We start from the raw sequence: 72,089 nt of genomic DNA, 5'->3' as shown, positions 1-72,089 counted from the left end.
CTGGAATTGTGCTCCAATGATGTCACCTGCAATATGCCCTGAATCAAGTAGGTTACCCTCATTTTCCTTAGTAGGCCTACCTACATCACCTGGGAAAACCCTGTACCGTGAGCTAAGTCAACAAGGTCTGTTGCACCCTGCTTTTCTTGTTAAGGCAGATCTACACTGCCAGAGAAGCAGGATTCGGGTGCCTACCAAGGACTCATGCATCAGCTCCACTTACAGCAACCAGGAATTTTGCTCTAGTCTCTGGCAGCAGAGATAATACCCAGCTTTTCTTATTTAGTTTCCTTGTTTGCCTTTATGTTGAATCACAACTCCCTGCCAAAGTAAGCAGAAGAAAGTAGCATCTCACCTTTGCAATGTAGTCCTGTCCTTATATTTTGAAGCCTACACTGAAAGAAAGGCAACATAACAAAAATTATTAAAAAAAGAAAAATAAAGGGTGTTTAATCAACACACTTCTCCAGATTGTCAAGTCCCAGTATGCAAATAGAAACATCAAAAACCAAACCAACGTGTCTCCTACACAGTCTATAAATCCCATACTGTAGGTGATGAAAGGAAAAAAACTGGAAGACCTTCCAGGAGAATTCAGAAAAAAATGTTTGTATGCTTGAATAACTCAAGACATGTGATCCATGAGAGAAAACAGAGTAAGAAAGTCAAGTGAAGTTATGAAAATAAAATACCACAAAGAGATGTAACTAATGAAAACAAACAAACAAGAAACCAAAATGAAGTCATGCAGGAAAAGAAAGTTAATAAGCAAAATAAACAAACAAACCTTCAGTTGAGAGCCTCATCAACATAATTGATGATGTGACAACTGAATCTGCGCTAAAGGAAAGGATATAGGAGAGGAAAGCATGTGGGACTAGGAAGATTGAGTCATGGGAGGGATAGATGAGAGAAAGAGAGAGAGAGATACCATAAAAGAGGGAGCCATTATAAGTTTGAAGAGAAAACTGACTCTAGAAAATGTTCAGAGACCTCCAAGACTGAGCCCAACTAACAATTTGAGCAACAGTGGAAAAGCTACCATAAATACCCTTCCCTGATAATGAGATTAATTACTAACTTATCCACCATTATAGAGCCCTCATCTAGTATGTGATGAAACAGAAGCAGACATCCACTGCTAAACATTCAGCCGAACAGGAATCCAGATGCAGAGAGGCAGGACAAGATCAGGCTACAAAAACCCACAGAGACAGCTGACCTGAACAAGCAGGAGTAAATGGCTCCCAGACTGTAAGCTGGGAAGCGAGGATTGGACCGACTCAGACCCCCTGAACATGGGTCTTATTTAGAAGGCCTAGGCAGTCTAAGGGACTTCTGACAGTGGAACCAGGATGCATTCCTGGTGCACAAAAGGACTTTAGGAGCACATTCACCATGGAGGGATACTCCCTTAACCTAGAGGCAGAAGGGAGAGCTTAGTTCCTATTCCAAATGACTTGACAGATTTCGTTGATCCCTCCAGGAAGGCATTACCCTCCCCTGGGATGTGGGGGGGGGATGGGATATGGGGGTCAGAGGGCATGGGAAAGAGGGAGAGAGGAAGGGATAGGGAATTGGGATCAATATATAAAATAAGAAAAGTGAAAAGAGAAAAAAATAGGATATAAGGAAGTGTATCACTAAGTAAAGTCACATATATATATATATGTACATATATATGTACATGTATATGTGCATGTATGTGTGTATGTACCTTTGAATGTGTACATGCACTTATATATGCATACACACATACAAATATATATAGGGCATCTGATATAATTGAAGAACACGACCTTCATATTATGGAAGAAGTAGAATACCAATATGAAGGCAAAAACAATATTTTCACTAACATCACAGAAAAAAATTTCCCAAGTGTAGGGAAAAGAGAAGCTTATCCAGGTTTAAGAGACTTAAAAATATCAAATAAGAGGATTAGAAAAGATTCTCTTCATCACATGATGTAAGAACTGGGATTGATATGTAAAATAAAAAATATTAAATAAAAATTAAAGAATGCAAAATGGAATATTGAATGCAAAATCAAAAAGGAAAAAATTCAAGTCATATATAAAGTAAGCCCATAAAAATGACATCTATTTTTTCTGTAGGCATTTAAAGACAGAAAGGCCTGGAAAGATATATTCAGTTTTCTGAAAGATCAAAGTTCTTACCCAAGATATTATAACCAAGAACATTAGGTATCAAAATTAAATGTAGTGCAACTTCCCATGATAAAAACAGAATTTATGACCACTAAATCAGTCAAATGTGGGTACTTATAAGAATCTCTTTATCTCCAAAAAACGAAAAAAATCACACACCACATGATTGAATATATATATATACATATATATATTTGAATATATACATATATATTTGATTTTGAACATGCAATATATCAAACTGAATTGATACTATTGGCATGGATAGGTACTGGTTGAGCAGGTATAGGATCAGGAAGACTGGAGAGAGGAAACATAGGATAAACTTAACCAAATCCAGGTGTGTGTGAAAGTGCCATAAAGGAAACTGCTAATCAGCATGTTAAAGCGATATAAGTTTGCAAGTATTTGTTCTTTGAATTGCTTTCTCTTAGTGAGAGCAGATTATATACTTCAAAGTTGTTTTTCTCAAAACATTCTTCAATCCAAATTCAAATCATGCAAGATTTGGAAAAACACTTTCTAAATTCACTCTATATCATCCCACTGTGTGTGTGTGTGTGTGTGTGTGTGTGTGTGTAAAATTGTTATAAGGTTGATTACATGTCTCCTGAACTCTTTAGTATGATATGGACAAAGTTTAAAAAGTAGATTGCCAGCCAGCACAATCAGATGTGATTGACATGGAGAAAGTATGACAAAAAGTTCTGGAAAAGACAGTACAGGAAGGCAAAAGCAGCCAGTAAACAGTTGTCAAATTGATCTGCTCCTAGAATTTTATAGTTTCACTCCAAAGAGTATTGTAACTTATTGATTAAATTATCCAATTTTATAAAAGTATGGAGACTACCAGCACAAAAGCTGTCTTTGTATGCTCTGTTTAAATTATAATTTTTTTAAGTTTCCAGCTGGAAATCTCCAAAATATAGTAGAATTCTTACAGGGATGGCATTTGCCTGGTTCTATTTGAGAGATCTTTAGCAATATCACCTTAAAGCAACAGCTGTTCAGAACACTGAGATCGCTATATATTGTTCTCTTTTAGTGCTTGGCATGTTGAAGAACTGTAAAATGTATTCAGTTCATTTCAGGTTCAGGTGTGCCTAGGAGCAAATATCTTCATCTAGACATAAGAGAGGGTACTAAGACTGTAAAGCACAGACTCTAAAACTAAAATCAAATTGCTGTTGGTTGGAAACACCAACTGGAACTTTATTGCCAAACAGCAGACATTAGAAGATCAGTAGCAGAATAAGCCAGAGTAAACATCCCGGGGTACAAAACTAGTGCCAGCTCGCTGACCTAGTAACAACATAAGTGGGTTGGCCAAAGAGAGCCAAGGGAAATCTTAAGTACATTTGGAAGTCTAACCCTGTTAACAGGTGCATGGACACAATATGGAAAAAAAACTGTCAGAACAAAAAAATTAGCCACAAGTTTAAGATTTTTAGAGGGTTTATGCTTCCAATAAAAATATATAAGTCTATTAGGATTAAGTTGATCCAACTGTCTTGCCTGCTAATATTTGAACTTCACAAAGTTCTTTAAAATCATATGTTGTCATTAGACATCTTTTGCCACTAAGTGAATCTTCCAGTGTCAAGAATGGGCTACATCTAGTTGAGTAGTAGGCCAAAGGGGCATTATAAAAACCTTCAACTGTCTCAGGCTATTGCCACAGTTATTGGCTGGCGGCTCTTCAAAAACTAATGGTGAGGCTCTAATATTAACAACAACACTTATAATTCTAATTGAACATGAAGAAGTCTGTCTGGTGTCTAAATATAGTTTTCACCCCTACTGGCTAATGTTCCATACTCTGCATCCTACCAGAGAAGAAAGGTCTCCACCAATCCAGCTAGAAACTCTGCCATGTACAACAATGATAGTCATGAATTATGTAGTAGTAGAAGAGGGGCATGCACATGGTGGGGATATAACCAACCACTATCTGATCATATTCAAAGCCTTTTCCTCAAAATAGCCCATGACTAACACTTGGGTGACTAAAAATGGGCCACAGGTAGATCATGGGCCTAGATGATAACTCAATGCTATTGTTCTGCTAAAAAGTATATAACAATAACATGGCTACTAATGACCATCTGCTACAACCATAGATTAATATCTCACTCAGCCATCATTAGAGAAGATTCCTCCTGCATTGGATGGGAACAAATACAGAGACCAACAACTGGACAACAAACAAAATGATAAATTTTTGTAGCATTCAATCCTTAATGGGATATCTTCATTAGACCTAATGCTCAGGATTCTGGGAATTATGTTGAACAATCGGAGAAAAGATTGTAGACTAAAACAAAATTGATTAGCATATGAACTTGGAGAGAATGTGGCAACATGTTCAGGGCCTGCCTAGATCCATGCCAGATGGAGTCCTGGAGTTGAGAGGCAGAATTGGCTAAAACCTGCATTCCCTAACAAAGAAGCTATCTCCAAATGTCAACAGACTGCAAAGGAAAATTTAGTTTTCACCAGTGTAGTTTCACTGTGTAAATTAAATGCAATTAGGTATTGAGTTCAAACGCAGCAATAGATGACCATCACAAAAAGAACTCCATGGTATGTTTGTAGACTTTTTGCCTTATATTTCTTCATTTACACACCTTTCTGTTTTGCTTGTCTATCATGGTTTCCAATTGTGTGTTTTAATGGAATTTGTATATGTGTTTGTAAGTTTTTTATTTTTTAATAATTATTTAAATTTAGATTTAAAACAAGTTTGTTTTACATGTCAATCCGAATTCCCACACCATCCTGGTCTCCCCTTGTTCCCCTCATTAACCCCCATCCCATCCCTTGTCTGCTCCCCAGGGATTTATTTGTTCTTTTTTGTTACCTAGAGAGATAAAAGGGTCATGGGGCTGGGTGCATGGAGAGGATATAGGGATACTTTGAGAATGATAAAACATGATCAGAATAAATTCCTTGATTGTTTTAAATAAAAAGTTTTAAAAAATCATTCACTGGGTATTTAAATGTAAGAATTATTTACTAGCATGAGAACATTTAATACTTTTCATTCTCATTTCATTACTTTCCATGATTTCTTCTATTATTTGACATTGCATCTGCATAGGCAAAAAGAATATATATATATAAAACTTTGCATGCTCATGCCTCTGTGTCTTTGGCGGCATATTCTGCTTGGACATGGCAAATTCTCTCAGGTTTTATGCAGTCACATGCTTAGGGAAACTTATGCTTATTTGGTATCATATTGCAGTAATCTGACTACTTCATCACTTTAGTTTTCTTTCATAAGAATAAATAACAGAAACTAATTAATAATTTACATTTAATTTTATTCCTATATAGTTAGTACTTTTATAATCGTTGATCTAGTTTTGTCTCCTAATGATTCTATTTTTTGTAAGTCAATTTAATTAACAAAGTTAGTTTTAACTTTATAATTAAAATTGCCAATCCAATCCTAGACAATAAATATCTGAACTTGATTTAGCATTTCTTCCACTTAGTTTCATTTGTCCAGGCAAGATCTGGTACAAGATGGGAGAAGAAATAAGTGAAAATTAAGGAAATGCCACTATTCACTAGATGCAAAAGAAAAAGGGCAAAAAGTGGAACAGGGAACTCAGTGGGTTGGATCAGGCTTCACCTTGCTTTGTGCATAGAACTTTAAGCAGCAATTTTTCCTAAGGCTCACAAGAGCATTGCTAATATCTAAATATTGTGTGATATGTGCTTTCTTAATATATAATGAAATAAACAGTAAAAAAGTGCATTTTATTACTTATATTGACTATACATGGTAGTTTTTTATCATTAGCATAGTTCTTCTTTTACTAAATCTTAAGACTAGTGCTTCTACTACTAGAATCAATAGACAAAATTTTATAAAAGTTTTGTAAGAATGAAATATATATATATATATATATATATATATATATATATATATATATACATATAGTGTACCAATGTGAAATTTCTATTTTTGTTATTTTACTAAGATCAATTATTTAAATTGTGGATGTTTAAAATGAAACATTTAAGGAGGAATTAAGTTAGATCCAAATATGTTTTGATAAGTTATCTGTAATTAGTTCACATTTAATTGTAGAGACATACACTCTTACCTGGCCTGCTGAACTTCTAATCAATGCTACTTTTCAAAAATTTTCTTTGCGGCATAAAATTTCTTCTTCATTCCCTCATTCTCCCTGAAATTCTGCAATAACTAAAAGTATATTAAGCTATCGCTGACAACAGAAACCTCCCAAAACTTTTCTTCATTGAACTCTCAAATACCTGTTTCTCTTGAAACATATATTTTTATTTTAAATCCCCCTTTAAGTACATTCAACACTTATATCCATAATGAAATACTTAAATCCTTAAAATATAACTAAAAGGTATAATGTTATAAAAGGTAATAATATTTTATCCATGAATAAAATAATTAATTAATTATTTCCTAGGTAAGTCTAGATGATTTTAGTTGCTTTTACATAATTGCCTGTATTTATTTTTTATTGTCTTCACTTTTTTCCTATTATAGTAAAATTCTTACCTACCCCCTTTTTACAAGCATTTTGAGCATAGAACAAGCACACTTAAACTACTATTATTAGATAAGTTTTCTTATTTTCTCCCCAAAGACATAAATATTCAGCCAGACTATTTCAAATTATTACCACTTTCATGTCCTAAAAGTTATCCTATTTTATTTTTTACTATAGTAGATTTTACTGTGTACCGTAATTTATCAAAACCACATATTCTGGAATGAAATTTATTTGTGGTGTCACTTCAGTGGTTCCTCTTCCTCAATCTTTCTGTGACTCCCATGATCAGAATTTATTTAGAAGTTAAAGGTCAGTCATTTCCTACAATGCCCATCAATCTGTATTTTCCTGCTAGTTTTCATGTAAAATTCAATTTATACACTTGAAGCAGGATTCTGTGGAAATATTTTCAGTTCTTTTTCCTCAGTGAGTGAAAACAAAGAATGTAACTCTGCTTCATCTCAGTATCAGTGTTGTTGCATTAGATGTTTTGAAGATGTTTACTAAATGTTAGAACCATAAAATTACTACCTAGTACTTTGTGGTTTAGAAAAAAAAAGCAAAGCATTACCTTGAAATTATGCAAATGTTTTGTATTCATTAAGTATTCATTCACTAGTAATAACATATGTTGATTATTTTCTAATCACATTTATCCACTTATAATCTATCTATCTATCATCTATTAACCTATCATCTAGCTATCCTCTATCATATATCTTTCTATCTATCTATCATCTTTCTCTCTCTCTCTCTTTCTCTTTTTCTCTTTCATATATCTTGTCATAAGGAGTCTCAAGGACACCTGACAGTCATTTCCACTTAGAATCCCCTGAATTCAGTTTGGATTTGAACATCCAGGGAGGCACAACACTGTGCTGCAATGTCTTGGTTCCTGGCCCCAGATAACAATATGTTTGCCAAATTGAACTTACACAGTTCCTATGAGCTTCACTTCTGTACAGGGAAAGGAACGATCATAAATGCCTTGGTAGTTTTCCTTTCGTATTCACAAAATTGAGAACATCAGCCAATATGTGTAATGATCTCTTCTTCAAGGTATCTACAAGAGAAGTTCCTTCAGGTCTTTCCCAGAATCAGAAGTATGTCTCTTTTAAAGAACTGGCTCCATTTTCCACTCCCCCTCCAGAAGCTACAGACACCAGTTCTCATAATTTCATTCTGAAGACATGGAACACTAGGGAAATACAGATCTGGAAGTTTTCTGTGTCTGCATTCACTATGCACTGTGCATCAGACACTACTTATATTAACCTGTGGATTTATTTCCTATATTATTTATTATCAACCTTTTCTTAGCATTGTTTTTAGTTCTTCATTATGCATTCATTTTAAATAAAAAACACATAAAATAATATGTAATTAATGTCTAGAAATACACTGAAGGCTTTATTTAGTAACTGCAATTCAAATTGTTTCTCTACAATTGATAACTGAAAGGATGTCATGTGGATGAAGTGTGTCTCCTTTGAACATACAGGGTGTGTGTGGTAATGGATATGGATCCAATTTACTTTAGAACCTCATTTAGCTTTTCTCTTTAATCTCCTTATCCTGTAATTAGCATCTGTTTCTCAATGATCAACTTCTCTCCAATGTTTTCAGGTCTGTCTATCAGTATGTCTGTGGAGATTTGAAATTACAAAGTACCAGAAGTGAATTCCTACTTACAGACTCATTGGTGATAGTAAACACTCATTCTCGGGGCTTTTGGTCTTGGTGTGGAGGTCAGGCAGGTTTATTGCCTTTAACATTAACCGCTTCTAGAATATATTTTTATTAAATGCCTTTAACATATTTTATGTACAAAGATAGTACAAGGAACTCTCCAAGTAATATTTTATTAGTTGCAAAGAGGAAAAGGAAATAAATTATTGAAATTGAAGATTTAGTAAAAGTGCTTCTTACTGAATATTTAGTCCATTTTAGAAATATAACTTTCACATTTAGATTTTTTAAAGCTACAGCCTTTTCCCTTTTTTGCCTTTGAAGAATAACAGAGTATTTGTATGCAACTATAATGTGATTAATTTAAATGAACATATAAACTATGTACTTTAAATAGTAGAAACATAGGCAGAGAAGTGGAGGGATATCTCCAAAGGGAGTAGAAATTGAATAAAAAAAAAAAATGAAGTTTCTATTGTACCATGAAAACTTCCCTTCCTAGACCTCTTTGTCACAGAGCTTTGCTTTGTTTTCACACCTGTTCTTCACCTCTGATATATACATTTTCTGTTATTACTTTTAACTTCTCCCCCACACTAGTGTTTTGAGTCTTTTGTATTTTATACAATATTATTGTCTCTGAACCTTATTGTCTACACAATTGAATACTCAATGTCTCTTGCTGTAAGTCAATCCCAGAACTGTTACTAAATTATTAGAGGGAATTGAAGATATTACTCTTCAAAAAAAGAGGGGGGGGGGCTGTAATGCCTCCATAAGGCAGCCACCAAGGAGGGTCAAACAAAGCAAGCAACCAAACCTGAGGCAACCAAACCTGAGGCAGCTACAAAATGGGACAGTTTAAAACTGGAACACAAAACATTCTAACAGCTATACAAAATATAACAAAGAGACAAATATAAGCTCATAACTGACTATGAAAAATTCAAAAAAGTGCCTCTCACTGGTAATATAAACTAATAGAAAACTCATAGTTGCACTTACATGGCATAGAAGTACAATAAGTGAAACTCACATATAGGTGGGAACCAACAGCTGTTTAATTGGACTTAGAACAAACTCAACAAAGAGACAAATCATGATTACAGCTGGAAATCTTGTCAGCTTCTCTGTGCAAGTGAGGTCCTATCCTAGATCAGCATTGTTTTTACTATACTAATAATTTTACCTTATGCAAAGAGATAAATGTAACTACCACACCTAATCAAAAAGCCTCTCTTTATAGTAAGTGGAGGATATGACGAAAATCACAATTGGGCACCATATAGAAGTTATGAAGAGACCAGACCCAGTGGCTATATCTACATCCCAACTTCTGCATCTATGGCACAAAGATCGGCACAGAAAAAGGCTTATGAAGATTGTCAGAGCAAAAGAAAATTGCATGAAGAAAACCAAAACCAAAATAAACCATCGAAACCCAGGAAATCAGTTATGAAATGCTACATGAACAAGACTAGAACAATCCCAGTATTGACAGACATGCTAAAATGGAAGGGCAGAAATTCTATTGGTTGTACTACTAGTCAAAGGGCAAAAGACACTAATGACTGTAGGGAGAAGGGAAATTATCTTCCCCCTATTCCTCTAAGGGGGAGGAGACCCCTTATTTGCAGAATGGCCAACCTTAAAATCATATCCAAACAAAAAAAGTGAACTCAATGGGTTGTATTCACATATGTGTGTGAATATATATGTATGTGTGTATGTATGTATATTTGTGCATTCTCTCTATATAAACATGGATATATGTGTGAATTATAACAACAAAAATCTAATAAAAAGAGGTTATTAACTTTAGAGGAGCAGAATATGGGAGGTATTTGAGAGGGAGAAGGGGGAGTAATACAATTCTATTTCAATTCAAACCATATTAAAAATAGAATTGGTGACCATATGGAGTACTCAAATATTCGGATGACTTAAGTAAGGAAATTAATTGAGTATGTAATGTAGATATGAAAGTTTCCAAAGTAAACTAAAAGGTTAATAATGTAAAGGATAATTTAAAATGAAATGAATTAAAACTTTGGTAGTAACTGAATGCATTGAAAAAAAAACCAAAAAGGAATAAACAAACAACAATGAAAAGCCACCAACTTAACAAACCAATGAACAAATCAAAACATAGAAAAAGCAGCAACAAACATGAACAAGCAGAACGATTAATTTCAGTGATTAAGGATAAAGTTCAGGCAATAATAAATTCCCACTCCCCAAGGACAGAGAGGTCATCCAAGGGGGATCATCAAAGTCTGTTACATCTGGGCTGAAAGAGGATACCTCCATATGGAATGGGCTCCCAAGTTTCATTTGTGAACTAGGAATAAATACTGGATCTACTGTCAGAGGTCCCATAGCCTTCCAAATTCTCCTAATAGTCACACACATTTAGAGGGCTTGGAATGAATGGTCCAGTGCTGGTTCCCCAGATTTACAGTCGGGATCTCCATACTCTTACTTGTTTCAGTGGGTTTCTCCAACATGGTCTTGTCGCCTTTGCTCATCCCTGCTCCTTCTCTACTACTGTATTCCAGGAGTTTGTCTCAATGCTTAGGTGTGGGTGCCTGCTTCTGCTTTCACAGATGAAGGGTATCTAAAGCATCCTCTCTTCTACTGCCTAGATTCTTAGTTGGGGGTCTTTGTGGATATCTGAACATTTCCCTAGTGAAGGATTTTTCTTTAAACCTATAATGGCTATCTCTATTAAGGTATCTCTTCTTGTTCTCCTCTATTTCTCCCCTGACTCAATCTTCCTGAACTCTCATGTTCTCCTCCCCCTCCCCTTATCCCCTTTTATTTTTCCTACCTCCATCCCCTCTCCCCCACATGCTCTCAAATTGCTCAAGAGTTCTCGTCTCTTTCCCCTTCTCCTGGGAACCATGTATTTCTCTTTTAGGGTAGTCCTTGTTTCCTAGTTTCTCTGATATTGTGGATTGTAGGCTGGTATTCATTTGGTCTATGTCTAATATCCATATATGAGTGAGTAAATACTGTGCTTGTCTTTAATGACTGGTTACTTCCCTCAAGATGGACTCTTCTAGGTTTATCCATTTGCCTGACAATTTGATGATTCCTCCCTCTCTACAACTGGATTCCAGGATTTCTGCCCACTGTTTTACTATGGATTTTTGCCTCTGCTTCCATCAGCAACTGGATAAATAATATAAAATAGCACTTAGGATAGTTATCATTTTCATTATAGGAGGAAAAGGTATTTAAGGTAGTCTGTCAACTATTCCTTAGATTCCTAGTAGGGGTCATCCTTGTGGATCTCTGTACAATTTCCTAGTGACTCATGTCTCTAAACCTATAATGGCTACATCTATTGATGTGTCTCTTTTCTTGTTCTTCTCTATTCATCCCTTCACACAGTCTTTCTGATCCCTCATGTCTCCCCCAATATTCTTCTCAGCATCGTTTATCCTATCTCCCTCCTCCCAACACCATGCATTTGTACCTTTCCCCTTTACCAGGGGACCATGTAAGTCTCTCTCAGGGTCATGCTTATTCCCTAGCTTCTCTGGAGGTATGGATTATAGGCTGGTAATACTTTGCTGTATGTCTAATATATGAATGAGTACATTCCTGCCACACCAATCCAGTAGATTCTGTGTGACAAGTTCCACAGACTGAGGTGATAACGTCAAAAGAAGGGGGTCTCCTAGAAACAGTTGTGGAACTCTTGGCTGGAGGAAAATATTGAGCCATAGTTCTCTTGGCAATCTCTTGTTCCTCTATTCTTTTTCTCATATTATCAAAATGCCCCAGAAAGCCTATGCTGACATTTTAAACAAAAGATACAAATGAGAAATTGTCCCCTGAGACATGGTCACTGACCATGACCTCATCTCCAGGTAAACCAGCACTTTTTAAATCATTCACATCATTCACATAAGCACAAATAATATTGATGAAAACTTCATATGGCTGTACATGTATAATGAGAATAGGTTTAAACATTTGGTAAAGAAAGTCTGTTGATAAGAAAAAGTAAAAATAGCTCAAAATTTCAAAGATTCACAAGAGCTAGGCAACAAATGCTAAACAATAACTGACCATAAAAAACTATTAACCTGATCTTAGAAAATGGGCAGTTAGTTGTGATTAGCCTTGAATGATTTTCTGATTTATTGTAAGCTTTGAATAAGTTGTAGGTTACTGTACCTAACAACTATGATGTCATTTGTTCTTTCTGGGTTTGCTTCAATGAAAACAATTTCTGAGAAACTATTCTATATCCCGGATATAAAGCCTTGCTTGAAAGCAGCAAAATACACTCAGAATTAAATTGCCTCTGTGTTTGTTTCTGTTTGTCACCTCGAATCCTTACCCACCTAGTCTTCGAGAAACCTCTTCCCAGGGACCCACATACCCAGCTAGGGTGATCCGTGGATCATACCATGTTTGTCTTCTTGTCACTGGGTTACCTCACTCAGGATGGTTTCTTCTAGTAATATTCATTTACCTATGGAATTCAAGATTTCTTTTTTTTTTTGCTGCTAAGTAGGTAGTTCTCCATTGGGTAAATGTACCACATTTTTCCATGCATTCTAAGAGTGAAGTGCATCCAGGTTCTGGCTGTTACAAATAATGCTGCTATGAACATAGTTGAACACATGTCCTTGTTGGATAGATGTATATATTTGGGTATATGTCTAAGAGTGGAATTGATAGATCTTAAGGTAGACTGATCACTATTTTCCTGAGAAAACACCATACTGATTTCCAAAGAAGCTTTACAACTTTGTGCTCCCAGAAGCAATGGAAGAACATTGCCTTTTCTCCACATCCTCTCCAGCATGGATTGTCATTTGTTTTTTATTTTAGCCATACAGATGGGTTTAAGAAGTATATCAGTGTGGTTTAAATTTGCATCTTTGCACATTTTAGATTCTTCTGTTGAGAATTATCTGTTTAGTTATGTACCCCACTTTTTAATTGGATTATTTGGTGGTTTTGCAACTAGCTTCTTGAGTTCTTTGTGTATTTTGGAAATCTGCCCTCTGTCAGATGTGGGGTTGATGAAGATATTTTCCCATTCTGTGGGCTGCCATTTTGTCTGGTTGACTGTGTCCTTTGCCTTACAGAAGCTTCTCAGTTTCAGGTGGTCCCATTTATTAATTTTCAATCTGTGTCTGTGCTACTGGTGTTATGTTCAGTAAGTGGTTTCCTGTGCCAATTCATTCAAGGGTACTTCCCAGTTTCTCTCCTAAGCATTTCAGTGTGGCTGGATTTATGTTGAGGTCTTTGAGCCATATGGACTTAAGTTTGATGCATAGCAACAGATTTTACTCTATCTGTGTTTTTTTACATGTCAGTATCCAGTTATGCAAGCACCATTTGTTGAAAATGCTTTCTTTTCTTCTATTGTATAGTTTTAGCTTGTCAAAAATCAAGTGTTCATAGTTATGTGTGTTAACATCAGGGTCTTCAATTTGATTCCATTGGTCTACCTGTCTGTTTTTGTGCCAATACCAAGTGGTTTTCATTACAGTAACTCTATAGTATAGCTTGAAGTCAGGGATGGTGATGCCTCTGGAAGTTCCTTTATTGTACAGGGTTGTGCTGGGATTTTAATGTAGACTGCTTTTGGTAAGATTGCCATTTTCACTATGTTTATCCTACCTATCCAAGAGTATGGAAATCTTTCCATTTTCTGGTATCTTCTTTAATTTCTTCATGTATCTACTCAAAGATCTTCTCATACAGACCTTTCAACTGTATGGTTAGAGTTTCCCCAAGATATTTTATGTTGTTTGTGTCTCTTGTAAAGGGTGATGTTCTTCAATTTCTTTCTCAGCCCATTAGTAATGCTGATTTTTTTTTTGTTGTTGTTGCTAATCTTGTATCGTGCGCACTGATGAAGGTTTTTTACCAGCTGTGGGAGGTCCCTATTAGAAATTTTGTGTCACTTATGTGAAATATCTTATCATCTGCAAATACTGAAATCTTGACTTCTTTCTTTCCTTTATCATGATTGGTGTTGGATTTTGTGGAAGTCTTTCTCAGCATCTAGTGTGATGACCATGTGGTTTTGCTTTTTCAACTTGTTTATATGGTTTATTACATTGATGGATTTTGGTATGTTGAACCATCCCTGCATCCCTGGGATGAAGCCTACTTGATCATAGTTGATGATTTTTCTGATGTGTTTTTTGGATTTGATTTGCCAGTATTTTATCGAGTACTTATGCATCGATGTTCATGGAGGAGATTGATCTATAGTTCTCTTGCTTAGTTGTGTCTTTGTGTCATTTGTGAACCAAGGTAATTGTAGCCTCATGAAAAAAGTTTGTCAATGACCCTTCTGCTTCTATTATATGTAATATTTTGAGGAGTATTGGTATTAGTTCTTCTTTGAATTTCTGGTAGAATTCTGCAATGAAATCACCGGGCCCTGGGCTTTTTTGGTTGGGAGTCTTTTGATGATTGCTTCTATTTAATCAGAAGTTATAGGTCAATTTTTTATTTATTTGTTTGTTTTGCTTTTTTTGTTGTCTTTATTATTATTTCTTTATTTGACATGTTGATCCTAGTTCCCCCTCTCTCCCTCCCTCCCTTCCTCCCATGCCCTCTGACCCCCTTCCCATTCAACCCTACCCCCTACTCCTCAGGGAAGGTGATGCCTTCCAGATGGGATCAACAAAATATGTCAAGGCATTTGGAGTAGTGACTAGGCCCTCCCTCCTGCCTCTAGGTCGAGGGAGTATCTCTCCATGGGGAATGTGCTCCCAAAGTCCTTTCATGCACCCAGGTATACATCTTGGTTCCACGGGTTCAGCTGTTAAAGGCTAGGCTCACATGCAAAAATATAGATCAGTTTAATTTTCTTTCTGTTCTTGATTTTGTTTTGATATGTGATATTTATCTAGAAAATTTATATAGAAAATTTATCTAGAAAATTTCCTTTAAGTTTTCAGATTTTGTGCAGTACAGGTTTTCAAAGTACGACCTAATGATTTTCTGGAATTCCTCAGTATCCATTGCTATGTCTCCATTATCATTTATGATTTTCTTAATTTGCATGTTCTCTTTCTGACTTTTGGTTAGTTTAGATAAAGGTTTATGTATCTTGTTTATTTCATCAAAGAACCAACTCTTTGTCATATTTATTCTTTATAATTTTTTGTTTCTATTTCATTGACTTCAGCCCTCAATTGAATTATTTCCTGGTATCTACTACTCTGGGGTGAATTTGTTTCTTTGTATTCTAGAGCTTTCAGTTGGGCTTTTCATTCTCTCGTGTGACTATTCTCTAGATTCTTTATGTGGGCAGTTAGTACTATGAACTTTCCTCTTAGCACTGCTTTCAAAGTGTCTCTTAAGTTTGGGTATGTTGTATCTTCATTTTCAGTGAAGTCTAGGAAGTCTTTAATTTCTTTCTTTATTTCTCCCTTAAACCAAGTTTGATGTAATTGAGAACTGTTCAATTTCCACAAGTTTGTAAGTTTTCTGCAATTTGTGTAGATGTTAAATCCTAGCTTAAAGCCACGGTGATCTAATAAGATCAGCATATAAATCAATCAGGAGACAATACAATACAGAGTGTTGTATTGTATTACAACTAACACAAATCAGATAAACAGAACAGAACAGAATGGAATAGAACAAAGTACCTAGAAATAAGCCTAAAGAAATGTGACTTTGTCAACTTATTATGAGCCAAAACTGTCAATAAAAGTTACAAGGAAAAGAGCCTAGCTAAGAAGTGATGTTTTGGCCTGGCTGTGGTGACAGAGGCAGGCAGATCTCAGTGAGTTAGAGTCCAGCCTGGTGACTGCACAAAGTGAATTCCAACACAGCCAGGCCTGTTACAAAGAGAAACCCTGTCTCAATATATATATATATATATATATATATATATATATATATATATATATTAAAAGTTAATGTCAACACATAAACACATAGAAGGATAAAATTAGATCCATACCCTACATATCCTAAACTCTCCACACAAAAAAAAACGTGGATCCATTCCTTCATCTAAAAACAAAATGTAAAATACTAGAAGAAAACATAGGGGGAAAGAGACTTGACAATGTAGGTAATCCAGAGGAGAAATTTGTATATTACCATATGTAAACAATGTCAATTTATATGCATTTTCAAATATTGCTATTGATGAAGTTGCTATACATTTGAGACATACAATAAGACTGATTCACAAAGAAGTGCCTCTTATATTTATGGTTGTGAGCCTAGCCTTTGACATGGGAAGTGGGTGTGGGGCAGTGAATGGAAAGAGAAATAGGAGAAAGAGAAGGGGAGGAGAGGAAAGCACGTGCGACTGGGACGATTGAGTCAGGGTCGGAATCGAAGACAGAAGAGAGAGAGAGATTCAAAGAGAGAGATATGGAGAGAGAATGAACATAAAAGAGGGAGCCATTATTGGTTGGAGGAGAAAACTGAACCTAAAGAAAGGTCTAGAAACCTACAAGACTGCCACCAACTAACAATTTGAACAACCATGGAAAGGCTACTATAAATGCCCTTCCCGGATAGAGAGATTCAACTAACTTATCCATCATCATGGAGCTCTCATCCAGTACCTGTTGGAAACAGAAGCAAACACCCATAACTAAGCACTGAGTCGAACTAGAATCCAGATTCAGAGGGAGAGGACAAGACCAAAAATACAGGAACACATAGAGACAGCTGACCTGAACAAGGAGGAGCTAATGGGCTCCCAGATTGATAGCTGGGAATCCAGCATGGGACTGACTCAAACCCCCTGAATATGGGTCTCAGCTAGAAGGACTGAGCAGTCTAAGGGACAGTGGAACCAGGATGTATTCCTGGTGCACAAAAGGACCTTGCAGACACATCCCCCATGGAGGCATACTGCCTTAATCTAGAGAGAGAAGACCTAATCTCTACTTCACATGACTTGGCAGATGTACATGACCCCACCTGGATGGCATTGCCCTACATGTGGAATTGGGTTGGGGGGACGGGAGGGAAGGGTGCTCATTGTGCATGTGGGGTGGGGAAAGGGTAAAAGGGAGGGAGAGAGGGAGGCACAGGGGGACGGAGGAAGGGAGGGAGAGGAAACTGGGGTCAACCTGTAAAATGAATAAATAATTAAAAATAATAATAAGAAAAAAATAAGTGTCAATAAGGTATAACACAGTAAAACAGCAGACCCAGGATTCTGTGCACCAGCTTTAGAAATGCAGATTTTCTTGAAGTTATTGGTTGACAAAAATCACCTGGAGTTGTTACTGCGATCAGTTTTGAGCACCAGCCATCCAGCTTGGTCTGAGACTCAGATTTCATCTTTGCCTTTTTCTAGTCTGCCTATTTTTTTCTCATTATATGTATTTTGTGTGTGAAGTGCAGAAAAGTATGCACATAATTGTAGCTACTTCTGTGGGTCAGTAGCATCAAATCTCCCAGAGCCAGAGTTAGAGGCTATTGTGTATTCCCTGTCATGCTTGCTGCTGGGAATAGAATTCTGGTTTTCTGTAATGGCATTACTTCTTAACTCTTGAACCAACCCTGAACCAACCATAGATCCTAGAGTATTTTCTTGTTGCTCACCATACTCTATATTACTCTCCATTTTAAGAAAAGATTTGTGTATTTCATATCACTGAGTTAGGTTTTAGAACACATTTATAATAATATTTTCATTGTATTTGAACAAAGGTCTACTCTGCGTATAAGAAAGTCATAATGAAGTAGTTTTGAAAGAACGATGCCCAAATTCCCAAATATTGTCTATAAATGTTTGTTTTCATTTAAATGGACTTGGTTATATAAAATAAAGAAAGAAAGAAAGAAAGGAAGGAAGGAAGAAAGAAAGAAAGAAATGATAATAGAAATAGATTCTGAGGGTTTTTTTTTATCATTTATGCAATGTATATGCTATATGTTCCCCTAAATCCCTGTTAACCTTTTGATAATTCAGGAAATTGCCAGAGAATGTGGTAAAAGGCCAGGATATTTCTGAGAGTGCCTGTAAAATTATTTAAGCAGGTTTACTTTTTAAAAATGTTTTTTTTTTTTTTTCCTCAGGAGTGTTACTTGCTACATTCAAGCCATCTCTTGCAGATGAGCACACTTTCTTCCACCTGGACTGGACCCAGAAGCATTATGGGAAGACCTACTGTTTTCATTGTACACTTGTATTAGGCTTTGTGAAATCTGGGCAGCAACATTAAATTACATTTCTCAGTAGCTTCAAGGCTCTATATCTGTAATTAGAGGCTTCTGTTCTTTATTGCACTGATCAGTAATGCAGCTCTATTCATCACCAGAGTCTCAGTTAATTATCCTTGCTAATGATTTTCGTGGTGTAAAGAATCGACAGGACTCATTTGTAAAGATATTTTGCATTGAAATTATTGGATGGTATGACACCACAGTGAGCCGATAAGCTGTTGGTGGGACGTTGCTGTGGGAAATGATGACTTTCTCTATTGTGTTTGCTTTGATTGGGGAAAAGTTACAGAAGAGTGAATGCAATGTAATTTTCCATTTACAAGATTATAATACTCCAGGTGTGTAAGGAAGTGGGAAAGGAGTCAACCAGAACACAGGGAGAAAATTAAACTTCCTCTGCATGCCTGAACCAGTGGGAGACTAAGTTATTTGCTAGCCCATCAAGGACTAGATTTTAATATAATTCTTGTTTGATAAAGTGGTACTCCTACTTTATCATGTGTTTAAATTTTAAGCCCATCTGATGTGAATAAAATTAATCCCTTTGTGATTTTTGTCATTTTGAATTGTAAACAGGAGTGTCAGAATAAGTTATAACTTCATGATAGATATAACTTTATAATATAGAAGAATATTTATCTTTAAAATTATTTTTGTAAGCTTTTAAAAGATACCTAATTTTCAAAAGAGGGAAAATGAGTTTAAGTCTCATGAAACAAGCATAAATTACTGAATGGAAACAATTTTATGAATAATATGAATAAGCATTAGAGGATATGCAAATCTTTAATTATTTTAATGTAACTCCATGTATCAGACTATACTGAATAATCTTCATCTTTCTTTTAAAGGACTCCTCCTATATTAACAAATGAGAATTTGAAAAGCAAAGAAGAAAGCAACTTAGACAATTATAGAAGAAAGGGTGTCACTAAAAGATAGATATACGAAGCATATATAAATATTTATTTGCTAATTTTGATATATTTTTGTGAATTGTATTTTAATTAGAACCTTCCCCTCTACTCATGCCAAATCCTCTCAAATACCAATCACTGCCCCCCTTCCAAATTCACGGCAGGCCTCTATTTCTTTAATTGTTGATATGAATATATTTTTAATTATTTATATATATGTATGTATATATATTATATTTATAGTTCTAAATATATCAATAAATTAGGAATGTACTTAATATGTTTAAAGTTACTTGTGTACATATGATTTCAGGGCTGACCACTTGGTGTTAGATTTGGGACTATTCCCTGGGAAGGAGTATTTCTCCTGCTCTCGACATTCCTTACATAGCCCATAGTTCCTTGTCTAGGTTTGAGAAAACATAAGATTTCCCAGTTTCATGTTGGCGTGTCTACTGTTGTCATCCTGTTCAATCTTGAAGAACCAGTTAAGTTTATAAGACATTTGTTATAAGTGGATTTGTTTCTCTTAAATTTTAAAAATGTTTTTAATGATTGACATTTCAAAATGGAAACCTGGAATGCTGATGAATTGTACAGTATAAGAATTAATAAAAACCAGGAGTCACAGCTAAGCACTCAGCTGAACTACTGGAATTCAGTTATAGAGAGTAAGAAGTGAAGAAAAAAGGGGTAAATATCACGGTGGGAAAACCCACAGAAACGTTTAGCTAACATGAGCAAGTGGGAGCCCACAGACCCTAGACTAGACTGAACCAGGATCTCTGAACATGGATATCAGTTGGGGGGCTTGAGCAGTGGTTTGCACCTTTGGCAATAGAACCAATATTTATTCTTAGTACAGGAATGGGCTTTTGGAACACCTTGCCCATAGAAGGACATTCTCTCAGCCTAGATATACGAGGGAGGACCTAGGTCTTGTGCTAAATGATATGACAGACTTTGATGATCCACCATGGGAGATCCTGAGGAGTAGATGTGGGGTGAGATAGTGTGTTGGTGGGGGGAATGGGAAGACAGGAGGGAGAAGGAACTAGAATTGGTATGTAAAATAAGATTGTTTTTAATTTAAACAAAAATTAATTTAAAAACATTTAATAAAAGCCATATTTCAATCATTAAAACTCACTCACTATATTCCCAAATAAAGACTGGCCTTCTGAACAATGAAGAGATGTTTTTATATCAAGTGTTCATGCAGGTATCAAAAACGTTTTCAGCACCAACCAAACCTCCTAATGTTTGTTACTTGAGTAGAATGTTGTCTGTTTCTTGTCTATCTCTACATTCATCCATGTTTCTGCCCACCTAATTACCAATGATATATCTGTTTTTCAGTATTACTGACTCATCTATCATCTATATATCATATTATTAATCTTTTCTATGATTTATGATGCTAAAGAATAGTATCATTTTACATCATAGTATTTGAAAGTAAGAAAATTAGCGATGGGGAATGTCCTTATGTATATGTGTTTCTCTTCTTAGTTGATGAATAAAACATTAATTGGCCAGTAGGCAGGCAGGAAGTATAGGTGGGGCTAGAAATCAAGGAAAATATGGAGAAAGAATAAAAAGAGAAGCTACAAGGGAGTGACACCATGTAGCTGTTGGGAAGATAGGACGCTGGACATTCTCGGATAAGACCATGTAGAAATACATAGATTAGTAGTTATGGGTTAATGATTAAGAGAGAGATATCCAGTAAGAAGCCTGAGCCATTGGCCAAAAAATTTATACTTCTTATAAGTCTCTGTGTGTTTACTTGAGACCAGGTAGGGCAGAAACTCCTACAAAAAGCCAAAAAATAGGACTTGAACTAGCATCTAGACATTGATGTGTTCCCTGCTCTAAGTGCAAACCTGATAGCTAATGAAACACTTTGGGATGATGAGCTTATTGATCACTTCTAATGATCTCTGGTTTAGCTTGGCTATTCATATAACTTTGAACACAGGGAATCATCAGAACCACATGACTTAAAAACAATTATGTAACTTCTCTGAGGATATTTTACCAAATAGATATTCAGTTGAACAATAGCATATAACTCAGAATTTTATAATTATAAGCTAAATTCAATGAAAGCTGAAATGACAAGGAAAGTAGAAACAGTCCATTATTTATGAATTCTTTCATGTATTCACACATTTTTCTTAGGGTTTCCTGAAACTTTTTATGCTTTTATATTTTTAAAAATCTTATAAATTAAAGGTATCACCTATGTGCTGCACAAATAGTTTTTATTTTTCCCTTGTAAACATTTATTATTTTTATTGTAAAATTCCATGGAGGTGTTTTATACTTTGTAAGTATTCATATCACATTTTTATATTTTTACATTTTTCTGATTTTCTCACCCTTACTTATCAAATCCTATTTCTAAATCTAAATTATCATTTGTGGGAGACAAATAAGAGAAAGGATTATATTTTCATTATATCAAGTATATTTTATGCACACAAACTGAAGGTGGGAAAGCCCCTTAAATTAAAATTAACTTGGTCATTACATGAGCCTGTTATGAAGACATGATGCAATAGTTATGGTGACAAATTGGACAGCAATGTTTAAAAATATATGAAAGCAAAGCTTGAAGGACTTTGTGTTTGGGATGTAGATCAGAAATGGTGGAAAGTACAATCTTCAATGACTAGCTATTTGGTTAACTTAATTAGGCAAGTGATTATGGGTTCAAATTCCGATTATCTCTAATATACTACTATGTATTTAGTTATGTCTAAAGTATATTTAAGTCTGAGATTATGTAGTTTATGGTGAACAATAAATGCTCTGTAGATGCAAAGCAATGAATGTTATCTGTGTTCATTAAAATGAAAAGTAAATGCAGAGAAAAACATAAAAAAATCAAAATTCTGCTAATTAAACAGTCTAATCCAAATAAAATCATAACTGGAAGAAAATCTGTTGTGTGTATATATATATATATATATATATATATATATATATATATATATAATTACCATAGGCATATGGAACATAATTGTTATCATATACTTCACAAAAGTTAAAATTTTATCTCAGATATGTATTATGTTGGTGTGTGTGACCTGTAGAAAATGAAAGAGTACAAAGTTTAGAATTTATGTTGGATAGGGAAATCTTCACCAATATGGTGCCAGACATCAGGTTCTTCAAGAAAACACAAGATATCTGATGGTTTTTAAAGGAAGAGTTTCACTCCAAAGGAAAGAGCCCTTTCACACTTAGCAAATTGGAGACAGCAAGACAAGAGTGAGTAAGCTCTAAGAACTGAATCTCATCAGTACACATATTCTAATGGGATGCCTAGCCATCCAAACTATGTCTCCTTAAGCATTCAAATCATGCATATGTAAACAAGTTTAGAAGTTTCTCCACAGATTTTTCCAATGAAACCAATATATGTACAAAGACAGGGCTGAGATATTTTCTAAGAAACAAATAGCCATAAAATTAAGACTATTTTTTATAAGGAGTAAAATGATAAGATTACAAAATGAAAAAAATGTAAAATATTTTGTGCTTTTTACTAACTGGATATAATATTATACTTATATGCTTTCCCCCTGAAATATCAGAACAAATTAGAGAAATACTAGGTAAGGTCAATAATACCATATTCTAGAGTTAGAACCATCTATACAATAGACTAAATAATGAAACAGCAAAATTTGATAAATTCATAACTGGGGATATTCTTGAAAACTTTAGTTAAGGGCTCAGTAGTATAGCTTTCTTGTGTATAAGGCATAATGCTCCGTGTTCAATTCCATTCCCCACAAAATAAGTACTAATCAATAAATGATATCAGTTAATCCCAGAATAAAACTAAAAAATTCTAGAATGGCTGAATGTTTTTATTTTATGATAGTTTTTCAACAAAGCTTTTTTTATTTCACTCGTCAAGAAGACAAACTTAAAGCAAGCATAACAAAAAATAGGAGATTCTGTTAATACTTTACTATGAACATAGTCAATCTATTATGGTTGAATAATTTTGAAAATATTGAAGCATCTTCTATTTGTTTTTGAAATTTGTGTTTATGAACTCATGCTCATACATTCTTTAAACTTATCTACATAAGTATTACTCTTCAATGTATTATTGATGGGAGATGTCATTCTGTAAATGTTTCTCATTCTGGTTAATGAATAAAGCACTGTTGGCCAATAGGAAAGGAAGATAGGAGGGGCTAGGAGATAAGGAGGAAATAGGAAGTAGGAAGGAGGGGTCAAGATGGAGAGTCTGGAGAGAACAGAACCGCCATTCTTCCGCTCTCGGTAAGACCACGTGGAAATACATAGAAATGGGTTAATAATTAAGATAGAGCTAGCCGATAAGAAACTAGTAACTGGCCAACAGGATTATATCAAATACAGAGTCTCTGTGTGTTAATTGGGGCTGGCGCGGTGGCGGGACAAGACTGGTTGGTGGGCAGAAAACCTTAATCCTTACATATTATCATTTCAATTTTTATTTTTCAAATTTTTTATTAAATATCATAAAGAAGTAGGTTGAATATTTAATGAAATATGCTTTCTATAAAGTATAAGCTCTATAGAATAAGTGATAAAATTTATGCTACAGTACATTAAATTAAAGAACATGGATCTATCCTATCAATAAAACAAAGTACTAGATGAAGTAAATATAATTAGTTTGCTGATTTTAAACAATCAGTGTGAATTGTAAATAAAATAAATGCTGATATAGAACTTTTTTTATTGTGTGAATTTATTCCTATCACATGTTTTATTTTTCCTAAATATTGTAATATCTTTTTTTTCATGTTATGATATATTAAAGTTCTACTTGGCTGAAATCTGTATGAAAGAATTTATTAACAATATTCCCTAATAGTATACAAATTAAAATATCAATAATTATAGATATTTTAAAAGAAGTTATTCTAAGTTGCATTAACCTATTTCATATTATGATAAATTATAAAAAAACATATCATTTTTAAAAAATTGTAATACATTATATTTTAATTTTATTTTATTTGTTATCACTGCACATATGTGAAGGTGTATGTGTAATTGTGAAGAGAACACACTTGTGCCTCTTCAGTTCTGTGGAGATGAGAGGACAATTTTCTTTTCTACTTTCAATGTGGGGGTAAAACTCGGTGGTCATATGTGCATGACAAGCACTTACACCTGCTGAGCCATCGCACCAGCCCAACATTTTGAGGACATTATAAATAATATTTTATTAAATATTATAAAAACGCATTTAGTGGAAATGAAGGTTACTAAAAATGTTTAGTTAAAAATGGAGTGCCTCTGAGTGTAGCAAGTTTTTGGGGGCTACCAATCAACTCCCAAATAATGACACGAAGACTTGTGATTCGCTATGGATGCTCATTCTTTTCTTATGCTTTTCCCAACTAGCTTCCATAACTTACATTAACGTGTTTCTCTTTATCTATATTTTTATCTCAGTGTTTTTACTACTTCTTCATATTGTAAAAAATAATGTAGTTTCCACTATTCCAGCATAATCCATTAATTTTTAAACATCTATTTTTATATTCACAGTTAAAGACAATATTTCCTACAATTTACTTCTATTCTTGTTTATATAAAAGTTATTCATATAAATGAACAAGACATATTTTAATTAAGAAATTGTGACAAAGAATGATAGGGTACAAGATTGAGGAAATATTGTTATAAATATTAGGAAAGTTCTTTTCTTCATATTAAAAACTGGTTAAAAATGTAAAGGTGAATTTATTTATTGAGGAGTTTGAAAAATTAAGTATAAGAAATAGAGTAGTTAATGGAGCCACATGATAGAAAATAGTGGCTAAACTAAACTGAATCTCTTATTTTTGTGAGCTGTAAAAGTCAATAAGCCTCCAACTCTTATTTTTCTTATCTCTCTTTCCAAAATTATTGGATTTACTTATATGTAAAAATCTATTACATGTGGCAGAGTCTACAGGGACTCATTTGCAAAGTGAACAAATTTTTAGTCATACTATATAGAAGGCAAGTAATATGGATATCAACTGAATTTATAGTTATCTGATGTACTGACTAATCATAAATATTATGGCCATAATTCATATCATTTGGAAATGGTAAAGAAATCTCAATTTTTCTTTACTATTCATCAAATTTTTGCTTATCTTAAACTACCATTCCTTTAACAGAAAAGAGAAATTGAAATTATAAATGTTTTAATAACCTGTGAAATACCTTGTTTCTATAAGAAGTAAAAGTTCTAAAAGAGGAGCAATTTGGTGAGGACACAGTTTTTCAGATTAGTGGATAGAGCACACATCATACACTGTCCAAGAGGTTATCAGCAAGAACAAAAGGTTTTGAAAAGAACATAATTGAGGCTTTTTCCCCTGGAAAAATGGCTCACTTGGTAAAGAACTTGTTGCAAAACATGAGAATGTGAATTTTTGGATTCCCAGACACTCAAAATACAGCCAAGTTTGCATATTGGTGGACCCTAGGATATCATGAACAAGCCATTATAGGTGAAATAGCAAATTCCAGCTTTATTTATGGACCCTGCCTCAAAAACTAATGTAAAATGTCCATGATGAAGACAATATTTTTTTAACCATAAGCATCCACATGCATGCCAACACATTCAGGTGTATCTGTACATATATGTGCACCTACACCATAAAAAGAAATAGTTATTTTTTTTGCATATGGAGCTCAACATCTATATTCAAGTAAACAAAAGTCGGGTGTGTGAGGAATTAACTGATTTCATATTTTATGTGAATGTTATTATGAAGTTAAGTGATAATCACTGACATGATTTAGAGCATACTATAAGATTTAGTTTCATATGAATGATGGTAGATTATTCAAATGTTAATTACATCATAATGGAAAGTTATCTTGGGGAAATATTAGCTAATAAATATAATTTTTAAATTATGAATATAGGTTCAGTCATGACAATTAGGGTGGTCACTACTCTGATTACAGGGGAAAGTCTATTCAGACTTCCTCTCCACTATTGTTAGAAGTCTTAGCTGAGGTCACCCTTGTGGATTTCTGGAAATATCTCTAGCACCAGCTTTCTCCTTAACCCCATAACAGAAGAAGATGCAGCGACCCACATCCAAGCACCGGGATGAGAACCTGGAGCTCAATTGAAGAGAGGGAGGAGGCATCATTTGAATAGTAGAGAGGGAATCAAATCATGATGAGGAAAACCACATACACAGCTGAACCAAGCTAGTGGACCTCACAGACTACAGACCGCAGAGCCCTTCAGGCTCCCCATGGCAGCTCAGAGTCCATGATCTCCCAGGAGCACAGCTCAGCTGTCTCTGTGGGTTTAGCCTTCAAGATCTTGGCCCCCTCTTGCTAATATAGTCCCTCATCCCTCTCTTCAAATGGAGTTTAGCCCTGTGCTTGGCTGTGGATCTCTACAACTGCTTCCATGAGTTACTGGATGAAGGTTCTATAATAACAATTAGGGTAGTCAATAATGTGATTATAAAAGGCTGTTTCAGGCACCCTCTCCAAATTTGCTAGTGGTCTTAGTTGAGGCCATCCTTATGGATTCATGTTAATTTCCTTTGAACCAGGTTTTCCCTAACACCACAATGGCTCCTTCTATCAATAGATCTCTTTCATTGCTCTCCCTCTCTGTCCCTCCCCCAACTTGACCATCCTGTTCCCTCATGTTCTCATCCCCCATACCATCCCCTCTCCTTCCCCTGCCCCCAGTTTACCCTGGTGATCTTACCTATTCCCTATTCCATGGGAAATCCATGCATCCTTCTTAGGGTCCTTCTTGTTACCTAGCTTCTCTGGGGTTGTGGGTTGTAGCCTGGTTATCTTGTCCTTTGAATCTGATATCCACTTATGAGTGAGTACATATTGTGTTTTAATTCTGGGTCCTGGTTACCTGACTCAGGTATTATTTTTCTAGTTCTTCCACTTCCCTGCAATTTTCAAGATGTGCTTGTTTCTTATACTATTGTGAATGTGTTCCACATTTTCTTTTTACATTCTTCAGTTGAGGGGCATTATGTTGTTTCCAGATTCAGACTATTATGAATAATGCTGCTAAGAACATAGCTGAACAATTTTCCTATTAGTATGCTTGAGCAACCTTTGGTTGTATTCACAAAAGTGGCAATACTGGGTCTTGAGGTAGATTGATTTCAAAATTTTGTGAGAAACTGCCATACTGATTTCTAAAGTGGCTGTACAAGTTTGTACTTCCACCAGCAATGGCGGGGTGTTCCCCTTACTCCACATCTTCTCTAACATAAGCTTGTATCAGTGTTTTTTATTTTAACCATTCTGACAGGTATCTCAGAGTCATTTTGAGTTATATTTCCCTGATGGCCAATGATGGTGATCAGTTCCTTAAATGTCTTTTAGCCATTTGACATTCTTCTGTTATGAATTCTCTATTTAAATCTGTTGTTTTTTTATTTTTTTAATTGGAATATTTGGTATTGTGATGTACAGTTTCTTGTGTTCTTTATATATTTTGGAGATCAGACCTCTGTCATATATAGGTTGGTAAACATATTTTCCCATTCTGTAGGCTGCTGTTTTGTCTTGTTGACTATGTCCTTTGCCTTACAGAAGCATCTCAGTTTCAGGAGGTCCCATTTATTAATTATTGATCTCAGTGTCTGTGCTACTAGTGTTACATTTAGGAATTTTCTCCTGTGCCAGTGCATTCAAGGCTATTTCCTTCTTTCCCTTGTATCCATTTCAGTGTAATTGGATTTTGTCTTGAGGTTGTTAATCCACTTGGACTTGAGTTTTGTGGATGGCAATGGATATGGTCTGTTTTCATTCTTCTATGTGTCAACACCCAGTTGTGCCAGCACCATTATAGATGGAAATTTCTGTCCTGCCTGACCCCAGTGCCATTCACTCCTAAATAATCACACAGAGGCTTGTATTAATTAAGTTAATTATATTAATTAATTAAAAACTGTTTAGCCTATTGCTCAGGCATATTTCCAACAAGCTCTTACAACTTAAATTAACCCTTAATTCTTATCTATATTTAGCCACATGGTGTGGTACCTTTTCTCAGTAAGGCATTCTCATCTTGCTTCTGAATCTGGCTGATGACTCTGTCTCTGCCGTTCCTTTTCTGGAATTCTTCTAGTCTGGTTGCCCCACCTATACTTCCTACCTGGCTACTTGCCAATTAGCATTTAATTAAACCAAAATGAGTATCAAATTTTTAAAGAGTATAAGACCCTGATCCCACAGTACAACATTGTTGAAGATGATTTCTTTCTTTCTTTCTTTCTTTCATTTTTTTTTTTTTAACTGCACAGTTTTGGCTATTTTTCAAAAATCAGGTGTTCATAGTTGTGTGGACAAAACAATGTCTCTGATAACTGAAATGTTTGCTGCTAACAACAAGCAGAGACAGGTATTTTAACCAGGATAATAAACGGAAAACTTTCAATACATTCAGAGAGGAATGATACAGCTTACAGAAACAAATTATCAGAACGATGCCTGGAATGGATGAGAAACAAGACAAATCAGAAAATTCTACAGCAGTAGAAATGTCCCTTGAGACATAGACAAAATGCTATTTACAGATGACTATAAACTAGAAAATAATTTTTCCAACAAGTCTGAACTATCAGAAAAATTTTTAAAAGTCTTTCAACTGAAGAAAACGAAATGTGATACACCAGGTCCTCTTCTGCCAGCCAATGGCTAGAGATGAGTCTGGGCACAATTGGGGCGGCCTCTCCCCTACAACCTCACTCCCCCACCCCGAACTCTGTGGATTGGCCCCTGATCCCGCTGCTCATGTGTCCTGTCCCCATTGAGAGCACCCTTGGAGCTCTGATACAACCCCACCCATCCCCACGGCGAGCCTGCCCCCCCTACCCTGTGCCCTATCCTGCCAACAGTCTCACCACTCTTGTTGAGCACTGGGACAGAGGGTGGAGCCAACAGTCCACCCTACTTCTAAGACTTCGCGGGGCAACACTGAACAAAGGAGACCTGACTATCCACGTGTGACCACCCGTAATTTCCACCTGCTTGGTCTCTGACCCCCACCTCCAGTCCTCTGCTGGAGACCCGGGCCCCTCCCAAAGATCCGCCTATCTCTGCAGGTCCACTCTGAGTTCCTGCCAGCAAGATCCTTGACCCCCAAATCCGGGCCTCTTCTAAAGAAAGAGGCCTCAGCTGGAGAGCTTCAGTTTCCAGTGAGATCAGACTATCCTGCAAAACCTTCCCAAGTTTCAGCTCAGGCTCTGTCTTCTTCTGTGAGCCATTGGCTAGATCCATTGGTGTGAAGCATTTTCTACTGGATCCTCAGCCCTGACACCATCCTTGGGTCCCTGTCTGCAGAGAGACCTCCTAGAGAACTTGGACCACACAGAGCTACAGATATTGAATCTCTGACCTACATAAGCCCACCGGGGAAGTACCATAGAGAGAGGGGGAGACCCTACCAACATCTACTGGAAGAAGATATGGGAAGACGGCAATAAAAGAAAACACCTAACAACAGAAAGACAAACATGACACCTAGGGAATCTACACCAACAAAATGGAACAAAACAACAAAGCAGAGGAAGCAGAAGGGAACAACTTAAAAATTACCATCATAAAATGATAGAGGCCCTCAAAGAAGATGTGAGAAAATCCCTTAAAGAAATGGAGGAAAAAACAAACAAAAAAGTGGAAGAAATGAACAAATTCCTTAAGGAAAGTACAGAAAGTCAAGAAAAAAAAATTATGCAGGTGAAGGAAATGGTTCAAGACTTAAAAACTGAAATAGAGAAAATAAAGGCAACACAAACCGAAGGAATGCTGGAAATAGAAAAACTGGGCAAAAAATCGGGAACTACAGACACAAGGGTAACCAACAGAATTCAAGAGATCGAAGAGAGAATCTCAGGCACAGAAGATAAACTAGAAGAACTAGATTCATCGACCAAAGAAAATCATAAATCCAACAAATCCTTAACACAAAACATCCAGGAAATGTGGGACACCATGAAAAGGCCAAACCTAAGAATAATAGGCATAGAGGAAGGTGAGGAAGCCCAGCTCAAAGGTGCTGAAAACAAATTCAACAAAATCATCAAGGAAAACTTTCCAAATCTGAAGAACTATAACTTACCAAAATTAAATCAAGAACAGACAAACAACTTAAATAGACCTATAACCCGCAATGAAATAGAAGCAGACATCAAAAGCCTTCCAAACAAAAAAAAAGTTAAGGGTCAGATGGATTCACTGCAGAATTCTACCACATTCAAGGAAGAATTAATACCAGTACTCCTCAAACTGTTCCACACAATAGAAACAGAAGGTTCATTGCCAAACTCTTTTTATGAGTCCTTGATACCGAAGCCTCACAAAGACACACTAAGAAAGAAAACTTGAGACCAATATCTCTGATGAACATCGATGCAAAAATACTCAAAAAAGCTGGCAAACCAAATTCAAGAATACATCAGAGAAATCATCCACCATGACCAAGTAGGCTTCATCCCTGGATTGCAGGAATGGTTCAACATATGAAAATCTATCAACGTGATCCACCATATAAACAAACTGAAAAAGAAAAATCATATGATTATCTCCCTAGATGCTGAAAAAGCCTTCGACAAAATTCAACACCTTTTCATGATAAAGGTCTTGGAGAGGTCAGGGATAACAGGAACATATCTAAACATAATAAGAGCAATATGTAGAAAATCAACTGCCAACATCAAACTGAATGGAGAGAAACTTAAGCCAATTCCTCTAAAATCAGAAACAAGACAAGGCTGCCCTCTCTCTCTAAATCTCTTCAATATCGTACTAGAAGTTCCAGCTAAAGCTATAAGAATACAAAAGGAGATCAAGTGGATCCAAATTGGAAAAGAAGAAGTCAAACTGTCTTTATTTGCAGATGAAATGATAGTTTACATACGCGACCAATAAACTCTACCAGGGAACACCTACAGCTGATAAACACCTTCAGCAAACTAGCAGGATACAAGATAAACTCAAAATAATCAGTAGACCTACTTTTTAGACAACAACAAGACAGAGAAAGAAATCAGAGAAACATCACCCTTTACAATAGCCACAAGCAACATAAAGTATCTTGGTGTATTGCTTAACAAAGAAGTAAAAGACCTATATAATAAGAACTTTATGGCTCTAAAGAAAGAAATTAAAGAAGATACCAGAAAATAGAAAGATCTCCCATGTTCTTGGATAGGTAGGATAAACATAGTAAAAATGGCTATCTTGCCAAATTAATATACAGATTCAATGCATTCTCCATTAAAATCCCACCACAATTCTACACTGACCTTGAAAGGATAATAATCAACTTTATATGGGAAAACAAAAGACTCAGGATAGCCAAATTAAAAAAAAAAAAAAACCCTATACAATAAAAGAACTTCAGGAGACATCACCATTCCTGACTTTAGGCTCTACTACAGAGCTATAGTCCTGAAAACAACCTGGTGTTGTCACAAAAACAGAAAGGTAGACCAATGGAATCGAATTGAAAATCCTGACATTAACCCACACACCTGTGAACACCTGATTTTTGACAAAACAGCTAAAATTATACAATGGGGCAAGGACAGCATCTTCAATAAATGATGCTGGCAAAATTGGATTAGGTGTGTAGAAGACTACAGATAGACTCATGTCTCTCACCATGCACAAAACTCAAGTACAAATGGATCAAAGACCTCAACATCAATCCAGCCACATTGAACCTCTTAGAAGAGGAAGTAAGAGGTACCCTTGAACAAATTGGTATAGGAGATCGCTTCCTGAACATAACTCCAGGGGCACAGACACTGAGAGAAACAATTAATAAATGGGACCTCTTCAAACTTAGAAACTTCTGTAAGGCAAAGGATACAGTCGACAAGACCAAATGGCAGCCCACAGACTGGGGAAAGATTTTAACCAATCCTATATCCGACAAAAGGCTAATCTCTAAAATATACAAAGAACTCAAGAAACTAGTCAACAAAACACCAAACAACCCTATTAAAAAATGGGGTACAGAACAGAAGAAAGAATTCTCAATAGAGGAAATCAAAAAGGCTGAAAGACTTAAGAAAGTGTTCCATGTCCTTAGCTATCAGGGAAATGCAAATCAAAATAACTTTGAGATACCAGCATACTCCTGCCAGAATGGCTAAAATTAGAAACACCAATGAAGACTCATGGTTGAGAGGATGTGGAGAAAGGGGGAACACTCCTCCACTGCTGGTGGGAGTGCAAACTCATACAGCCATTTTGGAGATTAGTATGGCGGTTCCTCAGGAAAATGGGAATTAGTTTGCCACAGGACCTGGCAATCCCCCCTCTTAGGCATATACCCTAATAATCCACATCCATGCAACAAAGACATCTGTTCAACTGTGTTCATAGCAGCCCTATTTGTAATAGCAAAACCTGGAAGCAACCTAGATGCCCCTCAATTGAAGAGTGGTTAATGAAGATGTTGCACATCTACACAATGCAATACTTCTCTGCAGAGAAAAATAATGACATCTTGAAATTCTCAGGCAAGTGTATGGTACTTGAAAAAACCATCCTGAATGAGGTAACCCAGTCACAAAAAGAGGAACTTAGTATGTACTCACTCATATTTTAGACCTAGAGCAAAGGATCACCAGCCTATAATTCACACCACCAGTAGAACTAGGATACAAGGTATATTTTAAGAGTTTCATATAAAGTCCCTCATAGAACCGGGAAGGGACAAGACCCCCAGAGTACAGGGGAAGTGTAGGGGGCAGCGAATGGAGAGAGAAATAGGAGAAAATGAGGGGGAGGAAAGGAAAACACGTGTGACCAGGAAGATTGAGCCCGGTTAGGAATAGAAGACGAGAGAGAGAGAGAGAGAGAGAGAGAGAGAGAGAGAGAGAGAGAGAGAGAGAGAGAGGGGAAAGGAGAGAGAGAGATTGAGCCCGGTTAGGAATAGAAGATGAGAGAGAGAGAGAGAGAGAGAGAGAGAGAGAGAGAGAAAGGAGAGAGAGAGAGAACCTAAAAGAGGGAGCCAATATTGGTTTGAAGATAAAATTGAACACAAAGAAAGGTCTAGAGAACTACAAGACTGCTTCCAACTAACAATTTGAGCATCCATGGAAAGGCTACCATAAATGTCCTTCCCAGATAGTGAGATCAACAACTAACTTATCCATGGAGCCCTCATCTAATACCTGTTGTAAACAGGAGCAAACATCCATACATAAACACTGATTCGAACTAGAACCCAGATGCAGATGGAGAAGACAAGACCAGGCAGCAGAAACACTCAGAGACAGCTGACCTGAACAAGGAGGAGCTAAAGGACCACCAGACTGATAGCTGGGAAGCCAGCATGGGACTGACTCAGGACCCCCTGAATGTGGGTCTCAGCCAGAAGGACTGAGCTATCTAAGGGACCTCAGACAGTGGAGCCAGGATGTATCCCTCGTGCACAAAAAGGACCTTGCAAACACATCCCCCATGGAGGGATAACTGCCTTAATCTAGAGACAGGAGAGAAGCACTAGTCCCTACTTCACATGACCTGTCAGATCTACATGACTCCAACTGAATGGCATTCCCCTACATATGGAATTGGGGTGGGCGGATGGGAGGGAAGGGTGGTTAGGGTGCATGTGAGAGGGCAGGGAGGGTTAAAGGGAGGGAGGGATGGAGGGAAGAAGTGGGAACTGGGATCAACATGTAAAATAATAAATAAAAAATTATGGTTTGACTCCAAAATTTAAGTGCAAGGACAAATTACTGGGGAAAAAGGATTTTTATTTTTGTTTCCACAGAAAATGAAAAGATGTGGATGTGGATTCCTTCCAGACTAATGTGGTTTGATCTAGCCAGACTGCCTGAAACAGAGTACCAGTTGATCCTACATTCAAAACAGCTGGACAAAGCAGCCTTACAGACTACAGCATCTTCTTAGAATCCCACATGACAGTGCCCCTTACCAGCAGGAAGTAATTTGGAAAGAACGATGCCGTAATTCCCAAATACTGTCTATAAATGTTCCTTTTCATTTAAATCGACTTGGTTATATAAAATAAATTAAAAAATAAATAAAATATAGATAACTGAAAAAAAAAGATCACAAAAAAAAAGAAATTTGATACATCATTATCACAGCAGAGGACCATCAAATTTGAAATATTTGCCTTATTATCCTTTTAATTGCCTTATTTTTCTTTGAAAACACACAGAACACAACATATAAGCCTAGAATATGGCTGTTATTTTTACTATGGAAAACATAAGAATGTGATGTATCATGAATCTCATTAATTGTTTAGTTGTGTGTAATCATTATTGTGTGTGTGATATATTTGTGGGGTAGCAGCAGCATGCTTGGACCAGTGTTTAGGTTTCAGAACAATTTATAGAGTCATTTGTATTTCTACCTTCACTTGGGTCTTGGGGATCAAACTCAGGTCCTAGCTTTGTATAGCAAGCACTTTTACCCACAAAGCCATCTTATTTGCTATTTGTGTTAGCTATAACTAAATTATGTGTAACTTTAAAAAGATTATGTATTAAAATGACTTGATTAGCAGACACAGTAAACATAGGTAGTGCCAAGAACCATACCATATCATTACAAGGGCAGGGCTACTGAAAAGATTGTAGGCTACCCCTCAGTAAGATAATGCTAAACTACATCCAAGGAACTCAAGAAAGCATGCATAGCTACCCATACCAAGCCTGACACATCTTTACTCTTTAGTAAACTACTGAAAATAATAAAAAGGCACAAAGGTGGGAAAAAGTAAATACTAAAACTGAATTACAAGAAATAAGGCACACAGATTAATTGTTCCATGAGAAAAGAAAATGGTAGTAAATAATAAGGAATTTATTTTAAAGTATGGACAATATAAATCATATAACATAAAGTCATGAACTTAAATTCAACCAAGTAAATAATGATGTTAATGCTAATTGATTTAAATTTCTATATATATATGTTGAAGCAATTATAAGACATTTTTACCATCCTATTCCTATTTTAATCAATTGGCTTTATTAGCATGTACTGATGAAGCCTATTATTACTTAAACAATCTTTCAGAATTTTGTTTGAGAAAATCACCATAAGCATTCTAGGTTATTGAAAATTCTAAGTTTCTTCCACAAGTGTCCTTGTTAAAGAAACTGCTTGAGCCTCTGGTTCTTGCCTTCATGGTGATCTTTCTTTCTAGCTCAAGGCAAGTTGAGGCAGGTAAATGCTTGATCATAGAGGGGCCGATTCATATTTTGGACTGAGTAGACTGGAGCACTTCCCATGAAAAATTAGAGCTAAATTCCAGGGACTTAGTGGTTTTGCAATTGATTAATGCTTTATTTTGTTAGAGAGTACAATGACCTGTGAACTCCTCTGCTGAGGTGATGGAGTATTAATTCAGGGTTCTATATAATCATCATTTCTCTTAAATGTTATCATACACTTTTAATACTCAACCTCTTTTTTGCTATATTTAGTACATTATGGATTTTTTATAAGATGGATTTCATTTCAGTTATGATAAATATTTAAAAATTTCAAACATGTTTCAATAAAAAACTATGTACACTATCATTATCAGAATTTAACAAAAAAGTTTTCAATTCATAAGAAATAACAAAAATAAAGTTTACATTTGAAAGTGGAAACAATAAGGATCTCAAATAACTTAATTCCAAAGTGTACTTAGATAATTGAACCAACTGATGACTAAGGAAAGGTAGTTTTATTTTAAGTACTGTTTTAAAAGATAGGCTCTTCATAGTAGATTTGGAACTCAAAGGCTTTTGGCAACATTTTATATTTCAAATCTTTTTGCTGACTTGGATCCACAAACAGAAATGCTACTGTTCACTGGAGAGTTACATATATTTATGCAATCAATAAACTTTTTCTTAGTTGGTACAAAACTACCAAGAAAATACTCCCAGATGGCTTTATTTTTATACCACAGCCATGAGATAAAACTCTAAATTATTTTTATTTGGGGACAGGATTGCTCAGGAGCTAAATTTTCTAGGGCAGGTGTTGCAAACTGATTTTGCTTACACCGACTCAACATGGTAAGCATAAAAGGAGCCAATTTTATAAATAGAAAATTGGGCAACAGTTGAAACAGGTTAGCCCTGTTAGAGCTGGAAAAACAGAGTTATGTAAACTCACTTAGAGTTTGGTATTAGTTGCAAAACAAGAGTAAAGTATTCCAAACCATCCCATTGGTTAATATTGATGATGAATGTAATATATCAAAGTGTCAAATACCCTTTTTGGAAATCTTTATTCATGAATTTATTACAACACATTTACTATGCAATGAATATTAATTACAATTCTCAGTCAAAATAAAAAAAATTTCCTTTTATGAAAGTTATGAGGAAGAACACCTCCTAAAACAGTTAATGTTTGAGTTAAGTAGAAATTAACATTACAGGTAGAACAACTAATCTGTTCATCTGTGAGTAAAGGTAAGTTATGCTGTGGTGTTCAAATATGGTCTGAACTGATGTGAATGAGAAGTAAGGCAATGGAGGATGCTAGCTAATGTAGATTTTTTTTTTGAGATCCTGCTTTCTTTATTACTATTTGACAAAGGTTAAGCTTAAATTTGTGCTGTGCACTTGCAGTTGACCACTCTTTCAGATGCAAATGTTAGTACTTTATGTGGTCATTTTTTCTGGTTCTAAATTTTTTTTTCTGTATGAAGTACTATTTAGTAAACTTATGTTGGACTTTTTGCCTCTGCATGCAAGCAATTCTTTACTTTCACATAGCACACAGTTATTCAGAAAAAAAAATATTTTTGTACATTTACTCCCCCACCCCTTTGAGACTAGTGCTTATTTTGATGTTGCCTAGGTTTTGACTCATAAATAGAACAAAATTTCTGTAGCTTTTTAGTGAAACATCCATAATCTTTCAAGTATCTTTATTTTAAATGAAATAATGTCCACAAACAGAATTCTTAAAATATGTCTGAAATGCTTAGAAATGCTTTACAGGCATCTGCCATTAAGTTAATTAATTTTTTAGACTATACATGAGCAGTAGTGGCATGTGCCTTTAATCATATCCCAACACTTGGAAGTAAAAGGCAGGATTATCTCCGTGAATTCAAGGCCTGCCTGGTTTGCAAGTGTGTTACACGACAGCCAATACTGTAATACTATTACACAGAGAAACCATGTCTCACAAAACAACAAAAAATTTAGATTATGATGTCATTGAATTTTGAGAGATCTTATTGCTTTTGAAGTAACCAAAGCTCCTAATGGTAATATCAGCAACAAAGACTCTGGGTAGGTCCAGATTTAGCACTATTTTGAGACCTTTCCATGTTCTATGCTCCTGTGTTGTTATTCTTCCATTTCCCTCTCACTGGTTCTAATGGTAACTCTCTTCCCTCAATATTTAGCTCACCATTTCAGAATTTCATTTAAATATAGGGAGCTATTTAGTGTAGCAATCTTTGGATTGCTAGCCCTCAAATATTGGTGCAAAGGCTTCTTATTATTTATGAAAGCATTCCCTTCCTATTAGCTTAGGCGTGTTCCACTTGTTCTTAAAACTTAAATTAACCTGCTTTTATTTAATCTATGTTATGCCACATGGCTTGGTTTCCTCCATTAGATTCCATGTATCCAACCTCTTCTCAGTCTCACTGGCATCTCTGGGTACCTAGATTCCTTCTCTTTCTCTCTCTCCCTGGAAACACTGCCTATCATCTCCTGCCCAGTTATTGGCCATTCAGATCTCTATCAAACCAATAAAAAGGTGCCTTAGAAAAAGATACATGTTTACAAGGTACACAAATATTTCAAAACAGTTTAACTATAATCTAGTAAAACCATATACAATAAGAATAATTATTAGTTAAGAATTGGATTCACAAATGTCAAGTTTATTTGCATTTATTATACCTTGATGAATTAAAAGTTTTAGACATGCACAACTTTTTATCATAATTTTTATTACCCACCTAAATATATCTTTTAAAACCTTAAACATTTTCTTAGATGAAAAGCTAAAGCTTTTATGTCTTTCATAAACTTTACCTGTCCTTTTTTGTTTCCTTTTTGAGTTTTCTAACAAAGATAATGGTATAACTATCTACCTTTCAACTCTAGTCAGGGTCTAAGAAGGATAAAATATTACCTGAGTAAATAGGAAGTACAGCGCAAACAACTTCTAAAACTATAGAAATGACAGTGTTATAACTATCTGCACAGTCATCCAAGGTTCCTTTGCAATGTTAGGATATCCGTCTTCAGCCTACAGACCTAGAATATCTGACAGACTTTTCTATAAGACAAGATTTTGAAGGACTATCTTACCTTGTCTTGGAAAAGTTTGGCAATCACCATCTTTTGTATCCTGCTTGTCCAATTTGGACAGCATACTGTTAGAAGTCAAGAAAAGGGCATTTTATTATCCAATGGCTAACTTTTCCACATGAAAATACACTCCATATGGAGGCTCTTTGGTGTCCATCACCCATTTTTTAAGTAAATTGGACCTGCTAAGAGCAGAAATATTTCACTGTCATGAGAGGCCCTATGTTATTAAAACATCTTAAATGCCATATTTTATAGATCCTTGAAATGTTGGAAGACCAGCTCCAAATGTAAAATATATCTCTATATGGCTTGAAAACATCCCTAACTTAAATGTAAGTTTGATTGTTATGGATGAATAATTACTAACCTACATTCTTAATTATACTTAATAGTTTGTAATAATATCTTTCAATGCCTAGAACAACACATTACATTTGCAAATGAGCTACATAGGTACAATACTTAAACCGGAGTAGAGACATATACAAGTAAACCAAAAGTAACCTTAAATTTGTATCAATAAACAAAAATATATAAATAAGAGTAAAAATATATTTACACTGTAACAAAAATGGTTATAAATTTGTACTCATATACAAAATTCATATCAAATAAATTGTTTGAGAATAGTAGTAGCTTTTTAGTTTAAAAGTAGATTCAATAATCTACCCTTTTATCCTATCATTCCTGTATATCTCCCCTAGTCTTACTTTTCAAAAAGAGATTCATGAATTTAATCTATCAGAGGTATTGAACTATTTTTTATTAAGTAAAGCATTATGAGTCATCTTTATAATACTTTTAACAGAAAGCTAAATTAGGAGAATTCACATTTGATGCTGTCTGGCACTCCTTAGTGAGCCAAAGACATCCTGGCCTAGATCATACAATGAAGAATGAAACAACTGTAGGGATTACTTACATAATATAAATAATTTATGCATAAAAATTAATATATTATCCTTCTTCTCTTTCCCTCTATATCTCCACAACTAACATTCTGCTCTTTGATTCAACAAATATGGCATTCATTAAATATATTTGACAGTTGTAATCATGTATTTTGTAATTTGTTCTATGATCAGATTATTTCATTTAAAATAATGTCACAGGTGGCAGACAAAATTTTCTTGTTACAAAGTTGAAATAATATGTTGATATGTGTGTGTGTGTGTTTTTTAAAAATTCATTTATCACCAACTCTGAAACATCATTATAACTTCTTAGATATAATGTAAACCTAGTTTTTATTTTGGATGAGTTATCATCTTTCTTTGTGCTGGTATACTTTGGTTGCCATAGTGCTCATTAAATCCCTGCCATAACGCGTGCTCTTGAAAAGAATTCCTTGACTGTTATTGGTCTTATTCTGCATGTAGTCTAAATGGACAAAAATCATCAATAATTTCTGATATCAGTATTATTCATATCTGCAGTTGCATGATGAACAGAAAGGCATTCTTGGGACAGAAAAGAGTGGGCTTAAAAGCATGGTCTATTTTACTTCATTCAGAAATACAATTCAAATACAATTTGGCTAACATCATTAAAACAGTGTCAATTGCATCCTTACTTCTAAAACTATTGCCAGAGGCTGACAAATGCTCACACTTGCAATGATACAACCAACATTGTATGCTACAATTTTATAAACATCACACTGCCTTCATAGTATCACAGTGGCTCTGACAAGTGTTTTTCTTTTACAGGCAGATGATTTTGCCAGAGGATATGGTATATATTCTTTTGACAAAATAATTTTGCATCTTGGTTGATACAATGATTTCTGTCAACTTGGATTGTTTAAAACAATACAATTCCTTAATTTTTTACCATAGTACAAAATTGTAAAACTTAACACTTTATATTTCAAATTGAGAAAAAATATCATTAAATTGTTTCCTTCTTAAATATAATTTTCTTATATTCTTGATAAAAATCAAAAACTGAAAGTTAATGACTGATATATGTTGGTAAAATTAATCAAAAACAATACAAAATAAAAATAGAAATTGGGTATTTTCTCATACTGAGCACTGGTCTTCTCAAATGTGAAAGCAGAACTAGTTTTGTTTTGTTTTTTTCTTGGTTTGTTTTTGCAGAATGGGATTATCTTAAATTTGTTTTACAAATAAAATGACAACTGGCAATGCTAAATATTAATATAAATTAATTAAGACTTAAGAAGGCAGCAAGATGGTGTTGGAGCATGCCTTTAATCCCACCACTTAGGAGGCAGAGGCTTGCAGATATCTGTGATTTTCAGGCCAGCCTGTTCTACAAAGTGAGTTCCAAGACTGTCAGAACTGTTACACAGAGAAAGCCAGGCTTCTCAAAAACAAAACGAAACATAAAACAACAACAAAAATTAAACAGGCTCAAGAAGGCTACCCATATTATCAGACGAGGCAAACGTTTTAACAAATGGTGCAGAAATAAGCTTTGATAAACCTTGGGTGGTGATGGTAGAAACCCAGTGCATTTCATAAAAGAATTGCTACATAAACTGTTTATTTTATTTGACTTCTAAAAACATATTTTAAATGTAAAAATTTTATATATATATGTATATATGTATATATGTATATATTTATATATATACATATATATGGGCTGTGCAGCTCTCAACTTCTCTCAGATCCTCCCTGCATCTCCATCAACTCAAGCTCATCTTTCTCCTTTCTAGAAAATAAACAAAAATATCTAAAAACTAAACAATGAGAAATCAAAAGAAACACAGAAGGAACACACACTCACACACACAAACACACACACACACACACCCACACACACAGAGAAAGAGAGAGAGAGAGAGAGAGAGAGAGAGAGAGAGAGAGAGAGTTAGAGAGAGAGAAGTCCCAAGAACACAAAACTGAAAACAATAAAACACAATCACAAGACAGGTAAAGACAAAAAAATGCCCAAATAAAGCAAATGCTTTCTTTCATTTTAAGGTGTCTTTTACAATTCCCCCATTTCCTTTCAAATACAGTTGTTGACTTCTAATCTGAAACACCTGTTGTCAGATCTGTTTTATTATATTTCTTTGATAACTATGAATCTGTTTCCCATGAAGAATCCCAAATCCCTTCATCTCTGCCTGTTTGTATTTGAATAAAAACTTGCAAAGCTTTGCTTGCTGGAGATTTGATGCTCCTATCTAACTGGCACATTTATGAACAAATCTCTCATTAGCAGGAATCTGAATTTTCTTACCCAATGAAATTTTTTTTCTCACATACATCATATACACATATATATGTAGAAGGTGATGAGAAAATATATGTGTGTGTATGTATGTATGTATAAGTGTATGTATATAGAGAGAATATTTTGTTGAAATTTTCTTTCTTTCAGGTTAGGAAATTCTCCAGGACTTAATGGTTATATTGCTATTGAAATGACTTCCTCAACCTGTGTCAAATGTCTACAGGCAGATTTTAACATTAGTGATTCTCCTTTTTATAGCCTCAATTTTAAACCCATATATTTTATTGCATGTGGAGATCATTCTGACAACCATTAGCCACCTGCCCATCATTTTAGAACAAGCAAGGCTCACTGAACCTACAATTAGCCAATTACACAGACAATTACAGCACTAGCAATTGTCAACAGAAAAACAAGCTGGTGAAGCATCCTCTGTACCAAGCAGTGCCATGTCTCTGGCTCCTTGCAGCCTGCGGGTCAGCAGGACATGGTTTTCACAATAATGACTTTATGAGTCTTTATTTTGTCATCATCAGTTTCCTTTTATTCACATACATGAATATGGAGTTTGGCACTACTCTTCTCTCTATTATTTGCCAAAAAGTAAACAGTTTTTCTTCTAATTCTTTGGAATGAAGATGCAATTTAATAGAGCAGTGTATTTAATGGTAATTAAATAGGTAATTATTATATGCAGATAATATTTACTTAAGTTGAATAATACAAATTGCTCTAATTTATATTATTAAATTTTATAAATTAGGTGTGTGTGTGTGTGTGTATAAGATTTATTTAACTGAAATTAGTGTTTTAGTTTTTCGAGACAGTATTTTCTCCGGCTATCCCTGGCTATCCTGGAACTCTCTCTTTTGACCATGCCGGTCTTGAATTTATAGATCTGCCTGGCTCTGCTTCCCTGATGCTGAAATTAAAGGCGTGTACCACCACTACCCAGGATGACTTAGGTGAGATAATCTTAAAATAGTAACTGCATTCCAGTTAAATGCTTTTTTCTCATTTTCATTGAGCCCACCAGATTTTATGTTAAAGGATTTTCTTCATAGTGCTTGCATTAAAGGCCAATCTGTTCAAAGTTCATGGAGCAGTGCTCAACCTGTGGGTTGCCAGCCTGTACGGTAGCTTCAATTCCTTCTCACACAATCAAAAAACACAAAAAATATTTGTATAGTTTAAATAGTATGGCAAAATTCAACAGGCTGTGGAAAAAATTGACTACATCTCTATTGTTTAAAAGAGAAAAGAAATCTCTGATATTATAATTTCTTTCCTGGAAACTTTTTTATTCTGTAACATAAAAATAAACTCAAATGTTTTCAAAACTAAATTGAAATAATCTATTATTAATATTTCAGTCTTTTCTGTGCTGTATATAGCTAGTGAGTGCAATTCCTTAAGCCTTGAGTATTTTGCTAGTCTGCATGCATTAAAGGCATTTTAATAAAAGAACAGCTAGCATTACACAAATCCATTCATATGAAAATAACTAATATGATCAGATATCTGCACAGTTATGACATACATATATTTCATTTCTTAAAGGAAGTTTCAAACTTTGACCAAAAACATTATACAAAAACAAAATGTCAATTGAAATAAGACTGATGATCTTAATAACCTCATACCTTGATATTGTCACCTCTAACCTGGAATATCTGAAACAATATACTTCAAATATTCCTCTAACATTTCCCCCATAAATTCTTAATATCAGAATTAAACTATTGCTCATATAAACTTAATATTTGATATTATATTTAACTTTGTTTTAGGAAAGTATAATACCACTTAATTTAATGCAAAATTTGGTCCAGAATCCTCCTCAATATTTAGATGCCCTACACTGATGCAGGTCTAACTTCAACATTACCACGTTAGCATTATCTAGGACTCTATCTACTCTGGGCCATATCATATTTCCTCACTACTGTGAAGGAATTTCTTTCTGATTCAATCTATTATATGTCCAGGTTTCATTTTCTTCCATTAATGGTTGTCTCCAATGATCACAGAAAAACCCAATACATAGTCATTTCTGAATAAACCCTAGTTTTATACAGATAGTAGAATAGGATCTGTCCCTTTAATAAGATCTGTACTTAGAAGGTTTGTGCCAGTTTGTGCACTTTATTGTATATGACCTAATAAAGTCACTGAAGATCAGAAAAGCAAAGCAGCCAAGCCAGCAAAAGTCACCCATCTCTTGATGGGTGAATGACCTTTTCACAGAGGTCACATTTCAAATATCCTGAATATCAGATATTTATTCATATTCATAACTGATATTCATAATTGTAAAAAATTACAGTTATGATGGAACAACGAAAATAATATTTTGGTATAGGATTTCCACAACATGAGGGACCATCAAAAAGGCTCCCAACAATAGGAAGATTGAGAAGTATTGTCTTAGAGTAAACACAGGCAATAGATCAGTGGTACTACTAATACCAGCAACATTTTGATAAATAAAATCTACAAATATTTTCTTATCACCTTATAATCAATATCTCAATAATCAATAATCTCAAAATTCAAGTGATAGTTTTTATTCCAAATTATGTAATTAGACCCTCCAATAATTAACATATAAATTAAAAGCACACACACACATATATCAATATAATATTTTGGATTTTTTAAGAGCCACTTAGGCATTATGAGGACAGAAGAAAATGTGAGCAGGCACATGTAATTAATGTGTAAAAGAAAAGAAATCCTTGCTGTCTTCCAATGTCACTGTTTTGGAAAACAAGCCTCAAAAAGCACACTGCTGGAGATAAACTCATTCAAGCCAAAGTGTGAACTTGCTGGTCATTGATATAATAAGTGTAAGATTCACAGTAGTTTCATTTTTTATCTAGTTCTGATAGAGATACATAATTATATTAATTACATAGGTTAGAAAGAGAATGATGAGAATAAAGCACTATCATATCGATTAATTTCTTCAGAAGATTTTAGCAATTTAATAAAAGTTATTGTCTTTAATTGCACATTATGAACTGATAATAGAATCACACTTGGCATCTTTGACTCTGTGTCATGAACACAAATTCTAGTTCAGTTTCATTTAGAAAATGCAAATGAAAAAATCCTGGAACAGAAAATAACTAGAACAATGAAGGAAAAATGATGTCTGGAAATTAATCAGATTGTAATTAAAATAACATGTAGTAGATAATGAATAGAATTTGAGTCCAAGAAACAATAACATTGTATCAACTATTTTTTCATGAATTAAAAGTGATCCATATTTACACTTCACTAAATTAGAATGTTTACTCATTGAATAAAGGATAGTGGTTTTAATGAAATAATTAGTTTGCATAGAGCAGCTAACATAGCAATCATGGGTACGTGCTTATCTTTTTGTTTCATATCATTCTGATTTTCCTTATAAAATCTGATTGCTTACATTTTTAATATTATGTGTTAATCAAAATTCTGTTATTAATCAAATTTCAGGATAAGCAAATCATGAAGAGACAATGTTTGTTGCCTCATAGTTTTGAAGGTTTCAAGGATATAATTTGTTGCTCCATTCCAAGTTTGTGATTGGAAAGCATGCGATGATGTGAACACTGTCACACAATTGACTGTGGCTTTTTTGATTTAATCCCTGCTACCATACCAAAAAAACTTTCCTATGTATCCTGGGAAAAAATAAAAAATCTTTTATGTCCAGAAAGCAAGAGAGGAAAAGGGAGATGACTGGGTTCTGCTCTACTTTTAAAGTGGTTTTTTTTTTTTTTTTTTTTTTTTTTTTTTTTTTTTTTTTTAAAAAGACCAGAAAACCTCCTACTGGGTTCCTTATCCTAAATTTCCTACTACATCAGTAGCACCTTAGACCCTAAATACACAGATTTTCTGTAAGACTTAACTAAGACTTCATGTGAACAAACGTCTTGTTATTTCTTTTAACCTAATTGAACTCATTTTCCAATGTAGTTTAGCTTTGAAATCTTTCTTCAAAAGAAAAGATGTACTAAGAAGATCAAAGTGTAAATAATTATCAAAGAAGTCCATCCTAACAGAATGAAATCACTGGCTAACTTTCCAAATATGTCAAATTTTTCACTAATAACCCTGAAATATTATTTTTAAATCATTCTGTAGCCTTAAGATGGAATGTTTTCATTGTATAATTCACACTATTCTACAGAATATGAATTCTCTGACAAAATTTGTGCTTTTATGAAGAGTGATATAAATAGGAACTTACATAAAATTACTTCTTTACTTTTCCCTCATAACTATCTTGAAGCTCAGTTTTAATTCTTCAATTTCTAGAGAAAAATCAGAATGATGTCAGTGAATTGGGGAAATTTTCAATAAGAATCAGGAGTAATGTCTGGTTAGTTCAAAGATCAGTCAAGTTGAGATATTTTGCACTTTGTTGAATCCTTGAAAATCACGTATTAGTACTGGAAGCTCTTCTCTACAGGGCTTCCTATCCTTGTAGGCAACCTAGGAATAGGCATATTTCAAAACCAACCTAAACTTGGTTTCCCTTTGCAATAGCCATTTATCTCAAAGGATGATCCACTATTTTTTTCCTATAATAAATGTTACATTTGAAAAGAAAACTACCACTGGTTTGATTGAAGTGTGATCAACAATATACATGATTTCTTTTCCTACTTCAGGTGACATACAACCTACAGAAAATCATCATTTTAAGTTCAGTTTGAACCATATTAACATTTCTATATCATTTAACTACCAGCAGCTGCTACCTTCTTAATTTCTAAATAACTGACTTTCTTGAGAAATTAATCTTATAAGGCAGACTTTTCTTAATGTTTCAGGTAATCCAAGGAATCTAAAACAATATATGTTATTGCCAAAGCCTTTGGTTGCTCCCCAAAAATAGAAGTGAAGTTCCGATTGCAGAAAACACAACATACTTTGGGTTTGGAGGATTTGATCTGGAAGTGACATAAAAACCTCCTCTCTATAGATTAGCCTTCATAGTCCCAGAGTTTGCTATACAAGCTGCTAAGGGGAGAAAGTAGTCATCAGTCCTCAGCTGTAACACCTATGAAACAAAATAATAGCCAGTGTGACAAGGCATCTTCAAGAAATCAATTAGCAACATTTTTAACTTGTTCATTATTAATAGTTCTCTAATTAAAAAGAAGGCCCACTTATCAGAAGGGAACTCATGCCCGGTACTGTAAACCTAAACAACTACAGATAGCTAGTGATGTTATAGATCTTAGAGGAGAGCCAACTACTACCAATTGTCTAAACCAGCATAATTTTGAACTACATTCAAAATACTTAGTCTTATGCTCACAAAGAAGTATAGATCTCATCCTGATTTAAAAAAAGAAAAAGAAAAAAAGCTTCATTGTTAAACAAAAGACTATTATAAAAAGTTACAGTGGGTCAAAATGCAGAGAAAACCTTCCAAGTGATACATATACAACAAAACTAATACACCTAAAGCTTAGGGAACATCATACACGAGATGACAGAAAGATATAAAAGCTTAAAGACCAGGAAGTCTGCTGTAATTCTGTGTTTTATTTTGTGTTTTGATTGTTATTACACGGAAGCTGCATGAACAAGTACTGAATAATTCTAACATCAGCTGATATCCCCATGTAGATGAGTGAAGTATCACAGGTCCCAGCCCTAGATGAAGAGCTATATGCAATTAACAACTGCTGAGAAAGAGAATTAGCCTCTCCTGGGGATGAGTCACCAGACTGGTTATTCATACTTAATGGTCAGTACTAGATAACATACGTACAGGCAACAATGAAGAGACTCGGCAGATTTTATATATATGTAACAAGATTTAAATAAGTGAAGATCACAAACTTGAGACATGGGGAGAATATGAGGAAGGAGGATAGAGTGATATAATTATATTTTAATTAGATTTTAAGAGTGTTAATAAATTAAAATAAGATTATAGTCCTAAATTGTGTAATATCACATATATCCTCTCAAAAGAGTCATTTCTAATAACAATTGTAGCATAGTTGTCAGTACACTTTCCTTATTCATTATTTAAATATGATTATGTTATATATATTGCTTAATAATTTTTACATATAAAATAATTATCATTTTTTTTCGTGAATAAAATATTGGAAGTAGTAATAATACCCAAAATATGAAGAAATTTATTATTTGAAAACATTCCTAGAAGATTATATGGATTCAAGCAAGATTGTATGTAAATGTATGATATATATATATATATATATATATATACATATATATATATATGTGTGTGTGTGTGTGTGTGTGTGTGTGTGTGTGTGTGTGAATAAAAATGATTTTTTATTTCCTAATTTTTATCCGGCAAGTACTTATGTATGCAGATGGGATATCATTTCAACGACATGTTAAAGCTTCTTGAATGTTCCAGGGAACAAAAAATATTTCAGGGCTAGAAAAGAAATAATCCATTAGTCCTTGAGAAACAAAATATCCTTATATCAAACATTATAACATTAAATTCAAAAAGTGGACAACACATGTGCAGTCCTTTTACTTGACTAGAAATCTCATAAAAATAACTTGCTCTCTACTATTTAATTTACTTTCTTTGATGTAAAATAGACTATAACCTTTACTGTGTAAGATTTATTAACAGTTTCCTCAGTAAAGTGTTACAAATATTTTTAATATCAATTAACATTTCTAATTGTAAATTACAAATAACTTACAATGGACTTACTTGAGGGGTAAAGACAGGTGTGAGAAAGAGATGGGAAAGGATGGGGTGAAGGGATAGTCAGTATATATTATGTGCATGTGTAGGAATACATTTCAATATCCAAATTTAATTAAAGAAATAAAGAATTAATAAACTGAGCTGTTGATGGTAGGATCCATAACAAAAAGAAGAACTGACTAACTCATATTCAGAAAACAATAATATCTGGCAAGTAATAAGTGGCTAAATTATTCTTAAGTTGAATATATTTAGGAACAAATTTTTGAAAGCTAACAAAACAACCACGTAGAATTTGTATTTTTTTATTTACAGTAGATAGAAGTAAATTTGAAAGGCAACACATTTAAGCTGGAGGCAATTTAATTGGCAATTACTTTTCTCTGAAGCTTAACCACAGAAAGCCTAATCCAAATATAAAGATTGCCGACCTCTGATGTACTCACTCAGAAAACTGATGAGGTGGCAGTATTAGGGAGATTAGGGAAAGGTAACCACTGTCTGGTAATCACATTCAGTCAATGGCTGTTTCTTCTTCTAGTGAGCATAATGGGCACTTACAAACCCTAGAGGACACCGTAGAAATTTTAGTGTCTGATCTCTGAATTTAGTTTACAAAAACGTATCTTCCCACCATCTAGTTCCCTCTTGGATCACTAGCACTTAGAAATTAAATAGAACACTGCAGTAAATTTATGGGAGATCCCACATGCCAGGGAAGAAAAGTTTTCATTCCAGCTATATGGACCTGGAATCTTACCCATGAGTCATGCTAAACCATATATCAGGCCTCTAAGTCTTGTAATGACATTGTACCTGAGCAGAAAGGAGATAGGACAAGAGGTTCATGTATATTAAAAGAAATCTATTCCAAGACAATGGAAAATATGGATTTTAAATGTTTGACATACTGGAATAATATTATATTTCTTACATAATGATCACAAATAATGAATGCTGAGAGTTAATTGAATATCCATACCATTGTGGAAGGTTTTGGGAAGGATTCTGAGCTGTGTGTTAACTGTATTGGCATTTCTTTTGGGAAGGATGAAGAATGTGTACATGTGTTCAGAAACTTCAGAAGCCGTTGAGGTCACTGTTTTGAAATGAACATACAAAGATATAGACTAGCCCAATGTTGGTGGCACACACTTTTAATCCTAGCACTCGAAGGCAGAGGCAGGCTGATCTCAAGGAGTCTGAGGCCAGTTTGGTCTACAGAGCAAGTTCCAGGATGGGATTGAAAACAATACAGAGAAACACTGTCTCAAAACATAAAAGGGCATAGACTAGTGAAATTACTACAAATCTGAAAAGAAACCAGTAGGCTGTCACACAGGAAACCCCATGATTATAACCATAGAAATAAAAGTGATTTTTAATAATTTCTATGGCTATATTAACTAGAGACATACAACTGATGGGAGATGTCATTCTGTATATATTTCTCATACTGGTTAATAAATAAAGCACTGTTGGCCAATAGGAAAGGAAGATAGGAGGGACTAGGAGACAAGGAGGAAAGAGGAAGTAGTAAGGAGGAACCAAGATGGAGAGTCTGGAGAGAGCAGTACGCGACAGCCGGCTCCGGGTAAGAAGAACATGTGGAAATACATAGATTAACACAAATGGGTTAATACTTAAGACAGAGCTAGCCGATAAGAATGTAGTAACTGGTCAACAGTATAATATCAAATACAGAGTCTCTGTGTATTATTTGGGGCTGGCGCGGCAGCAGGACAAGACCAGCGGCGGCAGGCAGAAAAACCGTACTCGTTACATACAACATGTAATCATCTTAAAGTAATATGTTTTAAAAGGTATTCAAATTATTTTAAAAATTTATTTGTCGTTTTATTTGTGTCATGGACAAATTGGATATGCATGGGGAACTGCACAATAGGAAGAAAGAGGTAAAATCTGTTGAAGTCCAGATGATCATTTGCCACGGTTACAATAAAAATTTACAGACAGTAATAGTGAGGAAAGAAAAAAACAAAGTGCTGACCAATGAAACTGCTCTATTTGTGTCTCTACAGGATTCAGTTTTCTTATACATAAACAGTGTGATGTATGTTTTAAATTCACTGTCAAAGGACTGGCTCCCCTTTGTAGTGACATTGTTTGATGCTGTTCGTGCCCCTTTGCTGCTAAATGCATGTGCACTGGGTCTGATTTTCCCTAAACCTTGTCTTTTTAATGAAACTCTTCTTTGTGAAATTTGAGAGTACTTACACTCCTAGTTATATAGATTCGCCAAGGTCGTAAATGTGTTGTCACTGTAAACCAAATTAGCTAAAATTATTTGTTAGGTAATCTCTGGTATGATTTCCTACCATGGTAGAAATAAAATTCAGCAGGACTTTTTGGAAATAAGGTTAACATATTACCTGTTCTTAATGTTTCACTACTCCTTTGTAAATCTCTTTGGAGAATACTGTCTGCCCACAGTTCTCTAGTTCACTTTTTAATTGTGTTGATTTTACTAACAATACATTTCTTTGTGTCAAAATGGTTCCTATTTCTTTAAAGGTATTCATACTTTAAGTGAGTAGCACAAATGTAGTACATTATTATATTACAGTTCTAAACAAAATTTAAAACACTCCCAATTACTGCCCCACTCAACTATGCAGAAGCTGACTGTTGGAGAATGCAAACTGTAATGAGTGCAACAAGGAGGCACACTGTCGGGCTCACAGTGTGAACTTGGCAAAGAAGACACCCTGGAGCCAGGTGGCAACAAAACACACCACAGCTATATCATTTCACAGACTGGACACCTCAGCATTGCATCTTGGTGTATTTCCAGCAGAGAGAACAGTTGTGACACACTAAGGTGTTGATATGTATGTGGTGTGTGAACTCACCTACACAGTTGTGAACTGTTGGAAAATAATGGGAAAGAGAGAAAAGATACAACAAGGAACTATGGAAGCATCAAGGACCTTTTTAATATGTTCTAATTTTACTGCTTTTGCATATTGTAATACTTTACATTTAAGGCTTAGAAGTTTATTACATATAGCAGTGAAAGTAAACTTTTTATTTTATCCTACAACTTTGCTTTGCCTCTCATTAATTCAACTTATGTTAATATTATGTTTGGATGAATTAAATAAAATTTCATTTGTCAAGCTAATGTTGACCAGGATAGGCACATTTTTATGGGAGATTTACAGTACAAATAATAGCAAGCACATTGTCAGCACAGACATGTATTTTCAGAGAACACTTATCCCAAAGTTTCCCATCTTAATAATTTCAGTATGTTTATCTTTCCTATAATGTTCCTTACAATTGAAGCTATGAAATCTAGTTAGGACAAACTTTTTACATACAAACTCCTTGAGAAGAAGTGAAATAATTTTTTGAAATTTTATTGTTTGAGAATTACTGCATTCTTTCTCTCTGGGTTACCTAACAAATATTTTCATTTACCTCAGGCACCATTGACAGTGGTAGGAAAGAAGTACTTAAAAATAACACAAATTTATCCCACATATCTTAAACTTACAGTTTATTTATATTTAAAATATTTAATTATATGTCATGTGTAGAGTACATAATAGTATATGTATAAATTAGAAACGCACACATACACAATATGTCTAGTCCATACTTTTCAAAAAGTCTATTAGACATTTTCTTCTTAAACTGGACTACAATCACACTAGAGAATTAACAGCACAATTGAAAGCTCTACACAAAAAGAAGCAAAATTATCCCAGAGCAGTAGATGCCAGGAAATAATCAATTTAGGACTGAAATCAATAAGGTAGAAACTAAAAATGCAATACAAAGAATCAATCTAACAAAGAGTTGTTTCTTTGAGAAAATCAACAAGAAAGACACACCTTTATCCAAACTAACCAAAAGGCAGACAGGATATGCAAATTAACAAGATCAGAAATAAAAAGGGGGACATAACAACAGATACTGAGGAAGTCCAGAGAATCTTCAGGTCATAGTTTGAAAACCTGTTCTCCACAAAATTCAAAAATTTAAAGAATGTGGACAATTTTCTGGATAGCTGTCACTTACCAAAATTAAATCAAGAACAGATAAGCAATCTAAATAGACCTATAACCCCTAATGAAAGAGAAGCAGTCATCTAAACTCTCCCAACCTGTAATGAGATATCCACCCCGTCCATACCTGTTGTACTGACCATGCCTAATGTGTTGTGGAGACAGGTGTGGGCACGATGACTGGAGTGTAGGTCTGAGTCCAGACCTGGATATGCTCACTTGCTCTGGAGTTGAAGACAGAAGATTTGTGGACTTACAGGAGCAGGACAAGCCACATCAGTGAATTCTCCCTGAATAAACCTCAGTCAGCCTGTATTGTGTCCCAGAATCTTATTACCTGCTTTATCTGGTGTCAGAAGTAGGATATGTCATTCTGTAAATATGTTTTTCTTATTGGTTAATGAATAAAGCCCTATTGGCCATTAAGAGAAACATACTTATAGAAGAACATCTCCCATCACCAACCAAAAGAAGACCAGGTCCAGATGGTTTCAGTACAGAATTCTACTGAAAGACCTAAAAAGTAATGTTAATGATGGACTAACCTGGAAACCAATATCTGTTCCTTGGAATTTGCTAGCTTCCTCTCACAAGGCCCTGAGATAAGAAGAAGTCACACTGCCCCTCCTTTCCTGTGAGTCAACAGGTGGTAAATAGGGTCAAGAGATAGCTGTAACTCTGGTTTGCCCAGACAAGATTAATTAACACACCTGAGGCCCTAAGGTCTGCTGACCCTAATAGCAGACCATCCGGCCTCCAAGGGTCACATACTCAATGGACAGAGGGTCCCACCCCCTCCCTAAGCTTGTGGGGTTGCCTTTAAAAACGCCTGGGCCCGGGGGAGGGTGCTTCTCCCTAGCCTGCGTGCTGGAGGAGCCCGTTTGCGCAAACGTTTCCTGTTCATTAAAGCCTCTTGCGTTTTGCAGCAACTGGACTGGACATTGAGTTCTTGGGGTATCGACCAAACCTGGAAGACTCCTCATTCTGAGGGTCTTACACTACCAGAAATTCAAAGAAGAGCTAATACCAATACTACTCAAGGTGTTCCACACAAGGAAGCAGAAGATTCATTGACAAATTCTGTTTATGAGGCTACAATTTTCTTGCTACCCAAGCCACACAAAAACACAACTGAGGAGAACTATAGACCAATATCCCTCATAAACATTGTTGCTAACTTACTCAATAAAATACTGGCAAATCAAATCCATGAACATACCAGAGAAAAAAATCCACCACATCCAAGTAGGCTTCATGCCAGGGATATAGGGATGATCCAACATATGAAAATCCATCAAAGTAATCCACCATATAAATAAACTGAAAAAGAAAAAAGACCACAAAAACATGGTCATCTCACAAGATGCTGAAAAAGCCTTTGACAAAATCAAACACCTATCCATGATAAAGGTCTTGAAGACATCAGGGATAACAGGAACATACCTAAATGGAATAAAAGCAATATACAGGAAACCAACAGCAAACATCAAACTTAATGGAGAAAAACTTAATGCAATTCCTCTACAATCAGGAACAAGACAGTGCTGCCCACTCTCTACATATCTCTTTACTATTGTGCTTGAAGTTCTCGCTAGAGCAATAAGAAAACAAAAGAAGATCCAGGGGATACAAATTGAAAGGAAGAAGTTAAACTTTCACTATTTGCAAATGATATGATAGTTTATGTAAGTGACCAAAAAAACTCTACCAGGGGGATCCTACAGCTGATAAACACATTCAGCAAAGTGGCAGAATGCAAGTTTAACTCAAAGAAATAAGTAGCTCTATGATATACATATTATAGAGAGGCTAAGAAGGAAATCAGGGAAATATCACCCTTTACAATAGCCATAAAATATCTTGAGGTAATGTTAACCAAACAAGTGAAAGATCTATATAATAAGAACTTTGAGTCCTTAAAAAAAAAAAAAAAAAAAGAAAAAAGAAATGAAGATACCAGAAAATAGAAAGATCTCACATGCTTTTGGACAGGTAGGATCAACATAGTAAAAATTGCAATCTTGCCACAAGCCATCTCCAGATTTAAAACAATTCACATCAAAATTCCAGCACAGTTCTTCACATAACATGAAAGAACAATACTCAACTTTATATGGAAAAACAAAAAACCAAGGAAACAACCCTATACAATAAAGGAATTTCTAGAGACATCACCATCCCTGACTTCAAGCTCCATTATAGAGCTATAGTCCTGAAAACACCTTGGAACTAGCACAAAAATAGACATGAAGACTAGTGGAATCGAATCAAATCGCAAACCCTGATATTAATCCACACACCTATGAATACCTGATTTTTGACAAGGAAGCTAAAATTATATAATGGAAAAAAAAAGCATCTTCAACAAATGGTACTGACATAATTGAATGCTGACCTCTAGAACTCCGGATCAATCTATATCTATCTCTATGCACAAAACTTAAGTCCAAATGAATAAAAGACCTCAACATAAATCCAGCCACACTGAACCTATTAGAAGAGAAAGTGGGAGGCACCCTTGAACATAACACCAATAGCATAGACACTGAGATGGAAAATTAATAAATAGGACCTCTTGAAACTGAAAAGCTTCTCTAAGGCAAAGGAAACAGTCAACAAGACAAAATGGCAGCCCACAGAATGGAAAAAGATATTCACCAACCCCACATTAGACAGAAAGCTGATTTCCAAAATACACAAAGAACTCAAGAAGCTAGTTCCCCAAACACAAAATAATCCAATTACAAAGTGGGGTTTAGACCAAAAAAGAATTCTCAATTGAGAAATCCAAAATGGCTGACAGACACTTAAGAAAGTGCTCAACATCCTTAGCCATTAGGGAAGTGTAAATCAAAGCAACTCTGAAATACCATCTTACTCCTATCAGAATCGCTAAAATTAAAAACATCAAAGAAAGTTTATGCTGGAGAGGATGTGGAGAAAGGAGCACACTCCTCCACTGATGGTGGGAGTGTAAACTCATACAGCTACTTTGAAAATCAGAATGGAGATTCCTCAGGAAAATGGGAATTAGTCTACCTCAAGGCCCAGTAATTTCACTATTAGACATATACCCAAAAGATGTACATTTATACAACAAGGACATCTGTTCAACTATGTTGATAGCAGCATTATACGTAATAGCCAGAACCTGGAAGCAACCTAGATGCCCCTCAACTGAAGAATGGTGGGAAAAAAAATGTAGTATATTTAAACAATGGTTTCCTGAAATTCACAGAGAAATGGATGGAATTAGTAGAAGCCATCTGGAATGAGGTAATCCAGTCACAAAAAGACAAATACGGTATGTAGTCACTCATATATGATTTCAGACAGTGCAAAGGATTACCAGCCTACATTCAAACCACCAGAAAAGCTAGGAACAAGGACCTTAATAGAGACATGCATGTCTGATGGAGAAGAGGAAAGGACAAGATCTCCTGAGCTAATTGGGAACATATGGTGAGGGGAAAAGGAATCAGGAGGAAGGGGAGGGGAGAAAAGGAGGAGAGAGGAGGGCATAAGGGAGCAAGAAGATTGAGTCAGGAATAGAATAGAGGAGAACAAGAAAAGAGATACCATAATAGAGCCATTATAGATTTAAAGAGAAATCTGGTACTAGGAAAATGTCCAAAATGTCCAAAGATCTATTCCCCTACAATGAGATTGATGACTACCTAATATGCCATCTTAGAGCCTTCATCCAGAAGCTGATAATAGCAGAAGCAGACATCCCCAGCTAAACACAGAGCTGATATCCTGGAATCCAGTCACAGATAGAGAGGAGTGAGCAAAAGTGTCAAGACCAGGCTGGAGAAACCCACAGAAACAGCTGACCTGAACAAGAGGGAACTCATTGCCCCCAGTCTGATAGCTGGGAAACCAGCCTAGGACCAACCCCGATTCCGTGAATATGGGTGTTATTTAGGAGGACTGGGCAGTCTATGGGGCCTCTGGTAGTAGATGAGTATTTATCCCTAGTATATGAATGGACTTTGGGAGCCCATTCCACATATGATACTCTCTCAGCCTAGACAGGTTGGGGAAGACCTAGTCCCTGCTGCAAATGATATGACAGACTTTGAAGATCCCCCATGGAAGGCCTAACCTCCCTGGGGTGCAGAATGGGGGAAGGGGGATGGGATGTGGGTATGAAGGGAGGCAGGGGAGGAGGGAAGAAAGAGGGAAATGGCATTGACACTTACAACAAACTTGTTTCAAATTTAAATTTAAAAAAGGAAAAAATAATATTTTCGTCTTTAAATATGTCATACTATAAAAGTATCAATTAAACTTAGATCACTATAATTAATTAATAAATGTATAGTAATAGCTACTGACAGAATATTTTATGCACTATATATGTTAATAGAATGAAGCTTCCTTCCAGCTTCTTTGAGGTGGATCATAATTCACTTTTTAAATATTTTATTTATACTCATGTGTTGTTGGCCCATGCCTTTAATTCCAGCATTCAGGAGGCATAGGCAGGCAGATCTCTATAAGTTTGAGGGCAGCCTGATCTACAGAGTGAGTGACAGGACAAGCTCCAAAACAATACAGAGAAACCCTATCTTGGGGAAAAAAAAAAAAAGAAAGAAAGAAAATCAGGGATAATGGAACAAAAAACAGCAACATACATAACAGAAACGCTGACTGATCAACCTGTTATGAAAGCAAGCTTCACTCTCAATTTAAATAGTGCATATTGTCACTGTGCAATGAAAATACTAGGCGTTAAAAAAGCAAGACAAAATAAGGTTGATAAAAACCTTAAGAAATCAAAAAAAAAAAAAAAATATATATATATATATATATATATATATATATATATATATATGAAGAAGAGGATGAGAAAGCTATTGCAAGTTGACAGTCTGACAGTCTCAGAAGGCATGGTGAGAAGACACTCCAAAAATTAAAAACAAGTGATGCCATAATTTCAGAAAGTCAGCAATGAAATGGAGAGACTAAATATACACTTGACTTGAATGTTTCAAAGCACAGTAGATTTAAAATAAAAATAACAGTGTCATGAAAACTGTTTAATTTTATGTATATTTACTTTTAAGCAAAAAAAGATGGAAAAATGAAAATCATTTCACTATTGAACATTCATGTTACTTTCCTGAGCTCACTCCTTTCACTTACTTGCAACATAGATCCACCTTTGGTTTTTTTTTTTTTTTTGTGTGTGTGTGTGTGTGTTTGTTTGTTTGTTTTTTGTTTTTTTAGGTCAGGTCTGGACATATAATTTTGACATATCTTTCCCTTTCAAATTATTGTCACAGTGTTATTAAACATTTAAACACATTAAAATACCTTGAATTGCTTCTGGAATCAAACATAATTTAAAGTAAAGAAATGATGTTTCATTTGTCACTGTCAGATATTAGAACAGTCCTTTATGCACAGCATGTAGTCAAAAATGCTTTAATAGATGATGAAAGAAAAATGATGCAAATTTCATTTAGAAACAAAAGTAATTTTTCATTTCCTGTATTTCACTTGTTATGACTGATAAATGTATTAAGTTGCCACCCAATCTATACTTGCAAATATTTGTTAACATTTAACTAACATCTCTTTGTTCCTTTTGCAGAAGCATGAGTGCATTACTGCTGAGTTCAGGGTATGGATCAATTTTAAATTCCCAAATGAGGCAAGTAGCCAATACAGGATTGTTCCAGATGGTAAAATTCTGATGTGTTTGTTTATCTTCTTAATACCTTTAAACATACAGTGTGAAGGTCTGTTGATTGTATTGATCGTGGCACATCCTGTGGAGTTTTGTGTTGCTCTCTTCCAAATAATAGGCTCACCTTGAAAATGTAAAGGTCAAAACATGGTAAAGGTTAAAATTTCTTGACTGACAAGCATTTATTTCTTTCATGGGATTAAGGTTCCTCTAAGTCACTGTCACTGATTTTCTTCTGCCAGAAGCTACCCTGTCCAACAACCATAGCAATTGGATGAAAATATGGAATAGAAATAAATCACATCAAACTGTAAGAGAATCACCAAGGTGATAAGACTCCTTCTGATGGAATTTTGCATTGTGCCTCATATCTGTCTTAAGATGTTTCCCAGATTTTGACAGTTTCTGGTGTTCAAAATGCAGCTATCAGAATTGGCTTTTTAATTTTTGCATTAATGTTGAATCATATGAAAAAGTCCTTTAATCATTGATTTTGAAAAGTTTGATTATTTTTAAAGACTTCTGGAAAGTGATTGTGACATATCTTTAGAAGTCATTTGGAAATCTCATTGCTGATCAACTAGGGCAACATATTTCAATCATGGAATATGCAGAATTTTACAGTAAAATATTATCCCTATAACCATCAATAATACTATAGTAAAAATCTCATAATCTATTGAAAGCCTAGGTAATATGTTATGAATATTTTTAAAGATGAATATAATGTATAAAGTATAATTACACTAGGGTTTTCCAGGAATTCTAACTGGAAATATTTATTTTTATGTCAGAGCTGAATGAAAAAAAATTTAAATAAAATAAAAATCATCAGTCAAGAACAGACACAGAACAAGTTTCAAAACCATGTTCCTGCAAAGTTACAACATCATTTGTTTGTTTCAGTCACTGAATTATTTTTATGATTTAGCATAAAGGCTTATCCATTCTAATTATCACTCTACATAGAGTAATGAATTCATGTGCTGAGCTTCTATGTAGAAAGCATACAGAACTGTAGCTAATTTTCAAAATTAATTCCACATCTCCATTAACATGATGACTGTCATTATGAGCAACACATGCTTATATGATTAAGTGGGAAATGTGATTGGAAAGAGCCTAGTAATATCTCAGTGCCTACCTTATTGTATCCCAAAGGAGCCCATTCCAACAGTTAGTTCAAACATGAATCAACATTTTAAAAACAAATATTTTAAAAAGTCACCAATTCAGTATAATTACTTAAATTAAATTACAAATTAAAATAAATTAATTTGAACTTAAGTCAAAGAAATTATCCTGAAGATAAAAGAATTTAAGACAACTGGAAATTGAAAGCAATCAAAGAATCTCTTTGCTATACTCATGAATGTAGTTTAGCAAAATAATCTTTCTTCAATCTTTCAAAATTATAAAAATATTGTTCCCTACAAGGAATGGTCTGTAATACATTAATGTACCAACTTCTATTATTTACTCACTTAAGTTTGAAGATAACATAAGGAAATATGTAAACATAACCCAAATGACTTAGTATGCACCTTGTCCATTCTGCCTTATCCCTCAATGAATACATGTAGTCTTCCACAATGCTGATTCATTTCTTCATTCATTTGCTCATTCATCTATCTATTAATTAATTCATTCAAACTTACATGGGAAGTTTCTTTCTGCATGTCTCAAAGTAGCCTGAATAGGTATATAAATTAAATTTAAGTTTGAAATTCATGAATGTTAAACAAGGGTGTACATTTCAGGTCAAGAGTTATACCCATCATGATTTAGAAATTTCCCTATAATGTTATAGATACGTGATCATCCACAAAGTTTAAGGATTCAAATTACCAGATAATGGTTTGACTTCAGTCAATGTATTTCTTTGCCAAACACCCTCGAAAATGTTTAAAGTGCATCATTAAAATAATATATTCTATTTCAAGGTCTGTGTAGCACTTCAAGATGGCATAGATCTAAGCTCCACCATTTAACACCTGAACTTTCATAGAAAAGTTCTATAATTTCTTTTTCACAAAGTCCAAAATGACAGATAACATAAGCATTTTTATAACTGTTCTACTGTAAAGCGTTGCACAGTTTACCTATGCATACTTAGAACTATAGAAGCCTTTAGTATTTAAACACCATTCTCTGTTGAGTTGATGGTGATAAAGATAGGGAAAATTATACTCCTCCCTGGAATTTTTAACACAAAAATGATTAAGGATCTCTCTCTCTCTCTCTCTCTCTCTCTCTCTCTCTCTCTCTCTCTCTCTCTCACACACACACACACACACACACACACACAAATTCCATGCTGAATGTCTTGTATTTCAATATTTCTTAAGTTTATCAGTAAAGATATTTTATTGTAATTTATAAAGTACTCATTATCATTGTATCAGTTTTTTTAAAGCAGATTGTTAGACATATTAAATTATATGATGAATGCTACCCCAACTCCTACTGTAAGAACATGAAATAAGAAGGCATTACTGATTACAAATAATGGTAAGAGTGGAGAGAAAAACATCAGTGATGCATGCTGCGAGGTCAAAAGTAGTTCTAATATACTAGGAAGCTCCCTTAATTGTCCTGAAAGGTCAACTATCTCAGGTAATGGTGTTTAGTCCCTGATCAATCAGAATAGTCCATATATGCTCAATGACACATACACACCTCAATCCACCCAAGCTTTTGACTGTCAAAATATCTGCTGGCTTTTCAAATTTGATTCCCCTCAAACCCTTGGTGAGACAGCCTTGGTAATTTAGGCCCCCATAATCTTTTCTACTTTGTGGAGTGGACCAGTTCAGTGGTTTTACAGTTACCTTGTTTATATACTCATTTGTTGCTAGGTAGAATAAATAAATCAGGGACTGTCACTTGAGAAAACACCTAATTCTGTTTTATCAACAGGACCCATTTTGATACTCTACCTCAGTGAAGTTTCAGTTTACTGTAAAACTTAAGTTTCTGTTTCTTGGAATTTAGCTGCGCCCCACCTTAAGACCATAAATTATTCAGTAATAGGTATCCTGTGAAGATTTCTGTAACTTGTAAACTTGCTTCTTGGGTAATACTTGTTTGCAAAATCTGCACCCTGCAGTATTGTCCTATTAAAGGAGCTTGAGAAGTTGTCTCAGAGCTGCTCCCCTGATGCCATTCTTAAGCCTGTCCAGTTTTGAAGTGTACTGAATAAAGCTCACTTCAGTTTTGATCATAATTTGACCTACTTTTTTTTCCTCTTATGTTGGTGGGATATCACAACCACAATTGTCTTTCATAAAAAAACAACTTTTGCTCAAAGATTTTTAGTACTGTGACCACAAATGTATACAAACAGTAATCTTTGAAGACTAATAGATGTGTTAAACTGCATGAATCTCCTAATCATTTCGCTATTGATATGTATGTGTGTGCCTTTGTATTTCTGTGTGTCTATGTATGCATGTATGCATGTAATCATGTATATATATATATATGCACACACACATGCATATATATTAGAGATAAGTAATATGCTATAAAATTTAATAGGAAACATCAACATCTCAGATTATGTAAATCTTAACCTATGTATATAGATTAAGTAAAAATCATAAAAGAACAGAAGAAAATAAATTTTGGCATAGTGTTATAAACATAGTAAATTAATATTTTAGAAGTTTGTAATATTGATAGGTTGAACGTTTCAAAACTCAATAAAGATAAACAATGTTTTATATATATATATACACACACACACACATATATCTATATGTATATATATATATATATATATATATATATATCATACAATATAACTAAATCATGCACAGAAAATGTCATTAAGGACTGAAAATTTTCCAAAAATCACAGAATTCAAGACTTTCTGAATGTAGATTTTAGAATGAAAAATCAAAACATCATTCAGTATAATAACTCTAGTTAACACATACACTGTAGATATGTGCATAAACAATTTAACAGTATACATTTAATATATATTTAAAAGTGATGCATTCATTCTATGAACTAAAATCTGCCCAAATATTTTTATTTATAACCAGGTACACTTTGTATATAAAACTCTTTAATCAATGATTATCACAAATGCAATCTATATGAACCGTTTGGGTTTAAGCAACTGATAAAAAGATACAAAAAAAGTAACAATTTTAAAGTATGTTGTTTGTACTAAAATTTAAATTTACATTTTGGAGATGAGATTTTTCTTCATTTTTTTAATGAAATTTTTTTTTTTTTTTTTTTTTTTTGCCACAGGTAGTGATGGTGAACACATTTAATCTCAGCACTCCAGGGGCAAAGGCAGGCAGGCAGATCTCTGTGAGTTTGAGCCTAACCTTGTCTACAGAGTGAGTTTCAGAAAAACCAGGTTTGTTTCATAGAGAAACCCTGTCTCGAAAAAACAAAAACCAAAACAAACAAACAAAAAGAAAAGAAAATAGATTGTTTTTTTACACAATATGTTCTGGTTACAGTTTCTCCTACCCCAGTTCCCCATATACCTAAGTCTACATGCTTTCTCTTTTTCTTTCTTATTAGAATACAGGTATCTAAAAAAATAAAATATAAACAAATAAAAACCAGAACATGAGCAAACAAATGTACTGCAAAGAAAAGGTACAAGAAGCACATACAGACAGACAGATGTTTCCTTACACTGAAATGCTACCAAAATACAAAATCAGAAGCTTAATATCAAAATGCCTATAAAGGTAAAAATAATAATAATAAAAAAGCCCAGACAAAGCATTATGAGACAAAGAAATCCTTTAAAAATGTTACATGTTCATTCTACTACTGGGCTGACTTTAAATGAGGTTTTGTACCCAATGAGGCTGATTTGGAGAAAATTAACTTTTCCTTGTAAGCAGTTGTCAGTTGGAGAATAGCTTCTAGAATTAAGGATTGGTCCTTGAGTCCACCTTCACTTCCAGCTATGGCTTAGCCCCCATGTAGGTCCTTTCCATGCTGCCACAATCTCTGTGAGTTCATATGTGTAAGTCTTCTTGTGTCTAGAGTCCTTCTTTTATTGGTCTCTTCCATCCAATTTTCTTTTACTGTGTTTCTGCCTGCTCTTTTGCAGAGTTCCCTGAGCCCTCAGGGGGAAGGAATTGGTTAAGATAACCTCATTTAGACCTGACTGTTCCATGGTCTCTCAGTTTCTACACATTATCTAACTGTGGGTCTCTGTATTTGTTACCATCTGCTGCAGAAGGAAGTGTAGTTGTTGAGGTTTTGTTTGTTTGTTTGTTTACTTTTGTGGCTCTTTACTCTGGGTGGGCACACCACCCAATTCCCAAATAGATACACAGACTTTTTCTTTCTTATGAATACACAGCCTTAGCTTGGTTACATAGACAATGTTGGGTATGGGTTCCATCGAATAGGGTGGACCTTAAATAAATTAGATATTGGTTGTTCACTTCCAACACTTTTTGCTACTATTGTACTGCCACATCTTTCAATCAGGTGATCATTGTAGATCAATATCCCTCCTGGCCTCTCTCCCTTGGTTTTATTTCCCTCCTCCCACCACCCCCTTCCAATTCATTTATTCTAAAGATAATTTTGAATGCTTCTTGGGTAGAGTAGTACTTTGAAATCAAATAAGTGTTTTTATCAATAAAAAATTATAAGGCAAAATTGAGAAAATAAATATTACATTAAAATTTAGAGGTATATTACCTCATCAGAAATATCAGTTGTGTCTTCTTAGGAATGATAACTAAATAAATCATTGTGTTAAATTGTTATACCACTTGTAACCCTGAGAGAAAATTGTTAGTAGGGTTGAGAACACATTCTTCCCTCTGTTAAAGTAATTGTTAATTTCAAGCTTTGCTCTGTTGGAGTGTCTCAAATACAAATAGAGTTGTGTTGAAAAGAAAAGGGTGCCCTTCAGTATTGTCAATCAATTCTTGCAAAACTGTCAAAATAAGGGCAATGAATGTGACTTTTTATGTGATGTTGTTCTAAGTCTGACATTTTGATGTAAAATTATTTTCACTGACATTTCAAGGGAACACTAACAGATACCTGGTGGCTATAATTTTGAATCATTGATTATGTGTATGTGTTCCGTGATATGACCATGTCAAACCTGGTACTTGCTACCAAGTTAAATAAAAAAATACAAAGCTTCCCCAATTTTTGCTTTTTATTTTCTGAAATAATTGTTTGTTGCTAACAATTTTACCTAAAATATCCCTTTTTTAAAAAACTTTTATATTCCAAATTTTCATTTTGGTTGAGATGTTTTTTCATGTGCGAAATAATTATAATCTTTTTACAAGAGTCTTGACATAGAAAATGATCAATGAAACATGATATTAAAGACAATGATGGATAAAAGGATGAAAATCTATAGAATTCTTAATACATGTGTCATAAAGGTTATACATTATTTAGGTATCATGCTTACCTGTCATATGTGTGTGTGATTTTTCAAAAATAAACTCAAAATCAATGTATAGAATTAACACATTTTAATTTAATTCTGTATAATTATAAAATGAAGAAGGAAAACAGGAAAAACCTGAAAGGGGAAATGTTGGTCATATAAATGATGTACTGAATCTGCAGTTATTTATGATACGTTTATCATTTATCATACTGTGTAGGCAATGCTATATGCTAAGGAACAAAAATTAATAATGCATGCCCTTCATCCTCAAGGAGTATCTAATGGGATTTGATGTCTTCTGAATTTGTAGTTGCTACCATGGCAGTTTTCTTCTTTGCTCACTTTATCCCACACTCAGCACAAATTGGAGGGTGATCCTAAGTAGTGGCAAGCCAAGCACTTTCAACTCTAAATAGCTGGAGTTTGCTGGACTTCTTCAACTCAAAGTGAACCAGAGAGTTTCACGAGATATTAAGGACTGACGTTTAAAAACTATATTCTGGTTGAATTAGTTTTTAGTTTATTTACTTATTCATATATTTATTTTATGTAATATATGTGTATTGTATGAATATATGGGCTTGTGTTTCTTTGTGTACTCTGGAATGTTTGCAAGAACAGCTATCACTTAAAAACTCTTTCTTTGGGATTTTGAATCTGTGGTTGTTGCTTACCGGGTAGGTTGGAAAATCAACAGGCATCAGTAATCCTGCTAGCTCTGCCTCCCTTGGTACTGAGGTCACAGGTATTTGTGGAAATACCTGGTTTGTGACATCACCATTGGTATCTGAACAACCAGTCCTAGGCTTTCAGGCTAAGCATTTTTGCCTGCAGAACAATCCATTTAGCTCCCTTACCGATTTTAAGTGATGCGTTAAAGTAACTGGCAAACCTCCACATACCCAAATCAATGAATAAATAGATATGAATTCAGTGGGAAAGATTATGTGTTACCCACAGGGAATATAAGGCAGTTTTGATGTATTCTTAGTTTATATAATTTGACCATGTATTTTAACAAACTACTAGAGCTATCTGAATAATAAGCATGCCTAACATTTTGACTTTCTAATATCTTATCAACACTTTTTTACTGTTGGCATTTCATTCATTATGTCATTGAAGTGCTAAAACAAAGTGAGAATTTTTTTTAACATTTTTTTTATGCTTTTTTGATCTGATTCTGCCAAACCCTCTATTTCACAGATGACAAAACAATGACTTCTCATGTCCTGTATAAAATTACAAAAAAAAAAAAAAAAAAAAAAAAAAAAGCCATTCATTTCAAAATAGGACTGATATTTGCTGGTTGAATACCTTTGTCTTATTGTGTATGTCATTACAAATTACTACATAAACCAGCACATACCTACATAAAATAGTTGGTATACTTTATCCAAGATTTAAATAAAACAAACTTTACTAATCAAGATATGGCCAAAATTGGATTTACTGTACATGAAATGAAAATTGACCTCAAACAATAGAGCTTCAAGACTCAATTTTTTAATTTATTTAACATTTTTTTCTTATTTTATATATCAATCCCAGTTTCCTCTCTTTTCCATACTCCCATACCCACCACTGCACCCCATCCCATCCCACATTCACTCCCCTGGGAGGGTGAGGCCTTCCTTGAGAGATCATCAAAGTATGTCAAGTCATTTGGGATAGGACCTAGTCCCCGTCCCCCAGCCCTGTGTCTCTAGGCTAAGGGAGTATGCCTCCATGGGGAATGGGCTCATGAAGTCCATGAGAGCTACATCCTGGTTCCACTCCCAGAGGTCCCATAGACTGTCGAGTCCTCCTAGCTGATACTCAGTTTCAGGGGGCCTGGTTTGGTCCTATGTTGGTTTCCCAGCTCTCAGACTGGGGACCATGACTTCCCACTGTAAGAACCTCAGAATGAAGAGTCTCCCCATTTCAGACGGTTCCCCCAAGAACTCAATGTCCAGTCCAGTTGATGCAACACACAAGAGACTTTAATGAACGGGAAACGTCTGTGCAAACAGGCCCCCTCAGCATGCAGGCTAGAAAGAAGTGTCATTCTCCAGGCATAGGTGTTTTTAAAGGCAAAGCTTAGGGGGAGGTGTGACCCTCTGTCCATTGAGTATGTGACCCTTTGAGGCTGGATGGTGGATGGTCTTGCTCTTAGGGTCAACAGGTCTTAGGGCCTCAGGGTGTGCTATTAATCTTATCTGGGCACACCAGAGTTGCAGTTATCTCTTTGTTTCTTGAGGACCTTATTTACCACCTGCTGACTCACTGAAAGGAGGGCCAGTGTGAATTCCTGCTATCTTAGGGCCTTGTGAGGGAAAGTTGCTGGTGGTTAGCAAATTCCAGGAACTAAGTCACAGTGGCCTTGGCCAGCTTTCTGGGTCAGACTGCCCTTCATTTCAATTATTTGGGCTTTTTTTTTTTTCATTTCTTTGCTAGTTTAAATCTTTCACCACTTGCTCAGATTAGCAGTTTCTGTGGGTTTTCAGAGCATAGTCTTGAAGCTTTTGCTCATGGTTCCTCCCTCTTCTACAACTGGATTCCAGGATTTGGCTCATTGCTTAGCTATAGATCTCTACTTTTGCTTCCATCAGCTACTAGATGAAGGCTGTAGCATGGCATTTAAGGAAGTCATCATTCTTATTATAGGGGAAGGTAATTTAAGGTAGCCTCTCTACTATTGCTTAAATTCCTAGTTGGGCTCATCTTTGTGGATCTCTGTGCAATTCCCTAATGCCAGATCTCTTTAAACCTATAATGGCTCCCTCTATTGATGTGTCTCTTTTCTTGCTCTCCTCTATTCATCTCTCCATTCAATCTTCCTTCTCCCTAATGTTCTAAATTACACTGCTGTCTATATCTCTTTGACCTGTTCTAACCACTTTAACCTAAAATGTCATTTGGAGATATACGTAGTAATGATTAGTGCAACCTCTCATTTTTTTCATGACTATATTTGATATGATTCTGCTAAAAGTTAATCAGTTTAAAAAACAAAAGACAAGTGCTTGCTTGTGTAACATTCACTGTACTACAAAAGGAGAGGTGTGTTTGAGTGGGTTTTGCAGGGGTCTCATGTTCACACAGGCTGATGAACTATACACTTTCTGTTTTCAAGCTCTTCATTTACCATTAGTAGGATGACAGACAGCATAGAAAATTGTCAGTAATATTTTCATAATCAAGAATGACAAATGTTATGTTTTATGTTTATCAATGTGACTGACCAATTTTTGATACCACTTTTATATGCAAGTGAATTGAAAATTATTTTCCTCTTTATGAGGGGAAAGTTAAAGAAATAAAATAAAACAACTGTGTATTAGAAAAGACCAGTTATTTTGACCAGGATATCTTTTTCAAGTGTTTGTAGCCCAGGCATGAAAATCGACAAGAGACTTCAGCAAGGTCAGTAAAAGAAAGTTGCATGAAAAAAAGACAAGACACATGAAGATTTTGATTGACGTGATGAGGGCCAATATGAGAAGTAATACAAATTGTGCTCAATCTAAGATTGCTTCCCCCAAGGCAGAAAGCAATCTAGCTACCTTCTGCTGCAGAGTGAATGGAAAATAATGATGTAATTTACCATTGCTAAGAATAAACAAAGAGATCTCGAAGATTGAAAGATACTTAAAAATAACCATTTGGTCACATAGTATTTTATAATGGCTCATGGATTTTATAATTATTTCTCACAGTGCCAGAAAATATCAGAATAGTGCAAGGAAAGGAAAAACAAAGGCAGCAGCTGAAGTCAGCAGTGACAGATGCCCCACTGGGTGTGGAAAGCTCCATTATCTCCTGTCATAGCAAGTCTTCAATCAAAGGAAATAGTACTGGAAAAACCAGAAGATGGAGAAAAAAATAAAGCATATGCAAATTGCCCAAATTATACTACAAACTACTACCAAAGACACAGTAAAAGATAATAGAAGTAAGCATTTTTCTCCTTGGTTATTGCTTAAATCCCAGCAAAAATTATATGCATTTACTCTCTTACAAAAGATTGAAGATATTTGAATAATCCAAATGTCTTTTCTATTTATTTGTCAGTTATTATAGAGCTTACAGAATCACAAACAGAAGTTTACAGCATTAGTCTGTGCTCTACTTGAACCTCCCCTATCATAGCCAGAAGACACCATGGTGATTTCATATTTATTGAAGTAACATCTGGAAATGTATATGATAACCTGAGCATAAAGTTGTACATGGAATAACAACTGTGTTTCAATGGGAAAAATACAAATACACATAATTTTTACTTTGCTCTTGTTGGTACATGTTGTCTGAAAAATCAGTGTGTGTGTGTGTGTGTGTGTATTCTGTGTTTGGCTTATTTCTCTCATTCATTATACTAAAGAAAACATCAATTTTGTGTTTACAAACCAGGCCAATAAATACCAGGAAATTTTAGCTGATGTACCCTAACAATCTGAGTAGACCACAAAAATATTTCTTAGTATTTCATGTAATTTAAAGATAAATCTTGTTTGGTATTTGCAGCCACATAAAGGGGAGAGCTCAGGATAGTTAAGCTGATCTCACCTTTTTGTTAAGTCTTTTTAGATGCAGAACCAGCACATTAAATCAGGGAGCTCTACACTAGCAGGTGTTCTAAATGGCCACACTTCCTGCACTAAAAAGAACAAGGAGACTTGAAACTCATACATGCATTCATCACTTCATCCACTTAAATGACCTCCTTATAATTTACTTCCTTTGTAATTTTCATAATTGTCCTGCTTTCTGAAACCAAGTGAACAGTTTTATTTAGTTATGTTGTAATTAGCATTAAAAATAATGACTTTCCTTACAGTTTTCTTGTACATTTTTTTCCAGTTTTCTTGTTGGAGTTCTCTTCCTGGCCCCTCTGCATTCCTCCCATCCAACCTTGCTCACAGTAGTCCCCTGAATGCTTGCTGTCATGTGTATTCTGTTACACTCTTTTCTTTGTTTCATGTATCCCTACTTTCTTTAAGATCCTTCCCCCATCTCCTAGTCCTCTTAGTCTCATGTCTCTTCTGTTGGTCTCTGTCTCTATTTCTGTCTATGTTGTGGAATATTCCATTACACTGTGTGAATATATGTCAATGTGATTGGTGTAATAAAGAAGCTGACTGGCCAGTTGTTGAACAGAATAAAGTTAAGGGGAGAATCAAAAAGAGAATGCCTGGAAGGGCAGAGGCGGAGGAGTAGCAGCAGACTGAGAAAAAAGCAGATGGAAATGCCATGCTGTCAAAAGTTACCAAGCCATATGACAATGCATAGATAAAACTATGGATTCATTGAAAATATAAGAGTTAGCTAGGAATAAGCCATAACTATTGGCTACTTGTTTATTAAATAATAATAAGTCTGTGAGTGGTTATTTGCTAAATTACAGGCAGACCAGATCTGCCTACACTGTGTAACTGATCTCTGTCTCTATCTCTGGTCTCCTGACCTTTGTCACTTTCTCTGTCTCTGTCTCTCTCTCTCTCTCACACACACACACACTAGATTCTAATATACAGAAATGAGAGAAAACATGCACTATTTGTATTCCTTCCTCTTAGTCTATTTGACAATTTTCATTCAACACTTGATTTTTTTTTTCATTCACTGTTGCATACATGTGGTGTAATATCAAGTGGGAAATTTTTATAACCTAATAATCCTAATGAGGTTTCCTGGAGAAGGAAATGGAATAACCAGAAAAAGTTCATTTTTGAGTGAATTCCAATATTGGAGTTGTTGTTTATTTTCTATGAATGTATTACTGTACCCAGGTTTTGTTTTCTGAAAGTTTTCTATAGCAGGTTGCAGTAGAAAAGTTCTGTATGTATTCCATGGCAATGTCAACCCTGACAGCCCTCCGAAGCACAAAAATGATGCACCTTCATATTCTTATGTATAGCCTAGCAATTAAGAAAGTGCAATATTTTCAGAAGCAGCATGAGAGATGCCTTGTCTGGACCTTTTGATCTATAAGAAATGACCTATGTTTTGGCACCAGCTGACTTCTAAATATTGCTACTCTTTGCCTCAAATAGAAGCTTCTTTTTGTAATATATGGCCATAGGAAGGTGTATGACTGCTCGACATATTCAGCATAAGAGCTGACCCTAAACAGAACAATTATACCACTGCTTAAAGCTCAGGGACCATGAGACAAGCTGTAGTGATAAGAACCTGAATACAAGGAGAAGACGTGGAAAACAGTGTTCATTATTTCCAGAAGATACAGACTATGGATGCCTCCAATTGTCCTCAGTAAGGCTCAGCCTCTCAGCAATATAGACTACAGAATGACTCACAAAATACTATATTTCCCTGTTAATTATTGGATACTGACAGATTCTGGGGGAGGAATAGTTATTGACTTCTGCTGTGCATAATCTGAGGAACCTCACAGGCTCCTCAACACATCTCAAATGCATACTCATACAGATAATCCTGGTTAAACTCAGTGAGTCTCACAGACAGAGAAAAAACCCAAAGACATGAATGAGTGAAAACTAAGCAACTGGCTAAATTCAGGCAGTGGCTCAGAGCTATGAATCTTATTTAGTTCCAATAGGAATCTATACTGTATAAAGAGCTGTGTTAGTTTTCATTTGAAACATCTTAATTTTGCTCTACTTTTTTGTTTATTTCTTTCATTTTTATGAAATATAGGTTAAAGCCACATCTTAAGTTTCAAGATTTTAGAGTAAATTATAATAAATTTATTTTTAATGGAAAATGTATACTTCTCTCATATAATACACCCCTACCTCAGTTTCCAAATCCTCTACCCCAAGATCTCACTCCCTGACCTCACTTTTCCTCAAGACCTACTTCTCTTCCATCTCCCTTTAGAAAAAATGAAGCCTGAAAAGACAGCAACCAAACATGGCAAGACAAGATTTTTAAAAAAAGAAGAAGAAAGAAGAAAAAATGCTGCATACTGAAGCTGTACATGGCAACCCAACAGCAGGAAAGGAGTTCTAAGAGCAGGCAAAATAATCAAAGACATACCAGCTTCCACTGTTAGGAGTCCCAAAAGAAAAACAAAATAACAGCTGTAACATATGCAGAGGACCTGGTGCAGACCTCTCCAGGACTCATTTCAGTTTCTGTAAGCTCATATATGGTTTGATTAGTTGATTCTGAGAGC

Source organism: Phodopus roborovskii, unplaced genomic scaffold, assembly GCF_943737965.1.
Source record: "Phodopus roborovskii unplaced genomic scaffold, PHOROB, whole genome shotgun sequence".
Taxonomy (NCBI): Eukaryota; Metazoa; Chordata; class Mammalia; order Rodentia; family Cricetidae; genus Phodopus; species Phodopus roborovskii.
This window is presented reverse-complemented; position numbering follows the sequence as displayed.